Consider the following 72,089-nt stretch of genomic DNA (forward strand, 5'->3'; position numbering starts at 1 on the left):
CCTCTGAGAGTCCTTCAGCAAGCCCAGTAGTGAAATGAAGAGTGGGTCTGAAGGTCCAAATTTTATACCCTGGTGCCCTGGTTCTAGAATGTGGGAGAAGGTTCTGGAAAGGTTGTTGGAAGTGCATGGGTCTCCCTGCCATACCTGCCCTGGCTCCAAGCTGGCTGCAGTAATAATATAGGGTCATTACGCCTATTGTGAGGAGACAGGACACAGCCTGTTCAGGTGCAAGTGAGGTTATGCTCAGCTCCCAAACTCCATTCTACCAGTAGATGGTCAATTGAGGCTCAACTAATTAACCAGATACTGGAGTCAGGGAACTATCCCACTGTCTGGAAGAGGGCGAATATTAGACCTATTCTGAAGAAGTCCATGTTGGATCCTTCGGATTGGAGGAATTATCGCCCGATGGCAGCAAAAGTGCTAGAGAAAGTGCTGAATAAGACTCTTACAGAGTACCTGGATGCCAATGACCTGCTAGACCCCACTCAACACGGTTTTAGATCCCATCATTCCCCGGAATCCGCTCTTACGGTGGCAACTGAGGAGATTCGGAAGACTGTCGACAGAGGTGATAGGGCGATTCTCATCTTGCTGGATCTGTCGGCAGCTTTCGATACCGTAAACCACTTGGTCCTGGTTCAAAGGCTTCAGGAGATTGGCATCGGGGGCACAGCACTAGATCTTTTGGCATCTTTTTTTGGAAGGAAAAGAGCAGAGGGTGCATTGGCAGGGGTTACAATCAGAGGGTTTTAGCCTCCCTTGTGGGGTTCCGCAAGGTTCAGCGCTCTCGCCAACGCTGTTTAATATATATGTAAAACCCCTAGCGAGGCTTGTCAGGAGCATGGTTTCGCGATGGTCTCCTACGGGGATGATTCTCAGTTAATTATCTTGCTGGACAAATAACCTGAGGACACTGCGTCCAGGTTCCATGGTTGTCTTTAGGAGATCTTGAACTGGATGAACCAGGGATATTTAAAGATCAATGTTGACAAGACAGAAGTGATGGAATTTGGACCAGGAAACTCCCTGTGGAACTCTACTTGGTGGCCAGCAGGGGCAGGGGAATGTCCCAAGCCGGTACCTAAAGTCAGAAACTTGGGGATGATCTTTGATAGTCAGCTCAAGTTCTCTTCGCATGTAAATAGTATTACATCTTCTTGCTTTTTTATCATATAAAGGCTGAGAAAAATCTTCCCGTTTATTGGTCAGGCCTTGCAAAAGCCAGTGGTAGTGGGCCTGCTGCTGTCTAAATTAGATTATTGCAATGCACTGCTCTTGGGAACGGATAAAGCACAGAATAATAATTTATAGTCCCTACAAAACGCGGCGGCTAGGCTGCTGTTAAACATTCCCAGAGGTTGTTCCACGTCTAAGGGTATCAGAGCTCTCCATTGGCTCCCCATTCAGTTCAAGGCCTTATGCATGGTTCATAAAGTGATCTATGGAGGTAGGGCCAAGGATATGCAAAGTCTATTTAGGCCCTATATCCCAGGCAGGACGTTAAGATCGAGCAACGCCTGCCTTATGCAGCTAGACAAAATAAGAAGAGTCAGATGGGGTGGTAAGGCGTTTTCCCATTGTGCTGCGAAGCTATGGAATAAGTTTCCATTTACCACGCGTCTGCAGTCCAATCATCATATTTTCAGGAAGACTATAAAAACTCTCCTATTCCTGCAGGCATAGTCTGACTTCTGTGTGATACTCTCGTGCTTACATTAGCGCCAAGACGCCATGGCAATCGTGCGCTTTATAAGTGTCTATACTATCCTATCCTAACTAATCCTATTATTGGAACTGTCAGGAGGAAATTCACAAAGTTTTGCTGTCAGCTACACCCAGTCATGTGACTTAAGACAGGCTGCTTGTACAAAACCATAGGTTTCAGGGGCGTTATAGTTAGTTGGACATTTCACTCATACAAAACTATTGAAATTCCCCGTCGTAGTTAGTTCAGCTATATTTGAGATGTCATCAGTGATGTCATGAGTGATGTCACTAACCATGTCATGAGTGATGTAATTTGTGACGTCATCAGCAGTGCATTGCGGGAGTGCGTGTTATAGTTAGCTGAACTAACCCTAAGGGGGAAATTTCAATGGTTTTGTACGAGTGAAATGTCCAACTAACTATAACGCCCCTGAAACCTATGTTTTTTTCAGTGAATTTCTAAGGTTTTTTAAATGCTAATTCCTAACTATAATGTGCCTGAAACCTATGGTTTTTTCAGTGAATTTCAAAGGTTTTTTAAATGCTAATTTGTAACTATAACGTGCCTGAAACCTATGTTTTTTTCAGTAAATTTCTAAGGTTTTTTAAATGCTAGTTTCTAACTATGCCTACAGAGGTAGGACATGTGAAGAAAGAAGAAAAAAGACACAGAAAGAAGAAAACGAAATGCAGAAAGAAGCAACAGAAGTCCTCAAAGACGAAGAAAAGTGCAGGAAGAAGGAAGACATGCAGAAAGAACAAACAGAGGAGCAGAAATATGCCTTGTTGCAAAATCATCCTGTACCCTCAACTTTTTCAGGATATGGATACTGGTGGTAACTGACTCTGACTTACCAGTCCTAGAGCCAGTGCTATGCTAAAAGACACTTAGAATACAGTTAAATCACCTACATACACCAGGGAACACTATGCGTTGGGGTACCCCTGTGATTACCATGGCCTCCTTTGTAAGACCCTAGTACATATTAAGGCAGGGGGATTAAAGCTACCTCTTAAAACACACCACAGGGCGCGTTTGCACACTGGTGAAGGGAGGGGGGGGCTGAGCTGACGTGTGCAAACATGCCCTGTGGCCGTTGTAATTTGGTGGATAAATTCCACTTGAATCCTGAGTGTCCCTTGGGTCCAACTAACCCACCAGGTACCTGCAGTAAGCGTCGTTGCAAAGAGGTATAAACAGGGGCACGTCCTGGACCACTTCTCTGTAACGCAGTGCAGTGGCGCTTACTGGAAGCACCTGGTAGGCTAGTTGGCCCCCATGGGCCCTCAGGATTGAATGGGAATTATTTCCCCAACTTACAATGTGCCTCAGGGCATGTTAACACATGCCCTGCCCCCTCCCTTCACCACTGTGGGATTAACTCCTCTCCATTAAGCTCCACAGAGCTGAGTTGTAGAGAGGTGTAAAAAGGGGCGTGGCCTCAGAACCCCTCTCTGCAATGCAGCTCCCTGGCGTATACTGGAGGTTCCTGGTGGGCTAGTTGGCCCCCAGGGACCCCCAGTATTCAAGGGGAATTAGTTCCACATCTGCAAACGCGCCAGGGGGCGCATTTGCAGAGTGCTGCAGGGAGGGGGTGGGGCGATGTCGGGCTTTTTAATATTTTTTAATTAAGAACAGGGGCTCTGTCGGCCCCCTTCTTTTCCTAATATTTTGACCCTGGGGACCCCAGGGCCTGACCCCTTTTTTATTTTTATTTTGTATAAATTTGGAAGGGGGCTGTGTGGCCCACCTCCTGAGGCCATAATTGACCTTGGGGACCACATCCCCCGGGGCCTGGCCATTTTTGTTTTTTATTTAAATTGTGGAGGGGGACTGCGTAGCCCCCCTCCCTAGGCCATTTATGGCCCCGGGGACCCCTTACCCCGGGGCCGGCCTTTCCTTTTTTTTAAATAATTGGTGAGGGGGGTCATGTGGCCCCCCTCCCGGGCCACTTATGGCCCCGGGGACCCCATCCCCCGGGGCTGGCCCTCTCCCTTGGGGAATGTGGGGGGGTCCCCAATCCCCCCACGGTCCCGCCCACTCCCTGCATCCTGCGGGAGCCAGCATTGCTTTTCCACACGGGGAGCTGCTAAGATACAGCTCCCCGTGTGAAAAAGCAATCTGCTTTGGTATTTGGAAGGGAGAGCAGGTTTCCTGCTCTCTCTTCCAAATACCAAAGCAGAGCTTGCTATGGCAGGGCGGGAGCCACCCCCGGGACCCCCCTTTGTGTCCCGGGGGTGGGCACCCCGGGACACTGCAGGAGCTTGCCCTGGGGGGTGGTGGTCCCCAGGGCCATGCCAGGGCTCCAGGAGGGGGACCGCGCTGCCCACCTCCCATCATTATGAAAGCCCCAGGGAGGTGGTGGTCCCCAGGGTTGGGGGCTCCGTCAAGGACCCCCCAATTTTAATATTTAGAGCCCCGGGGAGGTGGCAGTCTCCGGGACATGTGGGGGGGCCCGAGCCCCCCCCCCCCCACACAGGTTATTAATTTTTTTAAATAAAAAACACAAGCCCGGGGGGGGCAGTGAGACCCCCACAAATATTTTCGTAAAGCCCCAGGGTTGGAAGTCCCCAGGGCTTGGGGGGCCTTTAGTCCCCCTCACCCATGTATTTATAAGCCCTGGGGGTGGTGGTCCACGGGGCTGGGGGGGCTGTGAGCCCCCCACATAATTATTAAAAGCCCCAGGGGGTGGTGAGGTTCTGTGACGATTTGAACCCGTGTTTTCAGCATTGTCGTAAATACATAATTTTGGTATCAGCGAACCGCAAATGGTCCATTTAGCATATCCTGGTGTTTTCGCTATGCTACGAGTAAGAGTACTCCTGTTACAAACACATTTCTGATCTACCCATGGCATCCATCTTAGATTATGGCAGCCATTTTGTGTTTCTTGCCCTCACATAGACAATGGACACGCAATGACCTCTGATTACTTCATTTCGATTAAGGACACGTAGGCTTTAGCCGGAGATTCACCTCTCTAGTGACACGTGCACCTTAGAACAGAACACGCCATGGCTGCATGACTCGACAGAAGCTGCCTCCTCTGCCCGAGGCTAGTCCTGCTATACTGGTTCTCGTGTTCGTTGGCCTGATCATGATTAGGCGGCCGAAGCTGGTAGCCTTGCCCATTTACGACCCACAAACATCTCTTATCCTGCTTTTCTATCTTCTGCACCTGGCTCTGCTCCTTTCCTTCTGGGCCTTTATTAGGGGGAGGTAACGAAATTTACGATGAGGCGGTCCGGGTCTTGAATGAAAAGTTGACATGAGATTATGATGGAAAAGTGGGAACCCCTCGTTCGTAATGTTTTGACATCAGATATTGTCGACGATTCCTGTGCAACGCCAAATATTTATTGTTTAGGACACAAAGGTTTGGGAATGTACTAACATGTAAAGAATTTGCCTCAAGCCCAATTTTTAGTATATAAGGAGCAACCCTCTTTGTACAAATCGAACAGGCTCCTAGATACTGCCCGTGTGTAGTTTCTGTGACTTCTGTGTCCCTGCAGTAATAAACCTTTGGTCCTTGAAGCCACCATCGAGAAGCCCGTGTTTCTGTTTATTTGTGCACCGAGACAGGTAGAACTCCGGGGTCTTCGGGTGTTATCCCTGACACCTCTGGACGGAACCAAAAAGTCCAGAACTCCAATTGGCGCCCAACATGGGGCGACGTCATTCGGTACCGGTCCAAAAGCCTGAAGAGTTCGAGAAGCTTCGTGTGAAGATTCCTGAGGGAGGCGCCCCACTTCATCGATCCCGGCATATCGCAAAAGTGGCCCGACGTTCTCTTCCACAAGGGTTCCCGTTCAGGAAGGCTGCAGTGGTCCGTTGCCTTGACCGTCGCCCTGTCTTGGACCCGAGGTGCAGTCCTTAGTACGGCGAGACGTGACGGGTTTCTCCTTGGTGACGTCTTCAGTGCCTCAGTTAAGTATTAAGTGGTTGCTAGTTGGTTACTTCGTAAGGGTTGTTCCTGTTTGGATAAGATCCTTTTAGTTCTTGGTTTGGTTTGGTTTCGTAAGATTATCACTGGTTGTTCTAGTTACGATAATCTATTGGTTTAGTTTGGGTATCGATACATTTGTTCGCTTTTGGTAGGCCTAAGTTCTTGGTTCGAGTGCACATTTTTGTTTGTGTTTGTTCATTCTGTGTTCCGGGTTATAAAATGGTAAGTCGGAAAAATTGTATGTTGTCGTGTTTTGGTTGCAACAGTGATTCCCGGTTGGAAGACTCATGTCTGGTTCCTCCGATCGGAACTCCTCTTTATGATCTATATTGTAAGTTTGGAGTGGGTCCTATATCTTATAATGAGGTATGGGTCCGATATACAGAAAAAGACGGTGTCCTTAGTTGGCCACTGCATGGTAGTTTTGAACCCTAAGTTATTGATAATTTAGAAACGAAATTGTTCAAGAAGAAAGCCCGGCCGGCAATGTTTGATTCTCTTCGTTATTGGCGAAAAGAATCTAAACAGAGAGAAATTAAAAAATTGAAGAAAGAACAGAAAGAGCAAGAGTTGACTTTAGAGCAGTCTGCTAAGCAGCTGCAAGTCAACGAATCCGAGAAAGCAATGGAGGTGGCCAATAGAGAGCGTAATTTAGCGATAGACAAGTGCTATCCTGCCTTGCCATCGAGTACAGCTAAGATAGTAGAGGACCCCGAAAATGATCCTCTGTTGTCTTACTTGTTACGGTCACCCCCACCGTATGCACAGGGTGCTACGGCTCCACCTTTACCGAATGTTCAATTACCGGTTGCTGGACAACCTGGTATTCCTGCTCCTGCCCCTCAGAATCAAGCTCCTGTACCTCCTGTTGTCAATGTTAATGTTCCTTCGGCACCCCCTCTTCCAGGGTTGCCAGCTTCGTTGCCTATACCTGTATCACTTACACCTGCTAGTTCAACGGCTACTCTGCCTGCTACTCCAACTGTTCCTGTTCTATCTGTCCCAACTACTACTGTGTTCTCTGCTTCTGCCAGTATTATGACTCTACTTTCTGTTCGTCGGAGAATCACTGATTCTGTCTCGAATATTCTATCTCCCTTCTATAAAACTCTGATTAAGACTCCTACTTCTGTACAGAGACGCAGTCAGCTTCCCAGTACTGAAGAACGGGGAATATTAGATTCCACAGCTCTTAGATGGATTTCGAAGAGTAGGAGATATAGTACTAGAGATGTATTAGATACATTTATGCAATGGAAAGAACCAACACAACGATATGTGTTCGACGAAATGTGCTCCCTTTTACGTGAGGAATTAGAAGAAGATGACTCTGAATCGAATTTAGAAGAATTAATTAGTGTTCAAAAAGAGTTTGCTGCTGGTATGATAGTTGGTCAGGATATAAAAGAAGCGATGGAACTAATTTTAAGTTATAGGAATGATCCATCACTTCGTTCACCAAGGGAGTTAGAGAAGAGTAGTACTAAGCAGAATCGCCAATATCCAATGAGGGAGGTTCCTCCAATTTGGCGCGAAGCTGTACAAGCTGATGCTGTCAATGGTGTTGTTGCCGCTCCGGCGCAATTCCAAAGAGTGTGGATACACATTCTGTGGAAGCGAGCCGAAGTGTTAGCAGTGAAACAGGCCTTGCCAGATCCGCGTAAAAATCCAGCCGGATATTATAAGGAGTTAGCACAGACAGTTGAGGCTCGTGTGATGAATCTAGCGGACATTGACATGTTATTTGGGAATGTAGTTCCGCAACCAATTTGGGCTAAAATTCGTAAAGAAAATCATCCAGTTGCTCTAGGTGGTGATTGGGCAGCTATAATTGCGGCAGATGGTCAGCAAATAGGTGGTTCCAAACCCGAACCTCTAATTGCTAACCTACCAGGTAGAATAATTGACTTAATGAAGACTCTGATGCCAGCATTGCGCGTTAACTGGGACAAGTTGTCCGCATGCAGGCAAAAGAAAGACGAAAGTGTCTCCGACTTTTTCACAAGGTTCGAAGAGACTTTTGTAGATCACAGTGGTCAGGATATGAGCACAGAAGGAGGACAGAGACTATTCGTTGATAAATTTGTACACAATTTGTTGCCAGAACTTAGTAATAAATTAAAAGATTCCGAGAGTGCGTGGGCTGTCTCTACGACTGCGCAAATTCTTGCGACTGCCCAGTACTATGAGAACAGGGATAAAGAGGAGAAGGAAAAGTCAGAGAAAAAGACGAAAGATTTAAAAACTAAAGTTCTTTTGCAGCAAGCATATCCACCTCGCACAAATCAGACCAATACACAGCAAGGGTCATATCAAAGGACAGATTATGGTTCTCAGAGACCGCAATACCAGTGGAATCAATGTGCGTATTGTAAGAAAGAAGGTCATTATAAGAATGAGTGTCCAGTCTTAGCACAGAATAACGCTGCAGCAGCTCAGAGAGGTCGTGGTGGTTTTGTGCAAAATTCTAGGGGTCGAGGACGAGGTGCTATGCCTCCACAGACAAATGATCGCCCTTCTAATCATTTTGATCAGCGAAATGGACAGTCTGCTCAACAGAATAGATCTCAGCAATATCATGTTGAAGACTATTGTGAAAATGATGAGGGATTTCAGCAAAATGAGTACTAGGACAGCCATGGACAAAGAGAGGGAGTAGTATCAGTTCCAGTGGATCAGAGTGGGCCTTATGTCGCAGTAGCAACATCAGGTGTAGTCGAACCGTTTCTGTTGGATACTGGTGCTGCAAAAAGTTCTATCATACATGAGAAACTCCCTGGCGCACCTTTGTCTGGCTTAACAAATGTTTCTGTAGGTTTTTCAGGCGCCCCTGTTTACAACCCTGTATCTGGTCCTTTGTCTATTTCTGTTGGACCCCGTCAATTGAAAGCACCTCTGATTTTGACGACAGGTTGTAATGAAAATCTGCTTGGTTTAGACTTGTTAAAACGACTATATGCGGCATTGTACTGTTCTCCGGAAGGAGTACAGCTTACATTGGGTAGAAGAATCACCTCTCCAATGTACTTGTCGATGGATGCGCTCCCACCAGAGCTGCGTTCTCTCCCTGATACTCTTTGGGCGACTGGTCCTAACGATGTAGGTCTTTTAGAAATTCCACCATATGTAGTCACTTTGAAAGCAAATGTAAAATTTCCACGAATTCCTCAATACAAAATCTCTAGTGAAGGTGAACGTGCACTTTTATTGATTGTGCAAGATTTGATTAAGAAAGGCGTGGTTGAAGAAACTAGAGGAAATGTCTGTAACAGCCCTGTATTGCCAATTTTGAAGCGTACTGATCCTTCAAAGCCTCCAGTATATAGGTTTGTTATCGATCTCAGAGAGGTTAATAAAATTGTGATTCCACAGTTTCCTGTGGTTCCAGACATCACTGCATTGTTGACGTTGATTCCTGCAACAGCCACATGGTTTTCAGTTATCGACTTGAAGAATGCCTTTTTCAGCATCCCGATAGCCGAGGAAAGCAGAGATATTTTCGGCTTCTCTCTAGGAGGTCGAAGCTTCAGATTTAAACGTGCTCCACAAGGCTATTGTGAGAGCCCATCCATTTACAGTCAGGCATTAAAAAGTCAGTTAGATTCCTTCGTACTTCCTCCTGGTTCTGCTTTAGTGCAGTATGTAGATGATCTTCTGGTGGCTGCCGATGACAAGGAAACTTGCAAAGCAGCTACAATTTCCTTATTGCATCATTTGTCCAATCTGAATCACAAGGTGTCACCATCGAAAAAGCAATATTGTTGCCAAGAAGTAACCTACCTAGGTCATCTCTTGTCAAAGGAGGGAAGGAAGTTGACCCCAGAGAGAATAAAAGCAATTACACAGATGAATGTTCCTCGCACACAGAGAGAAGTACGTGCCTTTTTAGGTATTACCTCATACTGTAGGCAATGGATCCCAAATTTTTCTCTTTTAGCAAAACCATTGGTAGCTTTGACTGGGAAAAATGTTCCGAGTCCGGTGCCATGGTCTGCTGAATGTCAGGAGAGTTTTTCTGAGTTACGAAATGCACTATGTTCAGCTCCTGTATTGGGTACACCCGATTACAGCAAGCCATTCACGCTCTATGTTCACGAGAGAGAAGGTTGCGCGTTGAGTGTTCTGACACAGAGATTTGGTGATAAACAACGCCCTTGTGCGTATTTTTCATCAACACTAGATCCGGTAGCTAGAGCGTTGCCGAGTTGTTTGAGAGCTACAGCAGCAGCTGCGGCTTCCATTCGACAATCTGATGGTTTGGTGATGAATAACATGCTAGTGGTCATGGTTCCTCATGCTGTGGACACACTCATGAATCGAACTAAGACGCAACACCTTACCAGTGCTAGATTATCTGGCTACGAGCTGACACTGCTAGCAAATCATATACAGATCAAAAGATGCAATGTATTGAATCCAGCAACATTGTTGCCGACTAATCAGGAGTCGAGTGATTCTGAACCCCATGATTGTTGTTTCAGAACCGAGGAAGAGACAAAAGGACGAATTGATTTAAAAGACAATCCGTTGTCAGATCTAGATGGCACGTTGTATGTTGATGGGTCTTGCTTTAAATTGGAGAATGGTGATGTGACTGCTGCTTATGCAGTAACGACTTTGAGTACGATTGTGGAGACCGCAAGAGTGAGTCAGAATTCTGCCCAAGCTGCGGAATTAATTGCGCTAACAAGAGCGTGTGTTTTAGCTAAGGGAAAGAGAGTGAATGTGTTCACAGATAGTCAGTACGCGTTCGGCGTGGCCCATAGTTTTGGCCGTTTGTGGAAAGAGAGAGGTTTCATTACGTCCCATGGGACTAAGATTCAACATGGTCAACTAGTTAACGACTTGTTGGAATCTCTAACCTTGCCGACTGAAGTTGCGATTGTGAAATGCAGTGCTCATAAAGCAATCACGGATGATGTTGGTCGTGGGAATGCTTTTGCTGACGAGACCGCTAAACAGACAGCTAGGAATATGATGAGTAGAATGTATGTTGCTACGTCTGCAAGATGGATTTCTGAGTCTGGAATGTGTGAGGACACGGTGGAAAGCGTGAAAGAAATTCAGAAGGAGGCGACTGAGGAGGAAAAGCTTGCATGGAAAGAGAGTACGGGTAAATTGGACTCGAGTGGGTGTTGGATTGATTTGTCGGAACAACAGCGTTGGATGTTACCTGATGCGTATGTGCTTGCAGTAGTGACGATGGCACATGGAGCAGCGCATATTAGTTCTAAAGGGATCTGTAAGATGTTGGCTCCAGTCTGGAAGAATGATGGGATTAGTAAGTGTGCAGAGAGAGTGGTGAAAAATTGCATGGTATGCCTGATGCATAATCCTGGCAAGGGAATCCCTACACCTGCTGGTCACTTCGCTCCTCCTTCTTGCCCCTTTGAAGTGATCCAGTTAGACTTCATTCACATGGATCGTTGCAACAACCTAAAATACGTCCTAGTGGTAGTTTGTGCTTTCTCCAGATGGATCGAAGCATATCCACTGAAGGACAACACTGCCTTGTCAACTGCCAAAATTCTTCTCAAAGAATACTTCCCTAGGTATGGAATGCCACGGATTGTATGGTCAGATAACGGAAGTGAGTTCGTAGGGAAAGTTATGCAGAGTGTGTGTGCCAGTCTAAGGATCAAGCAAAAGTTCCACAGTGCAAACCATCCCCAGTCTGCTGGTTTAGTTGAGGGTTACAATGGCACCCTCAAACTAAAACTTGCTAAAATACAGGCATCCACGGGTTTGTCCTGGCCAGATGCACTACCCTTGGCTTTGTTATCCACGAGAGCAACTGTACATTCTAGAGTAGGGCTTAGTCCTTATGAAATAGTTTTTGGTCGTCCCGCTAATGTTTGGGGAGTGCCAAGGCCAAAAGAATTCTGTTCTCTGGAATATCCAATGTTGATTGATTACCTTTACGACTTGACTGCTAAATTGAGTCTTATTCACCAACAGGTTTTCGATGCATTGCCAAAGCCACCGGAGAGTCCAGGTCATCAGCTGAAACCAGGGGATCACGTTGTCATCAGGAACTTTGCAAGAACGAAAAATCTTCAACCCAGATTCGTCGGCCCATACCAGGTGCTGCTAGCAACGAGAACTGCTATTCGTGTGGCCGGACGGAAGAACTGGATTCACACGACGCACGTCAAACGTGTGCCCCTGCCACTTCCTTATGATAACTGGGTGAAGAAGGGAATCGGTGCCTCTGAGTTTGAACAGATTCCTAGGTTTATCCCTTTCAGCGATGCCGAACTAATAACTGACACATCGAACTCTGGCTCTCCTCCTGAAATTACTCCTTTGAATTCTGAACATTTGTCCTCTGCATCAGAAGAAACTTTGCCATCTGCGAACTTAAACATTGCAACACCTGCTGAAAATACGCTGTTTCCAGATCAAACAACTCCTGCAAAACTGAGATATAATTTACGGTCTTGCAATATGGACAAATAAAGCAGGAAACTGCCTATTTTACACATTTGAAATTTTGGCACTTTGCCTCCAGCCAGGAAGTTTGCTATTGTTTTATTGTTTTAAAATTGCCTTGCCGTCTGGGTAGCCGTAGGGTCGTGGCTGTGTGCCTAGTTGAATCTGCGGGGGTCAGACACAAGGTCGATCTTTCTGTTAGTTCTGGGAACTCCCAGGGCTGATAGAGGCATTTTCATCTACGTACACATCATCAGTGGTCGCGAGCGGATTGTAGAAGAAGGAGCTTCCTGAGCTGCAACGAGAAAATGTAATTTATGTTCGCAGAAATAGACTTTACAGAATTCTTCATAGCAAATGTTTTCTGATGCAATGTGCCATTACATTTTTAATTGTTTTGATAACGTTGGTGGGTGGAATCGTTTTTGGTGTGAATTTAATTTTTATGCCGGTAACTACAGTACCTCCCCTTGATCCTGCTACTTCTACTGTTTCTTCTATGCATTCTTTTCACTCATTTCCTGAACACGAACAAGCTCGACGCTCAGAGTTTATCAATAACACATTTGTACAACTCTTGCACCAACACCAACTGGTAGTCAACACTACAGACTGCTGGGTGTGTGGCTTGATACCCCACACTATGGATAAAGGCATTCCCTATCTGGTTTTGCCTTTTAGCTATAATGGATCATTTCAGGCCTTTCAGACCATTTTTGCCTATGCCCTTGAGACCTATCCTCCGCGTCCACCACGTTCCACTAAATACAACTCTGCCAACAAAGCTTTAGTCCAGGGAATTATTGACGTGATAAAAGACATCAATAATACTCCATCTTACCCTAGAGATGAATTAGGGGTATATTTGAGTTGGAATTCTACAGAGTATCGCCTTAGTTTGGGAGAAAGCAAGCGTAAAAGCTCCACTCCAGTCTGGGTCGTGCCTCACCGAGGTCAGGTCTGTTTGCAAGGAAATGGGAGAAATCCGAGAGCTCAGCTAGGGAGGAGTGAGTGCGTTGAGACTTACGTGTTTCCGTCTAACTCTTCCCCTGCCTTTCTTACTGCTAGGGGTACCTACTTCATTTGTCAAGACAGAGCGTATACATGGTTGCCTGCTGACTTTTCAGGTTCATGTTATATTGCTCGACTGTTGCCTCCAACGTACACTGCTTCTTCAGACTATCACAAGACCAGAGTAGCAAGAGGTGTCTTCAGTAAGGAAGATACTGCTGGTCAGGAAGCTGGAGACTTCTTCAAAGGTTTTCTTCCGTTCTGGGGGCCTATGGCCAATAGTAGAAATATACGTCAGCTAACACGGGTAGTTGAATCTACTATTACCGAAACTGCTGGTGCCCTTAGCAACTTGACAGCTGAGCTTCAGGCGGATCGACTCATGACGTTGCAGAACCGTATGGTTCTAGACGTAATACTTGCAGATCAAGGTGGGGTATGCAGAATGATCCAATCGAGCTGTTGTGTCTTTATTCCCAATAACGCTCCAACAGTCTATGAGGCGATCTCTAAGCTACACAAGATTTCCGACTCTATAGACGTAGACAAGGGAAACTGGTCCTTCATGGAGTGGTTTTGGACTCTGATATCAGCGTGGGGATGGAAGGTTCTGATGGTCATTGGTGTCATCTTAGTATTCCTATTCTCATGCTGCCTGATTATCCAGTGTGGTCCAGCTTTGTGTAGTCTCTGTGCTGCAACCTGTTTCAGAAAACCACCTGCGTTTGGAGAAAAGGCGCGAGAGAGGATGATGATACAACAGCATGTCACTGACCTGATGAGCATAGAATTAGACTCTGACATAGACTGAGTAATTGCCTATGTAAGGGCAAAAGGAGGGTCTGAGGTCCCGTGACGGTTTGAACCCGTGTTTTCAGCATTGTCGTAAATACATAATTTTGGTATCAGCGAACCGCAAATGGTCCATTTAGCATATCCTGGTGTTTTCGCTATGCGACGAGTAAGAGTACTCCTGTTACAAACACATTTCTGATCTACCCATGGCATCCATCTTAGATTATGGCAGCCATTTTGTGTTTCTTGCCCTCACATAGACAATGGACACGCAATGACCTCTGATTACTTCATTTCGATTAAGGACACGTAGGCTTTAGCCGGAGATTCACCTCTCTAGTGACACGTGCACCTTAGAACAGAACACGCCATGGCTGCATGACTCGACAGAAGCTGCCTCCTCTGCCCGAGGCTAGTCCTGCTATACTGGTTCTCGTGTTCATTGGCCTGATCATGATTAGGCGGCCGAAGCTGGTAGCCTTGCCCATTTACGACCCACAAACATCTCTGCTCCTTTCCTTCTGGGCCTTTATTAGGGGGAGGTAACGAAATTTACGATGAGGCGGTCCGGGTCTTGAATGAAAAGTTGACATGAGATTATGATGGAAAAGTGGGAACCCCTCGTTCGTAATGTTTTGACATCAGATATTGTCGACGATTCCTGTGCAACGCCAAATATTTATTGTTTAGGACACAAAGGTTTGGGAATGTACTAACATGTAAAGAATTTGCCTCAAGCCCAATTTTTAGTATATAAGGAGCAACCCTCTTTGTACAAATCGAACAGGCTCCTAGATACTGCCCGTGTGTAGTTTCTGTGACTTCTGTGTCCCTGCAGTAATAAACCTTTGGTCCTTGACGCCACCATCGAGAAGCCCGTGTTTCTGTTTATTTGTGCACCGAGACAGGTAGAACTCCGGGGTCTTCGGGTGTTATCCCTGACACCTCTGGACGGAACCAAAAAGTCCAGAACTCCAGTGGTGGTACCCGGGGCGGTGCCTGCAGATGCAGGGGAGTGACTCCTTCACTCCAAGGGAGATTACTTCGGGTGTCTTTGAGGCCCACAGGCCTGGAGAAGAACTTGGATGAAGCACAGGACAGGTACAAATGATGTAGACGGCTGGCAACACGACTAGATCAGGAACAGCAGGAGTCTTCCTTGATGCAGTCTTGGTTCAAGGCGAAGTCTAACAAAGTTCAACGAAGTCCAAGGTGCCCAGATGGATGAAGTTGAAGTGGGGTCGTATTTGAATCTTGTCCCACGATGAATCTGAAGAGCCAGCCAAAGGTAAGTCCTTAAATACCCTAGGGAAAGGTTTGGGAAGATTCAAGGATCCCTCCCAGAGGAGTTGCTGGACAGACAGGAGGATACTCCTGTGTCCTTTGTCCAGTTTTGCACCAGAATTGGAGCCAACGGCTTCCTAAACTAGCTCAAACTGGAGTATGCAAGGCACTTACCTGGGTACACCAGTACAAATTGGGAAGGTACCAAAGTACTTGCCATTGCTAAATTTAGGGAGGAAGCACAGTGACTGGGGTCCTGATTAGCAGGATCACAGTAAGACTAGTCAGAAAACAGAAAAACGCCAGAAAGAAAGTGGGGGTACCCATGAAACCAGATCCTACTTTCCAACAATTACTGTTTGAAGTGCTGTATATTTACTTTATACAATGCCACTAAAATAAGCGTGACTTCTTTTGCACCATGGTGCTAGTGGGTTAAGCACTGGTTAATTTGGAATTCGCTTATGACATCACCCTAACAGAAATTGTGGTTTCTACTTAAGTAAGGTTTCACTCCCCTCAACCAATAACCCAGTTTTCAACAGGTTCCCTATAATTCATTTTAGGGAGAGAATTTAATGAGTACAGAGAACTGGTGCAATTATTTTGTGTGGGTCAGTACATACTTCAGTTTCTCTGCCCATTTCTTGATATCTGCATTAAACTGTAATTGTTGTTGCAGAGGATATTGTGATGTCAGCCCAACTACAGTGTGGCCTTATCTGTCTGTCTGTCATTGTTCAGGAGCTCCTGCTTCTCCTGTCTGGTATTCTGCCTTTTTCTCTCTGAAGTAGTTCATTTGGGTGTGCCTGTGCTGTTCTGGCAAAGAATACTCCTTGGTTCACTTTCCTCACTGTTCTTGGAGTTGAGATTAAAAGCAGGAATAGTCAAAACTCATGTTTTTGGATCGTCCTCATCAATACCTCAAAATTCCATTCACTCTCAATTTCTCTTCACTCCCTACTCCTTTCTGGAAGCTCTCTATTTATGTAAAAGGCTCACATAAACTGTGAGGTGCCAAGCTTTCTTGGGGGCCCCAAAATCTTCATGTCTCCAGAATCTGTTCTGATTGCTTCTCTTTCTATGCTATCTTATGTTTGCTCAATAGCAATGGCAGAGAATTGCCAGTTACCTACTTTATCTATTAACACAAGCGCTGTGCATCCTGGAACAGCTCTCCTTCTATGTTCCTGGTGAACTTCAATAAAGCAATAGATCTTAGGCACTAATGAGATCCTCTTGCACTTTTCAAATGTACCTAGCTTGATGGATTGTACCTCTATTGAGGTAAAAAGAGGGATTGAGGATATATCAAAGAGTGATACTCAGCGAGAGGTCAGACATCAGCAAGATGGATGTTGAAGTGTCTGGCTAAGAGACTGGGTGGAAAGAGAACAACTTTGTCGCCTCAAAGATCAGCCTTAGGTCGGGTATAGAACCACTTTGGTTCAAGTTTCCTCTTAGTTCCCTGTCCCCGTCTCTAGATCACTCTAATCCCATACAGTCATTTGTGGATCCTAGCTGGTGGCCATTACAGACACATTCAACCAAGTCTCAGTAAGGGCTGACAGCCTTTCTAGGTACTCTTCATAACGTCTCTCATCAGTTAAGTTTGAGCACTAAAACTACAAAATTCTGAAAGATAGCAAACATTTCTTCAAGTATAGCTCAAAAGTTAAAAAAGACAAGAGAGCTGAGGCAGCTGGACCAGACAATGGAACCACCTAGTTGTCATCCGTGGTAAACCACCAAAATAAAACATCATGCTACAAAAATACTAAAGTTAGAATGTCGACTACAAAAGTATTGTGTATAAGTATATATAGATAAATATGAATATACTATTCTTAATTCCACATACATGTACCTTGATGAGATGTAGCTCTTCATTGTCCCGGATGTGGGGATAATAATAGTACATCATTACTTACCTTCATAACATTTTGGGACGCGATGTTCTGGCTGTAATATATTTCTAGTCCAATGTTCAGTCATAGAACATGGTGGGAGAAAGTCAGCAGGTTAGGTCGCAAGACCTAGAGTGCTTCAGTGTGTTCCATTGAGTTGTGTACCGCCAATGCTCTATCACTCTGCTTATATTTGTGCCTGTTGATTCCACTTGAATTTAAAAAATGACAATTGCTTCTCCTGCTCTCTACACGCATTGTGACCATCATCGCTCTGAGATCACACACTTGTGTCTGGAGGCAGACCATTCTACTCTCTGTGGGTCCCCTTCCCTTTTATCTACTTGTGTCCTTGGGGCAGGAGAACTGTTCTCTACATGCGACTCTTGGCCAAAGAACTGTTGACTTCATTTTGTGCCTCTGTGACAGCTTCCCATTCAGCCAAAATTGGTACGGCGTGAAAAGGAAATCCCACTTTAGCTCTCCTTCTTGGCCTCCAGTAATACCCCAGTTGCTTTATAAATTCCACATGTTGGTCGAACTCAACAGTCACAATGATAATGTCACTGATCACACAACTCATACCTGCTACTCCATATCAAGAAGACTACAAGAATTTTCATACAAATTTCCTGGTGCCAACAATCACAGGTTACCATGAACACTTGGCAACCCCTGACATCTGGAACTCATGGAGGCAGCAAATCGAACAGAAAGTAAATATAACACTAAGAGCCCATATTCCTTTCTTTGATTATGCTTCTTCGTCCATTTTTTAGCCCTCATCAACAAATAAAAGACTCTTGAGCTGGAGCGGCCCGTGCAGGTAAGAGCGGTAGGGCGGTGAGGTGGAGTGGGGGGAACTCGACAGATAACAATGAAATTTCTGCCTTAGCCTGGCACCTTCATCGAATTCTGGGTCCATACCCGTTGACTCTGGTCCAGCCATCTGTTTCACGATTCTAGACTGTGATTTTGCATGTTAGTGTGTCTACTTTTCCCTCACGAGATTGTTGGACAATTTTAGACTTTGATTTAGTCGCTTTGTTTATGCTGTTTTGTATGCCTATACCCTTGTGATGCATAATCTGTATTATACCCTTGTGATGCATAATTTTTAAAGCGCTCTGATACCCTCGGTGGTCATGTTCGCGCTATATAAAAATGTCAAAATAAATGAACGGAAATTAAATAAATAATTAATTTTAACTTGTTGTCGTCTGTCGAGTTCCCCCCACCCCACCCCACCACCCAACCAATTTTACCTGCACAGGCCGCTCCTGCTCTTGACGGGCCCAAGGGTTGAGTAGGAATGCATATCGAGGAGTGCTGTGTGCTCCAATTTCTGATGCTACAAGGGATGCTGGGGATCAACAACGTCTGGGCTTTGTCACGGCCCTGTGATCTGTTTAAAGGGTGCCTGGGTGTGTGGGGGGTTTCGGAGACCCCGTTTGGACTTTGTCAACATATGTCTATGTTTTACCAATGTGTGACATGCTGCCAACTGTCATCACTTTTCTGTTTGTTGTATATGCAATAAAAAGATATATTTTTTTTAAAGGGTGGAGTAGTGGTCAAGGCTGTGATACCATTGATGGGCAAAGGCTGTACAACTTCACTGCACCTATTCTGGCATTTTGGACATTCAACATCCATGGACTTATCTGACCTCAGCATGAACTTTATTTAACCAGCAAGGAGATGACAAGTGCGACCAAATTAATTTCCCACCTCTGTCCTTTGCTGTGCCTCAAAAGATAATCTTTTTTTTCAAATAATTTTTATTCGCAACTCGGAGCAGAAAAATACAAATTCATAATACAAAACATACAAGGGAGAAAAATGACAAAATAGCAGAATGAAAATTAGAGCCATAAAAAAATCTAATTAATACCCAATTAATACACTAAATGACAAAGGAATGTTTAGTGTAGCAGGTAGTTGGGCCAAAATCAATACAGAAATTTAGTATACATTTTAACATAAACATAAACATTCAGGTGATAAAGGAACCCCAGATTTTATCGCATTTCAAAAGAGAGTGAGTGCCTCTGAGCTTAGCCAAAGCATGTTCCATAGAGTAAATATCATTAATCAAAGACCACCATTCCATGATATGTGGGGGTTTAGGGGAGATCCAAGCACGTGCGACAACAAGTTTAGCACATGATAATATAATAGTGACCACAGCTTGCTGCGGGATGGATGTTGCATGGATATCAAGCAGTATCGAGGGAGCTGTAAGAGGGGGGAGCAGGCTAATTTTGATTTCATAATTTTGTCCAAAGCTAACCAAAACTCAGATAGCACTGGGCAAGAAAACAGCATATGTTCCAGATTCACGGCAAAGGCGCCACACTTTAACATTTAGTTCTATCATTAAACGTGGTGGTAGTAGACCACTTAGATATCCTTTCAGGTGTGTGGTAGAGCATACAAGTGGTTTTAAATTGCTGAAGCCTTAAACTTGAAGATTGAACAAGATTATTAATGTTACAATGAGATGTGGTGATCATGGTGGGGGTAATACTGAACCCCAGTTTAATGCTCCATTTCTCTGATAATTTGGTACAATCATTGGTTTTATATGTCTTGAGACAACGATAGCCCGTACTAATTAAAGATTCTTTCTTAAATGAATAAAAATAGGCCCAAATATCAGAGTCCATTATTTGTCGTATTTTCATCTTGCGCATAAAGAAATCAAAAATTTGCATATATTTAAACCTCATTGATTCTGTTACTTTGTATAGAATATCTAGTGTCTCAAAGCTTAATAAACCGCAAGTACCAAATATATCCCCCAGTGTTTTAATACCGTAGGCAAGCCAAATATTTGCCATACTATCACTAAATATCCCTGGAAGTCCAGGATTGCCCCATTATAGTAATTTAGGATGAAAGAAATAGGTTTTACAAAAAGCCAGTATTTTAAACCATATCTTAACCGTATCCCTGGTGGTCTTGAATTTAACTCTTTTAAAATAATTGAGGTCGTTAACTCTTAACAAAAACATATTAGCATCCGTATTTAACATAAAAGTTTGAAAATACAGTTGATTATCTGTATTGAGTAGGCATCGTAAACGATCAATAAAGGTTGCCCAAAAATATAGTTTAAAGTCCGGAAAGTTGAGCCCACCATTATCTAAAGAACCTTTAAGTAAAATCGTGGAATTTTACTATTTTACGATATCCCCAAATAAAACTATTACATTTTCCATCGAGTTTTTTAAGGAAAAGATTGCTAAGAGAAAGTGGGATGGACCGAAATAAATAAAGGAATTTAGGGAGAATTTTCTTTTTAATTAAATTAATTCGACCACTAATATTTAAGGGGAGCTTGTGCCATTTCTTCAATTGCAGAACAGTTGTTTTAACTAAAGTATCATAATTGATAGTGACTATCGCTCTCATTTTTGCCGATATTTTAACACCCAGACAGATAGCAGTCTGACATAGCCCTGATACTGCGACTGAAGGTTTATATTTAGCAATAATTTGAGTTTTATTTAAGTTTAAATTGTAACCGGAAACATCTCCGAATCTACTAGCCTCAGTAGTTATTCCAAGTAGAGCCTTAAACGATATCAGTCGAATAAATATCAATATCGTCGGCATATGCCGTTATTTTCAGTGAGTGAGGGCCCGAACTAAAAGGTATAATGCAAGGTTGTACTTGCAAAGCATGGAGAAATGGTTCCATCGAAAGGGCAAACAATAAGGGTGACAAGGGACACCCCTGACGGGTGCCCCGACATATGAAAAAATTAGCCGAATTCAAGCCAGCATAAGCAATTTTCACGGTGGGCTTATCATATAAAGATCGAATCTATGTTAAAAATTGACCATTAAAGCCCATAGTGGGGTGGAATCCGTCTCCGCTATGTCAAATGCAGTAATGGCCATATTGATGTGGGCAGTAGTATCCCTACCTATTACGAACCTGTGCTGCTGTGGATTAACTATTTTAGGTATAACTGGATTCCCTTTCGTCAGTGAAAAAATAAGTGCGACCACCCTTAATAACTTTTAAGCAAGCAGGTTCCTGCAGAAACACTTGCCCACCAAGAGATTTAAATGGGCCAATAGGCTTACGTAGCTTCCACCGCCTGTCCATAGTGGCCTTACTGTAGTGTAGTTCCTATATTCCCAATAGGCTTTGCGCATTGGAATAACATAAACGATAGTGTAGACGTAGGACTGAGGTCGACTAGGTCTCCTTTGAATATGTTAGACTTAATTATTTGTGCCAGCTAGCTCAGAGGTCACTAGAAACTTTTTTGAGTAAACAAGAAGGTGTTAACTTTCCTGAATAGACAAGAAGGGATTAGCTTCTGACAACCATATAACATGGCAACTTTGTTCCCCCTGAAATAAAGAATATCTTCAGAGTCGCGGAAACAATAGATATCTATTTTACTCAGTCATTCGTGCATACTTCGTTTCACCAGAAATGCAGAGAAATAGAGAGACAAACGTTTTCAATAAAAGGTGTTATTTATTGAGCAGTCTTCTTTCTCATGCTAGAGCAATAAATTGCCACAATTGCAATACTTGTTATAAAGTAAAGTGCGTACTGTAAAAGGAGTATTATAAAATAATACTGAAAAAGCATTTATATGGTTTCTAAGCCATAAGATACTTACAATGGATAAAATACATAAAATGATAAAATAATGACTAAACGTACTCAACTGGTGTTTCTAAGATATGTCTACCCCGGTGTCCCTAACCTAAGCCTAGTAATTGGGAAGGAGTAGATGAGTTACAGTTTTTGCCAAGAATCTGAATCAAGAATTCTCTGTGGGTCTAATCAGCTCTGTACCTTGGGTATAGAATGAAGGAGGTCTTGTATCTCTCTCTCAGGACTCGATCTCCCAGTAACCCGCGAGGGTGTCAGGGAAACATGGAGCTGGATTTCTCGGCAGGAGAAAAGACAGCGTCTCTCTCAGTGCGTCAGCAGGGAGGGTCGGCTTCCTTCGGCACTCGCATCAGCAGGGCGTCGGGCAAGTAGATAGCCGATCTTCTCCAAACCACTGTGTCCTGCTTAAGGCAGATGTTGGTATATTTATACCTGGAAGGTGCCGAGTTTGACGTAAGGTTGGACATAAGACGTCACTAAGAACTGGCAGTTCTTTCAGGACTCCAGGAGTTCTAGGACAAATCAAAACAGAAGCAGGGGGAATTCCCGGGCTGCTGGAGGCTTGGTTTGTTTAAGAACGCGTTGTGCTTTCTAGGAGCCTATGGGAGTAGCCTTGCCGTATATGGACTGCATTGGCTATGACTTAATATGGATATGATTCTTATGCCTTTATAAGGATATGATTTGTTATAACCACATAAGGGCATAAATCGGGAATGTCTTAATTAGGGTCCTAGATACATACACAATGTCTCTGAATTTAAGCAAATGTAGATAATACATTCTCAGCCTCCCTTTCGTCAGTGAAAAAATAAGTGCGACCACCCTTAATAGCTTTTAAGCGAGCAGGTTCCTGCAGAAACACTTGCCCACCAAGAGATTTAAACGGGTCAATAAGCTTACGTAGCTGCCACAGCCTGTCCATAGTGGCCTTACTAAGATCCGATCGTACAAAAAAGGATAGACTTTCAGTTGCAACAGGAGAGTTAGGCCTTGCTTTAAATGAAACTACCTGCCACAATAAGAAGTTCCCAAAATAAATAAGAACAGGGCGGGGAAATTTGCTGTCCTTGTTCCTCTGAACAAGTGGCAGCCTATGAACTCTCTGAAGTTGGGAATCCCAGTCCCAATCAGATAGATCCAGGAACGCTTTCTGAAATTATTTACTGACAAATGCCCTGGGATCTGCCCCCTCTGGAATACCAAAAAGTCTCAGATTTGAGCGTCTATGACGATTTTCTAAATCTTCAACTTTTAGCTGTAGGGACATAATCTGGGCCTCATGTTGGTTCACAGCGGCTTTGGTACGGGCAGACCCTTCCTCTATGTTAACCACCCGATGTTGTAAGTCCTCCACTTTTTGTGTTATCCCCCATCTTGATGGTGATATCTTGCAGAGAATTCTGAAGCCTACTATTATCTTCTCACAGCTGCAAAAAATGATCTTGTGCCTCTTGCCGGTGATTAGATAAGGTCTGTAAAATAACTTCAAAAGGAATGCTGACAATCTCTTGTGCTCCTGATATAGTTGACCCAGAAACAGTAACTGGAGATTGTGGTATCACATGAGTTAATGTTGGTGAGACAAGAGGTACTGATGAAGTTGAGCTGATGGGGGGGTTAATACTGTTTAGAATTGCATGGTTTAAAGATGCCGGCTCGGTAGGGGGGTCAAAACAGAGCATATAACCACAGGAGCAGTCTCAAGGGATACCGCCGTAGATATCATATTGGTAACAGGCAAGTGTGATATATCATTACTAGGAGAGATATTGTCTGGTGAAGCAAAGGAGACTTGAGTGGAATCGTGATCTGGCGGGCTCGGGCCAGAAAGTCTCAAAGTTAAGTTCTTCACCAGCCCTTTTAGCCTGTATCCATTTCCTGAGGGGGCTCTTCTCCACAGGGTGAAACTTCCTAGTAAGGGGGCAGTGATTAAAGATGGTGCATTTACTAACCCAAGAGATTTTCCTTTCTTATTCTTGGGTTTTGACTTTAGTTTAGCTCTGTCTCTTCTGTCAATCAGATATTTAGCTGAATCCAATGAGGTGCCCGTATCTGTAAGATCTTCATATTCCTTATCAGAGGCGTCTTCACCAAGCACTTTTTCTGCCTCCAATTGCCGGCAGTCACTGAGTGTATCACCCAACTCGGTAGCCTCAGCTGCTTCAGGGCTTACATTATCAGCTGCCAAAATCAGAGTATTCTCAGCTCCTAGATTTAAAAGTGCCAGGGTATTAATCTCAGATTGAAGGCTCTTCTCTGGCTCTATAATTTGATTTATAAGCTCCTCTGGGGCACATGATTCAAGCAACGCTGGTTTAGTTGCCAGAAGATTTTCAGAGCTGTTGTCCAAGCCAGGTACTGGTACTGGTACTGGTATTAAGTCACTAGCTACTATCACGGTCTCTGCAGCTATGTTAGCGGTAGCATAGTTTTCAGTTTCCACCCCTCCTTTGTTGCCTTTAGGAGCCCCGTTTTTAACAATAGAAGAAGCCCCTGACACAACAAGCGTGGGTGGTTGTAATACCTGCTTCCCTGGTGGAGTAGAGGTGGCTCCCCCCGAGAATGAGATCGGTACCTTCACTACCGCCGCAATACCATTAGTCACGGGAGCAGCTACCCCCACCGTCGTCGTCAGTGCCACCACCTCTGCCGTGGTATTTTTGTTATTGGCGCATGTGGATCTGGGCACATTCTTTGGAGCCATTAATGCCCGGTAGCCACGCTCTGAGCCCGCTGCAGTGCACGTCGTCGAAAGGGCCGGTCGAAACCAAAGACCGGACCAGCCGAACGTCGAACCGCTGACCAGCCATGGGGTGGTTTGCCGGGCGGTTAGCAAAGGAAGTCAAATCAGCCGCTGCATCCACCTAAGCGGCCAAGAGAGTCAAACAGCCAAGTGAGTCAAGCTGGAGCAGATAGATCCAGCTCCAGTAATCGTGAACCGCCGTCTTCGACTCTTGATCCCCAGCACAGCTAAAATCTCCGGTCCGCTTGAAAGAGGAGTTTCAGCAAAAATCATCCATTCTGTGTACATTCATCGCACATTCCGTTCAATAGTCTGGAAAGGCATCAGCGAGAAAAAGCATCTCTACGATCTGTCGGGTAAGGCAAGTGAGGAGCCTCCGGTAAGCTGCTGTTCCGCGGCGTCCTCAGTCCGCCATCTTCAGCTGATGTCTTACCTCAAAAGATAATCTCATAATACAAATTTGCATGTTTTCAGATTTCATTAAGTCTATATTCTCCATTAGCAAAATGTCACTACTGTTCATCTCCTCTCGGACCCTTTAGCAACACATGCCTTTTGTTCATAGTATTTGGTTAACTTCAGTTTTCTCACCAATTTAAAGAAATCTATTCTAGTTTGAACATAATCAAACGGCGCCTCCGGACAAAAAGATAATCCCAGCGATAATACCTATAAATCAGACAGTGATAGCGTTTCAATAGACAAATTAATTACCATGTTGTTGTCAGTTACACTTTCCCATCCTGCATCCGTTTCCCTTTGCCTTTCTCTGTTATTCCTGTGGCCGGATCACTGACAGAATATCGAGGAGCAAAATATCGACCTGCCAAAATATCGAGGAAAAAATATAGAATGCCAGAATATCGACTTCCTATCTTCAAACAGGTAAGTACAAAAATATCGACTCCAAAATATCGTAAAAAATATAGACAGTCAAAATATCGAAATTTTTAAATGTATTAAAAGTAATTTAAAAGTAATATAATAATAAATATAATTAATTTAAACATACTTAAAATAAACTTACAATTAATAAATAATTAATGTAACTTAAAATAAATGTTTAATAATTTTAATACATATATATATATATATACAAATTATTAACAAAACATATACAATATTTTTAACGTAGTATAGCGAGAGGGTTAAATTTACTATTACCACTCCAGTGAATGTAACAGTAGAGAAAACATTGGATAGCGTAGGGGTAAAAATTACTATTCCCACTCCAGAGAGTGCAACAGTAGGGAAAGCATTGGATAGCGTAGGGGTAAAAATTACTATTCCCACTCCAGTGAGTGCAACAGTAGAGAAAGCGTTGGATAGCGGGAGATTAAAAATTACTATTCCCACTCCAGTGAGTGCAACAGTAGGGAAAGCATTGGATAGCGTAGGGGTAAAAATTACTATTCCCACTCCAATGAGTGCAACAGTAGGGAAAGTGTTGGATAGCGTGAGAGTAAAAATTACTATTCCCACTCCAGTGAGTGCAGCAGTAGGGAAAACGTTGGATAGCGGGAGGTTAAGAATTACTATTCCCACTCCAGTGAGTGCAACAGTAGGGAAAACGTTGGATAGCGGGAGGGTAAGAATTACTATTCCCGGGGGGAGGGGCTTCGCGCGCAACCAAGATGGCCACGTGAGCACAGGGCTCCCTAGACCCTCGTAACCTCCCGCACATATCCTGTTGATTATCCTGACTCCTATTTACGTCTTCGTGAAGACGAACCACTGGGGAGGCAAAAACTGCAACCAGAACCCAGATCGGACCCCGGGAGCCGGAGTTATGGCGCTTGGAAGATTGCGGCCTACACCTCCGTGATGTCCGGCTGTGGAGTTGGCATGGTGCCCAAGGTGTAATCGAACAACATCGGCTTGAGGTGGTGAAGACGGCCGGTCCGGTCCACTTTCACTTTCGGTTTTGCTTACTGGAGAGATCCGATACTGGGAGCGCCTCCCTCTCGCCGGAGGCAACTATCTGGCTTGGCACTCGAGTGTGTGTATTTCATTGATTGACCTGCCCTGGAGAGACGCTCGAGCCGTGTTCTCGAGCTGATTCTGAACTTTCACTTGAGGGATCTTTGAGGCCTCCATCTTTCCACTCAGTGTGACTGTTCCAAGTCGACCGACGTCGATTGCTGCCGGGCATAGCCTACCACTCTTCAGCTGCTTTATTTGCGCTTTGTCCCCCCACCCTTGTTTGGGACCATACCTACTACTTCCCGCAATGGCGGGGAAGCCGAAGGGAAACAAACAGAAGTCTAAGACCACTCGGCGGGGTGGCTATACCCAAACTAACCTCATGGATCGCTATGCCCAGGCTAAGGTGTCGCCCAGTGGACCGGGTAGGTCGCTGGAGGGAACGAGAGATCCACTGACTTCAGCAGCCGAGCCGAACCTACAAGATGTTATGGCCGCCATCGATGGGATCAGATCGTCCCTCGGGAAACAAATGGAGATTCTCGCTCACAAACTCGACACAGTGGCGATTGATGTGAATCTGATCCGCACGGACCTAACGAAAACCAATGAAAAAGTTAAATCATTGTGCATTAAGACTTCCAGTCTAACGAACGATGTTGTTGAGATATAGACGGACGTTCGCAATTTACGGGCCTCCAATGACCTCTTTGCGCGTCGTCTGGAGGATTTTGAAGGAAGGGCTAGGCGGAACAATGTCCGTATCATTGGAGTTCCGGAGATGGCGGAGGATCCGGCAGCTGACCTCTTTGTGGAGAACCTCATTGTTAATCACCTTGCACCCAAGGGACTGAGTAATTTTTTCACTGTGGAACGGGCTCATAGGGTTCCGGATGGTAAACCCAAGACGGGTGCCCCACCGCGGCCTATGATAGCACGGATTTTTAACTTCCGTGATAGAGACGCTATCCTACAGGCATCGCGGGCGGGTGGTCCCATAAAGTTTGAGAACTCTACCATCAGTTTTTATCCAGACTTTACCCAATTCGTTCAGAAACAGAGACTTGGTTTTCTTGGGGTAAAAAAGAGACTCCGTGAGATGGGCCTCAAGTACGCCATGATTTTTCCGGCCAAGTTGCGAATTGAACATGCAGAGTGGACCTATTTTTTCGACAGACCGGAAGTGGTGGCCGACTGGCTGGATACTCTGCCGACTCATCGTCCATAAGACGAACAGACCTGCGGTGCGGAGGGCGGATCGATGGACCAGGAATAAGCGTTATGTCTGTCTGGTTCCTGAGGTCTTTAAGGGGCCTCGAAATGTGGAGCACTAATTATGTTGTATGATTCTGTGAGACATTTGGGGGTTTGCGGGGCTATCGGTGGGTCTTTTTTCCTCCTCTGACTTTTTGTAGCTTAGTTTAGCTGTGGGGGCGACAGGCACACTGCAAGTTGGGGTGGCTTTCTAGTCTTATGCAGGGGTGCAGGGTGGGGGGGTTTGTAACAGGTTTTTTTTGGGGGGGGGGATTTGTTGGTATTCCAGTTTGTTTTTCTGCAAGGCACGGTATTGCAAGACTTTCTGATTGAAGTGCTGGTTTCTTCTCGGTTGGATCTTCTTTTTCTTGTGGGATGGGGGGTTGAGGCTTATGAGCTGGAATGTGAATGGGTTGGGGGATAGGATAAAGCGTGGTGTAGTGCTGCAACTATTAAAATGTCACTCCCCAGATGTGGTCCTACTTTAGGAGACTCACTTGATAGGAAATGCATGTTATGCCATGAATAGGAAGGGGTATCGCTTGGTTGCCCATGCGGGTTCTCCTCTGGCTCCAGGGGGGTGGGTATCCTTTTTAAGAACTCTCTCCCACTGGAAGTTGATGCAACGGTCCTCGATGATAGAGGGTGTTATGTCGTTCTTACTGGTCGTTGGGAGGGCAGGACCCTTTCCCTGGTCTCCTTCTATGTCCCTCCTGGCCTACAGTCAACTACCTTTGCGGACTTGGGACGGGTTATCCTTGCTCTCCCCGAGGGATAATTGCTATTGGGTGGTGATTTCAATGCGGTCGTATCTGGTGTTTCTGATAGACACCCACCTAGGGACCTCAAGGGGGCGCAGAATTGGCTTCATGACTTTATTGACACTCTAGGCCTGGTGGATTGCTGGAGACTGTTGCACCCCTCTCGGCGGCAATACACATTCCATTCTGGCGCTCATGGTAGCCTCTCGAGGATTGATTACGTTTTGGTGCCTGCTGCACAGGCGCCCTTTGTGACTGAGGTTAAACATATGGCTCGGGGAATATCTGATCATTCTCCTTTGTGGCTTCAGATTGAATTGTCTTCGGGGACCGAGGGGCGGGTAGCCCCGATCAACCCTTGGTATCTCCGAAACCCTAAAACTCGTCATGATTTGATAAAGTCACTTGATCAATATTTTTCAGAGAATGAGGGCTCTGTTTCGTCCGAAGTGTTGCTTTGGGAGGCCTTTAAAACAGTTCTCAGGGGCCAAACCCTATCGCTGTTTGCGGGCGTTAAGAAATGGAGAGATGAGGCTGTAGTGAAGGTCAAGACAGAAATAGCAGACTTGGTGTTAGATCTGGAACAGGTGGTCACCCGCGCTAAGACGCATGTATTGTGATTAAAAGAGTTGGAATACAGGGCGTTGGTTACGGATGCAGCTAAGGCCATGAGTCGAGAGCAACAGGGTCATCTACATGATGTGGGAGATAAAGCAGGTAAACTGATAGCATGGTTGGATAAGAGGGACAGAGCTAGTTGTGTGGTGCCTGAAATTAAGATGGCGAGTGGTGCGCGGGTCGCAGCCCCGGTGGAGATTGTTGAGTGCTTTGCGGATCATTTTCGGACGGTGTACTCCCCCGTGCCGGATAGGCCGGAGGAGGACTCTCATTAGTTGCTGCGGGACATTGCTCTGCCGAGTCTTTCAGATGCAGATAGAGAGCAAATGGATAGTACATTAATTGTTGATGATGTAGCCCTTGCGATCCGCTCCTTGCGGTCTGGTAAAGCCATGGGTCCTAACGGTCTGCCGATAGAGCTATACAAGTTGCGGCCTGACAAGATAGCTCCCTACTTGAGAGATATGTTTCTAGAGTCTCGTGAACGTGGTTCTCTCCCCCGGGATCAGCAACTTGCGACGATTGTTGTTATACATAAAGAGGGGAAACCGAGGGACAAGTGTGGGTCATACTGACCTATATCTCTTTTGAACGCCGAGCCTAAGATTCTTGCAAAGGTACTGACCAATCGATTGACCACTGTTATTAGCGATCTGATCCATCCGGATCAATCCGGTTTTATTCCCCCTAGAAACACTGCGCTGAATCTTAGGCGTCTGCACGGAGTTCTCGCGAGGGCTGCGACGCTACGTGAGCCGGCCATTTTGTCGTCCTTGGATGCCACGATGGCTTTTGATACTATTGAATGGCCATATCTATGGGCTGCGTTGGCTAAATTCGGGTTTCGTCCCGGTTTTATTGGCTGGGTGCGACTTCTTTACGAGGACCCCTTGCGCAAATCGTGGTGAACGGTCGAGTCTTGGTTCCGTTTGGTCTTGGGCGCGGTACTCGTAAGGGTTTTCCCCTATCACCACTCCTGTTCGCCCTAGCCCTCGAGCCCTTCGCTGCATGGATCCGCTGGGAGCCCTCGATGAGGAGTATTCGGTGGTCCTCTGAGTATGAAGATCGCATCTCGTTCTACGCAGAGGACATTTTGCAATATCAGACCTCGCTCAGGAAGTCGTTGATGGCTTTCTGCGATGTCCTGGCCTCTTTTGGTAGAAACTCAGGCCTGATTATTAATTGGACAAAATCCTATTTGTATGTTCTTTCTGGTGACGTCCCCCTCCTTCCGCGTAACTGCCCTATCCAGGTGACGCAGATGGGATTTAAATATCTCGGTATCTGGGTCTCTATGGACCCTGTGGCTCGGTATGAGCGGAATCTCCACCTTTGACCAGATTGAATCAGGACGTCGCGGGTTGGCGTAGACTTCCGGTCTCGCCGCTGGGACGCGCGGCCCTCTTTAAGATGATGTCTCTGCCTCGTTTTCTTTGTGCCCTCCAAAACACTCTTGATATAGTCCCTGCTAGTTATTTTCGTAAAGTTGCGGGTCTTCAAAGGAAACTGATATGGGACGGTAGACCTCGCATTGCGCTGGCCAAACTAACGCTTCCGTGGTACGACGGGGGTATTGCCCTCCCGTACATCAAACGATATTACTGGGCGTCTCAGTTGGGGGCCATTAATCGCGCTATGTATGGTCCCGAATTGAACCCTGCTTTCGCTATGGATAGATGGCTGCTGCCTAGGGTTAACTACTATAGGGCACAATACTCAAAATCAGTTGTCAAGTCATTGTCGGGGCCTACGAAGACGGCAGTTCGTATATGGCAAGACGCAACTAATTCGATGGGATGGAAGGACCACTTGACTTTAGTGACCCCACTTTTCGACTCTGATAGACTTGGTAAACTGTGGAAGACTAAGGGGTTTGATAAGTGAGACCTCATTGGTATTAGCAAGGTGGGAGACCTTTGGGTTAAGGGACAAGTGAAATCGTTTGATACTTTAAGGACGGAGTTTGAATTAGAGAACTCTGAGTATTTACACTGTGTCCAAGTTCGCCATGCCTTGATGTCAGTCTTTTCGATAGGGGAGGCGGTCTCTGAGTCGTCCCCGCTTGAAGATAGATTGCTAGATGGTCACGTTCCAGACAGTACTATTTTCCTTGTCTATGAAAAGTTGATCAACTATAGGTCGGACCTCCTTACGTGATCTCTGGGTCTGTGACGGCCTCGAATTGGATGACGAACTGGCAATTGGCGATCTCCTCTCCCAAGGAGGTCGCGATTCCAGCGAGACTTCGGCTGGTTCAGCTTAAGATTCTTCACAGGGTGTACATCACGGGCCCCCGTCTGGTTCGGATGGGCTTTTCCGGAGAGGGTTTGTGTAAGCGGGGATGTGGACAGGTGGGGACATTTCTTCATATTATTTGGGAATGTCATGAAGTTGCGGCCTATTGGAACGAGGTGTATGATGTAATGAAAGAGGTTACGGGTATTGCTCTCTTACTGGAGGCCAGGCGCTGCTTGTTAAATGTCTGGGAGCCTACAGATTACAACGTAGCCCAGACCCAGTAGGCAACCCTGGGGGCCATGATTGCTAAGCGTGATATTGCACAATTGTGGGGGTCCCAGAGGCCACCTACAGTTGAAGTATGGAAGGAAAACATGGACTGCTGCATGTTTAGGGAAAGAACTGTATATCTAGCCCGGGCCGCCAGCGGAAATGGTATAGAGTGTGGGGGCCATGGAACAGGTATTGTAGAGGCATAGGTACACCACCTGCAGTGGATAACATCGATATCCCACTCTCCCCCTGACCCCACATTAATGTTTGCATTATTGTCTGCTTACTGCTTCGCCCCTGTTCCCCTCCCTTCCTTATACTGATTATTTGATGTACTGTTTATCCGGCCTCATTTGAACAAAGCACTCTGTATATTGTTTTCTTGCCTTGCTTGTTATACTTAATAAAAATAAGTATAAAAAAAAAAGAATTACTATTCCCACTCCAGTTAGTGCAACAGTGTTGAAAGCGTTGGATAGTGTGGGGGTAAAAATTACTATTCCCACTTCAGTGAGTGCAACAGTAGGGAAAGCGTTGGATAGCGTAGGGGTAAAAATTACTATTCCCACTCCAGAGAGTGCAACAGTAGGGAAAGCGCTGGATAGCGTAGGGTTAAAAATTACTATACTATTTATCCGCCAAGAGAAGATTACATTTGTAAAGTGCAGTTTATGAATAATCCATGGTATCATGATTATATTACTCTCGACATTTACAGGCATTTTTCTATGGTTATTGCAAATATAGAGTGACTTTACATTATTTTGCTGTGTGGTTTTTATTTTCGAATCTTTGTGTTCGTTTATTTGAAATGAGCAGGCTGGTGGCGGGGTGATTTCGAAATTTATTGCAGAAAGTCCCCAGCTGCAAGCAGTTACCTGCTACATCTTCCCTGGTACAAGATATATTCACACACCCCATACTAGAATATAACGCCCTCCATATCTTCACAGTGTGCTGCTTGCTTACACCCCCTGTTGCAACTGTCCGGTATTTACAACTTTCTGTACGCGTATAAATAACCAGAAGTGATGGTAGAATGATAAAAGAACATAATGCAGATCTGGCCCGTGCTGGACACACGTATCCCAGTTAGGTAACCACCTCTTCAAATTGCTTCAAACCTGTTCTTCCACTGTGTTCTCAGACCTGTGGGAGGAAACCTGCCCAGATACCAGCCTTCTCCTGTTCTCGCTTGAGCCTTTATCCACTGTGACCTAATTCCTTCTGGCCTTGCTTCTCACCAACAGTCCCTTGACAACTAGCTTTCCTTTACACACCCATCTCAGATTGCACACACTCACCCTGCCTCAGGCAGATGCATCCAGCAACATCTTTGCCATTTGCTTGTCGTTGCAACATTTTTACGTCTGTGTACTCGTCATTTGTTTTTTTATCTTATGGCGACTGCTTTCAAAGTGCTTATGGAGCCCGGATGGACACCTCAAAATGCTCCTGGTGTGGTGTGTCACCTGGAGGATGGAAAAGGACCAGGACACTGGAAAGAAGGTGAAGGACAAATTAATGCCCACTAAATCTTCACCACTGTCTTCATCACCCAGCTGGGGCTTCATTTGTTTTGGCATGTCTCACCTTCTTAAGAACAGCAGATATTCCACTATCCTGTAGGCCCACCTGAACTCAACCATTAACTAAATATCGTCTTCTAGCCATTGACGCCATTCGCTTCTCGATCTGCTTTTTCCACTCATTCTGCACACCTATCATTTGCCCATCTGTCGTCTGCCTTGTCTTGTCCTACTTTGAGAACAGCTCTGTGCTGTGTCACAGTATCTATTGGTTCATCAGCAGTTCAGCCTCCTTTTAGACTGTTGTTCTCCCCCTGCCGGAGACTGTCGGCAACTGCCGTTTCCCAGAAGAGGAGGCTTTTCATTCCCAACCACCTAGGTAGCAGGAAACTGAAACTTGGCTCCGAGCCCTCTTGCGTGGAAGCAGGAGACCAATGGGCAGGGGAATGCTGGTTGCAAAGCAGGTGGCTCCCTCCCTCTTGCAAAACAAGCCTTGCAGGCTGTCTCGGAAAACCACTGCCAGAAACTGTTTGACTGCTAATAAGAGGCCACAAGCGTTTTCACCGAAATTAGAGGCTGTTTGAATTTTTGGGAATGTACTTCTAAGCTTGATGTAGAAGGGAGGGACGTTCTTATTGAAATGCTAACTGTTCTTATCTCCTAATATTACAATTTAAACATGAGCAAAAATGAGGTAATTCCTTTAAAATGCAATACCCCTGTGTCATCGAAGCCACAAGCTAAAAAAACTGTCTTCGCCAAGTGCTTAATTTGTTCAAGTTCAAAAGACCTTTATTCGAATTGCATAAAATTCATAAAAGTACCACACAATAAAAACATACATTTGTACAACAGAGACAAGTATAAAAATTCATAAATTTTAAAAACTGAAGCATTTCTCTTAAGACAATTTTCAAGGGCTTTCCATGGTTTTGGGTACACATGTTATGATTCTCAAAAAAGTGCTAGTGCGGAAAATTAATTCATCTGTATCCAGGGACAATAACATTGAATAAGATTACCCTAACGAAAGGGGTCTGTGTTTCCTAAAATACGGAGTTAAAAACCAGTTAATATATTTTAGATAAAATTTACAGAAGAATAGAAAGTGCAAATCATTCTGTTTACTAATACCATCACATGGGCATGGATTATAATCATTTGTATGCTGGTAGCCCTGGGGAAATCCCAACAAGAATTTTATAGAGCCTGCCCTTAGCCGGAACAGCAGTGATCTCTCCCAGTTCGTCATAGGTAAGGTGAGGTATTGTGCAAGGTTACTCCTGCTTAGATCATTTTTCTGATAAATCACAACAGTTGATTTGAGTGCTTCTCTTTCCAATCGGTCTGAACTATAAAGTGCATACAGTGCTTGTCTGACCTCAATTTTATCGTTAGGTTCGATCTTGCTGGGATCGGAGAAAAGGTCTTCCCTGTTCACATCGCTCAGTGTTTTTGAGACATCTGCGAGACAGGGGATTGACATGCCATGATCACATTTAAGACAGTCTTTTATTATATTTTGAGTTAGGGTTGCTGAGTCATTCCTCCAGAACCTTAACCAAAAGAAAACTGGTCTAGATCTGATGAAGTCACATACATAGGGGAGGTTAAGTTCCTTATGGCAAATCAATTCAGCGGAGGAGATTGGGGCACCCAGGATTTTCCTACAGAATCGAGCTTCTTCACGCTGGATGCTGGGGCTTTTTACCAATCCCCAAACCACAGCCCCGTATGTGGCTACTGGTAAACACTGTAACTTAAAAAATTGTAAAATAGCTCTAGTGGCACCTATATTCTTAGGTCGGGACAAACTCAGAATGGAATTGTTGGCTTTCGAGAACTTGCTCATGGCGTGGGCCTTATGCCCACTCCATGAGCCGTTCGCAGCGAAAACCAAGCTGAGATAAGGGAATGAAGTTACAGATTTTAATTTGTCTGTCCCTATATGTATAGTGTTGAGTTTGCATTTCCCGGGGCCACATGGCATAGTAAAAGATTTTTTTAAATTGACGTGCAGGTCTAAGCCCTCCATGTGTTGGACAAAGCCTCTAACAAGTAGACGAAGGGCGTTGGGTGTTCGTCCCATCAAGCCCGCGTCGTCAGCGTATAGTAAAACTGGCAATGGGAGCCCCTGGATAGTTGGTACATCACTAGTCACTTGTTTTAAGGCTTTGGCCAGGCCGTTAATGTAGTTGATAAACAACAGGGGTGCTAAAACGCACCCCTGTCTTACCCCTCTGCCTATTTTGATGGGTCCCGATACTTCTCCGCCCGCCCCAATCCTGACTTGTGCTTTGAGGTCGGTGTGGAGGTATGCTAGGAAATTAACAAGGGCCTCGTCCAGTCCGTAATTCAAAAGAATTGCCCATAGTTTGGATCTATTCACTAGGTCAAAAGCAGATGAGAGATCCATAAATGCAAGGTAGATAGGGGACGATCGGGCAATGCTATACTTATCGATGATCAATTTCAGATTCAAGCATTGCTCGACAGTCCCCACCCTGCTTCTGAATCCCATCTGGCACGGGTCCAGCAGGCCCGTGTCCTCGGTCCACTCTACCACCCTGTTGTATATTACTCGTCCCAAAATTTTTAGGGTGTTGTCCAGAAGAGAAATCGGACGATAATTCACTGGGTCCTATCTCTCCCCTTTCTTAAAGATTGGGACTATATTGCTAGTGGCCCAGGTGTTGGGCATAGGGACTGTGGGGAGGCTATTAAAAACATTGAGGAGGATTGGTGCCCATAGGTCTGGACTGTGCTTAATTACATCTATGGGTAGGCCATCAGGACCTGGCGCCTTGTTTCCAAGGCTCTCTTTAATGGCTATCACCACCTCATGAAGATCTATTTTTAGGCCGTGGGGCTGGCCACAAGGAGAGCCAGGTGTGTCTTCAGATGAGGCAGCATATATTTTGGAGAAATGGGCCTCCCAGGAGTTGCTGGTTATATTGCAACTAACTGGGGTTAGTTGTTTGCCCATTTCACGCGTTTTTTTAACAGCTGACCAAAAAAGTCCGCTGTTTTTCAAATTAGCGCTCCGTACCAGCGACTCCCATTGTTCTTTTAGTAATGCGGCCTTCCTTTCGGCTATATTTAATTTATAAAATGTCCTGGCTACCTGAACCTCAGCTAGACACATTGGTTTAGTAGTTAGTGCCCTGCACAGCTCCCTATTTGCTAGTGAGCAGGCAGAGTCAAACATCCTGGGTTCTTTCCGCTCTTTTGGTTATGGGGCTGACAAAGAGGCTTTTATTGCTGAACACAGTTTACCAAAATCATCGATTATCCTGTGGCAGTCCCCATCCATAATTAGGCAAGAAGTAATTAAGTTAGGGTGTACCCTGATTACACTTTCTAGTACAGCCCCACTATCAACTCCCCTCCATTTAAGGCGCAGGCCATCGCCTGTGGGTGTAATGTCTCTTGCCCCGTTTATTTTTTAATAAACCTTGTTGCAACCTAGTTTTAGCATCACATTGAGGGGATTGTGGTCACCGAACGAGGTTTCTATCACTGTTGATTTTATCACACAGTCTAGTAATTGGGGTGACATGAAAATAAAATCAATTGTAGAAGAACAGTCCCGCCCTCTGAACGTAGGGACATGGAATTCGCTGGGAGTATGGCATATATCCATAACATTGCTTAAATTGTGCTCGGTTAGGATATTGGCTAGTTCAATACCCCTACGTTCGGCCAAGTCTGGGTGATTCCTCTCCTCAGTGCTACAATTACTAACAATTTTTGCATTAAAATCCCCCCCAATAAGGATCCATGTTTCCTCCCCAGTTGCAAAACTAGTTTCAAGGTTCCGTAAAGTCTTAGAAAGTGCTTCAAAGTTTTTGTTAGGAACATAACAAAAGTCATTGTTATAAAAGTTAATTAAATAAACCCGGGTCTTTCGCTTGAACTCTAAAATCTGAATGTTCGGGTGTCCTCTTGAGAGATCTGTGATTGTACCACTGGCCAGTGTCTTAATGCCAATAAACAAGCCTCCCGCTGCACGTCCAAAGTCTGGTTTCGGTGCTGTCACGCTGAAGCATTGATACCCTTCAATGTATAGGTTCTCCACGGCCCAGGTCTCCTGAAACATAATAATGTCTTTGCCATCCAGTATCTTGGCCCATTCTGGGTTTGTCAGTCTTGACTCTAGACCTGCGACATTCCAGCTAAGAATGGATAGATCACAATGTTCAGTATATCTAATAAGTTTACTTCTCTCATTGTTAGCTGTGCTCTGCACAGGGATAGTTGAAGTCGGGAGTGCTACCTCTTCTATAGTTGCGGGTGTGATAATATGACTTTGTGCCAATATTTCCCGAGTTGTGGTGACTGACACCGGGGATGAGTGTTCCTCAATATCGGCACTTACGTCTCGATGTTCATCACTACTTCCCTTTATCCCCAGTCAGTCCTGTTCTTCTGAATTTGAGAAGGCGTATTCAAATCGATTGTAAGTTGGTATATTGTATATAGGCCTCAACTCATTATACCCTGGATTGGGATTTACATTGGGACTGAAGTGTGGCCTCTCGCTGTGGTTATGCCGAGGCATAATATGGAAGTGTGGATATGACGTCGGATGTCCCATGGATTTAGCCTGATAATACTGAGCTTGGCCGTTCACAGGATTGAAATCTTGGTTCAGTTGATGGGTTGGGTATAGGTTCCTGATTCCAAGATTTCGCTCCTGAAATTGTACAGCCGGATTAAACGTGGGGTTGGGAGCTGGGGCTAGATGTCTATAAAAATAACCCAGGGGGAGCAAGGTTGTGTTAAATTCCCAGGGTGAGGGTAATGGTGCATTAGCGAGAGTTTTTTGGGCCCATTGTGAGGACCTAAAGTTTATGACAACACAGTCTCCCTCAAACTTTTTTCTCAGTGGACCCACCCACCCGACTCTTTGTGTTTGGATGATCTCCCTTGCTCCTTCCATTGGGAAATTACAGTTAGTGGATAACCAGTGGAGAATCCTATTATTGAGAGTTGTGTGGTTTTCCTCTTGTTCATTCTTTAGTTTGGGTACATTCACCAAAATCAACACATATGCCCCACATTCAGGGAGGAGATTGATGCGGGAGGGCATCTTCTTCCTATAATTTAATGTGTTGAATTCAGGTTGGGCTGTGGGGCAGTTTTGGGGATTGTTCTTGGGTTGGTGGATTGAGGCCCTTTCGCTATTATCAGTGTTAGGGTCCATCCTTGACACACTGGCTGTTTTAGTTGAGTTCAAATTAGGGGCCTGTTTTGGTAGGGGTTGATTTTTACTAGTGCTAGGTGTGGGCGCGGTTAAGGTTGGTTTATTATGGCCCAATGTTTTTAAATTGGTGTTAATATTGGGACCACTATGTTTGGCCATGCCTTGATGTCAGTTTTTTCGATAGGGGAGGCGGTCTCTGAGTCGTCCCCGCTTGAAGATAGATTGCTAGATGGTCACGTTCCAGACAGTACTATTTCCCTTGTCTATAAAAAGTTGATCAACTATAGGTCGGACCTCCTTACGTGATCTCTGGGTCTGTGACGGCCTCGAATTGGATGACGAACTGGCAATTGGCGATCTCCTCTCCCAAGGAGGTCGCGATTCCAGCGAGACTTCGGCTGGTTCAGCTTAAGATTCTTCACAGGGTGTACATCACGGGCCCCTGTCTGGTTCGGATGGGCTTTTCCGGAGAGGGTTTGTGTAAGCGGGGATGTGGACAGGTGGGGACATTTCTTCATATTATTTGGGAATGTCATGAAGTTGCGGCCTATTGGAACGGGGTGTATGATGTAATGAAAGAGGTTACGGGTATTGCTCTCTTACTGGAGGCCAGGCGCTGCTTGATAAATGTCTGGGAGCCTACAGATTACAACGTAGCCCAGACCCAGTAGGCAACCCTGGGGACCATGATTGCTAAGCGTGATATTGCACAATTGTGGGGGTCCCAGAGGCCACCTACAGTTGAAGTATGGAAGGAAAACATGGACTGGTGCATGTTTAGGGAAAGAACTGTATATCTAGCCCGGGGCCGCCAGCGGAAATGGTATAGAGTGTGGGGGCCATGGAACAGGTATTGTAGAGGCATAGGTACACCACCTGCAGTGGATAACATCGATATCCCACTCTCCCCCTGACCCCACATTAATGTTTGCATTATTGTCTGCTTACTGCTTCGCCCCTGTTCCCCTCCCTTCCTTATACTGATTATTTGATGTACTGTTTATCCGGCCTCATTTGAACAAAGCACTCTGTATATTGTTTTCTTGCCTTGCTTGTTATACTTAATAAAAATAAGTATAAAAAAAAAAGAATTACTATTCCCACTCCAGTTAGTGCAACAGTGTTGAAAGCGTTGGATAGTGTGGGGGTAAAAATTACTATTCCCACTTCAGTGAGTGCAACAGTAGGGAAAGCGTTGGATAGCGTAGGGGTAAAAATTACTATTCCCACTCCAGAGAGTGCAAGAGTAGGGAAAGCGCTGGATAGCGTAGGGTTAAAAATTACTATACTATTTATCCGCCAAGAGAATATTACATTTGTAAAGTGCAGTTTATGAATAATCCATGGTATCATGATTATATTACTCTCGACATTTACAGGCATTTTTCTATGGTTATTGCAAATATAGAGTGACTTTACATTATTTTGCTGTGTGGTTTTTATTTTCTAATCTTTGTGTTCGTTTATTTGAAATGAGCAGGCTGGTGGCGGGGTGATTTCGAAATTTATTGCAGAAAGTCCCCAGCTGCAAGCAGTTACCTGCTACATCTTCCCTGGTACAAGATATATTCACACACCTCATACTAGAATATAACGCCCTCCATATCTTCACAGTGTGCTGCTTGCTTACACCCCCTGTTGCAACTGTCCGGTATTTACAACTTTCTGTACGCGTATAAATAACCAGAAGTGATGGTAGAATGATAAAAGAACATAATGCAGATCTGGCCCGTGCTGGGCACACGTATCCTAGTTAGGTAACCCCCTCTTCAAATTGCTACAAACCTGTTCTTCCATTGTGTTCTCAGACCTGTGGGAGGAAACCTGCCCAGATACCAGCCTTCTCCTGTTCTCGCTTGAGCCTTTATCCACTGTGACCTAATTCCTTCTGGCCTTGCTTCTCACCAACAGTCCCTTGACAACTAGCTTTCCTTTACACACCCATCTCAGATTGCACACACTCACCCTGCCTCAGGCAGATGCATCCAGCAACATCTTTGCCATTTGATGGTCGTTGCACCATTTTTACGTCTGTGTACTCGGCATTCGTTTTTTTATCTTATGGCGACTGCTTTCAAAGTGCTTATGGAGCCCGGATGGACACCTCAAAATGCTCCTGGTGTGGTGTGTCACCTGAAGGATGGAAAAGGACCAGGACACTGGAAAGAAGGTGAAGGACAAATTAATGCCCACTAAATCTTCACCACTGTCTTCATCACCCAGCTGGGGCTTCATTTGTTTTGGCATGTCTCACCTTCTTAAGAACAGCAGATATTCCACTATCCTGTAGGCCCACCTGAACTCAACCATTAACTAAATATCGTCTTCTAGCCATTGACGCCATTCGCTTCTCGATCTGCTTTTTCCACTCATTCTGCACACCTATCATTTGCCCATCTGTCGTCTGCCTTGTCTTGTCCTACTTTGGGAACAGCTCTGTGCTGTGTCACAGTTTCTATTGGTACATCAGCAGTTCAGCCTCCTTTTAGACTGTTGTTCTCCCCCTGCCGGAGACTGTCGGCAACTGCCGTTTCCCAGAAGAGGAGGCTTTTCATTCCCAACCACCTAGGTAGCAGGAAACTGAAACTTGTCTCCGAGCCCTCTTGCGTGGAAGCAGGAGACCAATGGGCAGGGGAATGCTGGTTGCAAAGCAGGTGGCTCCCTCCCTCTTGCAAAACAAGCCTTGCAGGCTGTCTCGGAAAACCACTGCCAGAAACTGTTTGACTGCTAATAAGAGGCCACAAGCGTTTTCACCGAAATTAGAGGCTGTTTGAATTTTTGGGAATGTACTTCTAAGCTTGATGTAGAAGGGAGGGACGTTCTTATTGAAATGCTAACTGTTCTTATCTCCTAATATTACAATTTAAACATGAGCAAAAATGAGGTAATTCCTTTAAAATGCAATACCCCTGCGTCATCGAAGCCACAAGCTAAAAAAACTGTCTTCGCCAAGTGCTTAATTTGTTCAAGTTCAAAAGACCTTTATTCGAATTGCATAAAATTCATAAAAGTACCACACAATAAAAACATACATTTGTACAACAGAGACAAGTATAAAAATTCATAAATTTTAAAAACTGAAGCATTTCTCTTAAGACAATTTTCAAGGGCTTTCCATGGTTTTGCGTACACATGTTATGATTCTCAAAAAAGTGCTAGTGCGGAAAATTAATGCATCTGTATCCAGGGACAATAACATTGAATAAGATTCCCCTAACGAAAGGGGTCTGTGTTTCCTAAAATACGGAGTTAAAAACCAGTTAATATATTTTAGATAAAATTTACAGAAGAATAGAAAGTGCAAATCATTCTGTTTACTAATACCATCACATGGGCATGGATTATAATCATGTGTATGCTGGTAGCCCTGGGGAAATCCCAACAAGAATTTTATAGAGCCTGCCCTTAGCCGGAACAGCAGTGATCTCTCCCAGTTCGTCATAGGTAAGGTGAGGTATTGTGCAAGGTTACTCCTGCTTAGATCATTTTTCTGATAAATCACAACAGTTGATTTGAGTGCTTCTCTTTCCAATCGGTCTGAACTATAAAGTGCATACAGTGCTTGTCTGACCTCAATTTTATCGTTAGGTTCGATCTTGCTGGGATCGGAGAAAAGGTCTTCCCTGTTCACATCGCTCAGTGTTTTTGAGACATCTGCGAGACAGGGGATTGACATGCCATGATCACATTTAAGACAGTCTTTTATTATATTTTGAGTTAGGGTTGCTGAGTCATTCCTCCAGAACCTTAACCAAAAGAGAACTGGTCTAGATCTGATGAAGTCACATACATAGGGGAGGTTAAGTTCCTTATGGCAAATCAATTCAGCGGAGGAGATTGGGGCACCCAGGATTTTCCTACAGAATCGAGCTTCTTCACGCTGGATGCCGGGGCTTTTTACCAATCCCCAAACCACAGCCCGTATGTGGCTACTGGTAAACACTGTAACTTAAAAAATTGTAAAATAGCTCTAGTGGCACCTATTTTCTTAGGTCGAGACAAACTCAGAATGGAATTGTTGGCTTTCGAGAACTTGCTCATGGCGTGGGCCTTATGCCCACTCCATGAGCCGTTCGCAGCGAAAACCAAGCCGAGATAAGGGAATGAAGTTACAGATTTTAATTTGTCTGTCCCTATATGTATAGTGTTGAGTTTGCGTTTCCCGGGGCCACATGGCATAGTAAAAGATTTTTTTAAATTGACGTGCAGGTCTAAGCCCTCCATGTGTTGGACAAAGCCTCTAACAAGTAGACGAAGGGCGTTGGGTGTTCGTCCCATCAAGACCGCGTCGTCAGCGTATAGTAAAACTGGCAATGGGAGCCCCTGGATAGTTGGTACATCACTAGTCACTTGTTTTAAGGCTTTGGCCAGGCCGTTAATGTAGATGATAAACAACAGGGGTGCTAAAACGCACCCCTGTCTTACCCCTCTGCCTATTTTGATGGGTCCCGATACTTCTCCGCCCGCCCCAATCCTGACTTGTGCTTTGAGGTCGGTGTGGAGGTATGCTAGGAAATTAACAAGGGCCTCGTCCAGTCCGTAATTCAAAAGAATTGCCCATAGTTTGGATCTATTCACTAGGTCAAAAGCGGATGAGAGATCCATAAATGCAAGGTAGATAGGGGACGATCGGGCAATGCTATACTTATCGATGATCAATTTCAGATTCAAGCATTGCTCGACAGTCCCCACCCTGCTTCTGAATCCCATCTGGCACGGGTCCAGCAGGCCCGTGTCCTCGGTCCACTCTACCACCCTGTTGTATATTACTCGTCCCAAAATTTTTAGGATGTTGTCCAGAAGAGAAATCGGACGATAATTCACTGGTTCCTATCTCTCCCCTTTCTTAAAGATTGGGGCTATAATGCTAGTGGCCCAGGTGTTGGGCATAGGGACTGTGGGGAGGCTATTAAAAACATTGAGGAGGATTGGTGCCCATAGGTCTGGACTGTGCTTAATTACATCTATGGGTAGGCCATCAGGACCTGGCGCCTTGTTTCCAAGGCTCTCTTTAATGGCTATCACCACCTCATGAAGATCTATTTTTAGGCCGTGGGGCTGGCCACAAGGAGAGCCAGGTGTGTCTTCAGATGGGGCAGCATATATTTTGGAGAAATGGGCCTCCCAGGAGTTGCTGGTTATATTGCAACTAACTGGGGTTAGCTGTTTGCCCATTTCACGAGTTTTTTTAACAGCTGACCAAAAAAGTCCGCTGTTTTTCAAATTAGCGCTCCGTACCAGCGACTCCCATTGTTCTTTTAGTAATGCGGCCTTCCTTTCGGCTATATTTAATTTATAAAATTTCCTGGCTACCTGAACCTCAGCTAGACACCTTGGTTTAGTAGTTAGTGCCCTGCACAGCTCCCTATTTGCTAGTGAGCAGGCAGAGTCAAACATCCTGGGTTCTTTCCGCTCTTTTGGTTATGGGGCTGACAAAGAGGCTTTTATTGCTGAACACAGTTTACCAAAATCATCGATTATCCTGTGGCTGTCCCCATCCATAATTAGGCAAGAAGTAATTAAGTTAGGGTGTACCCTGATTACACTTTCTAGTACAGCCCCACTATCAACTCCCCTCCATTTAAGGCGCAGGCCATCGCCTGTGGGTGTAATGTCTCTTGCCCTGTTTATTTTTTCATAAACCTTGTTGCAACCTAGTTTTAGCATCACATTGAGGGGATTGTGGTCACCGAACGAGGTTTCTATCACTGTTGATTTTATCACACAGTCTAGTAATTGGGGTGACATGAAAATAAAATCAATTGTAGAAGAACAGTCCCGCCCTCTGAATGTAGGGACATGGAATTCGCTGGGAGTATGGCATATATCCATAACATTGCTTAAATTGTGCTCGGTTAGGATATTGGCTAGTTCAATACCCCTACGTTCGGCCAAGTCTGGGTGATTCCTCTCCTCAGTGCTACAATTACTAACAATTTTTGCATTAAAATCCCCCCCAATAAGGATCCATGTTTCCTCCCCAGTTGCAAAACTAGTTTCAAGGTTCCGTAAAGTCTTAGAAAGTGCTTCAAAGTTTTTGTCAGGAACATAACAAAAGTCATTGTTATAAAAGTTAATTAAATAAACCCGGGTCTTTCGCTTGAACTCTAAAATCTGAATGTTCGGGTGTCCTCTTGAGAGATCTGTGATTGTACCACCGGCCAGTGTCTTAATGCCAATAAACAAGCCTCCCGCTGCACGTCCAAAGTCTGGTTTCGGTGCTGTCACGCTGAAGCATTGATACCCTTCGATGTATAGGTTCTCCACGGCCCAGGTCTCCTGAAACATAATAATGTCTTTGCCATCCAGTATCTTGGCCCATTCTGGGTTTGTCAGTCTTGACTCTAGACCTGCGACATTCCAGCTAAGAATGGATAGATCAAAATGTTCAGTATACCTAATAAGTTTACTTCTCTCATTGTTAGCTGTGTCTGCACAGGGAGTGGTGAAGTCGGGAGTGCTACCTCTTCTATGGTTGCGGGTGTGATAATATGACTTTGTGCCAATATTTTCCGAGTTGTGGTGACTGACACTGGGGATGAGTGTTCCTCAATATCGGCACTTACGTCTCGATGTTCATCACTACTTCCCTTTATCCCCAGTCAGTCCTGTTCTTCTGAATTTGAGAAGGCGTGTTCAAATCGATTGTAAGTTGGTATATTGTATATAGGCCTCAACTCATTATACCCTGGATTGGGATTTACATTGGGATTGAAGTGTGGCCTCTCGCTGTAGTTATGCCGAGGCATAATATGGAAGTGTGGATATGACGTCGGATGTCCCATGGATTTAGCCTGATAATACTGAGCTTGGCCGTTCACAGGATTGAAATCTTGGTTCAGTTGATGGGTTGGGTATAGGTTCCTGATTCCAAGATTTCGCTCCTGAAATTGTACAGCCGGATTAAACGTGGGGTTGGGAGCTGGGGCTAGATGTCTATAAAAATAACCCAGGGGGAGCAAGGTTGTGTTAAATTCCCAGGGTGAGGGTAATGGTGCATTAGCGAGAGTTTTTTGGGCCCATTGTGGGGACCTAAAGTTTATGACAACACAGTCTCCCTCAGACTTTTTTCTCAGTGGACCCACCCACCCGACTCTTTGTGTTTGGATGATCTCCCTTGCTCCTTCCATTGGGAAATTACAGTTAGTGGATAACCAGTGGAGAATCCTATTATTGAGAGTTGTGTGGTTTTCCTCTTGTTCATTCTTTAGTTTGGGTACATTCACCAAAATTAACACATATGCCCCACATTCAGGGAGGAAATTGATGCGGGAGGGCATCTTCTTCCTATAATTTAATGTGTTGAATTCAGGTTGGGCTGTGGGGCAGTTTTGGGGATTGTTCTTGGGTTGGTGGATTGAGGCCCTTTCGCTATTATCAGTGTTAGGGTCCATCCTTGACACACTGGCTGTTTTAGTTGAGTTCAAATTAGGGGCCTTTTTTGGTAGGGGTTGATTTTTACTAGTGCTAGGTGTGGGCGCGGTTAAGGTTGGTTTATTATGGCCCAATGTTTTTAAATTGGTGTTAATATTGGGACCACTATTTTTGGCCTTAGTGGAGCCTAGTGTACCGTTGTCAGCTTCATTAGTAGAAATCTGCCCTGTACCCAGTTTTGATACACGATCGTCCAACACTTTCAACCTTTTATCCAGATTTAGAATTTGTTGGTTGATTGGACCTAAGAGTGTGGACAATAGTGTCTCCATCCTCTCCCAAAATGCCTCATTCCCTGATGCTACAGTAACTTCTGTGGGTAGAGTTTTAGCTGCCATAATTTCGTCTTTTCCCTTAATCCTTTCCTGTTCTACGGGGGCAGGAGCCCTCCGGTTGCGCTTGCGCCCTCCTTTAGTTCTATATGTTTTTGATGGAGACTCAGTATTTAGGTGCTTCATTTTTCTTTTGGCTTTTTGGCCCCTGGTTCGCACGGGGATGCTGTCACTTTTATTTCCCTCAGTGATTGATATATCAGAGTCCACCTGTGAGTCAATACCATTTAAACATGGATGGTTGTTTACCAATAGTGCACAGGAGTCTTGGCTGATGTTTGTATCGACCCTGAGCAGGGTAGGAGTTGATGATAGCCTACTACCTGGGGTACATTGTGGCACTGGGGCCATGTCCACAATTATACAGTTCTCATTTGGATCTGTGCCTGGGAGTCCTGCATAAGAAGCAGCAAGTAAAGAGTCCGTAGAGTTATCATGATTCAGCAGAAGGGGGGGCAAGCTAGATGGAAGTGAAAAGCGCCTTTCTGTGTTCTGAATGGCAGTTGCAACAACCTCAATTGTTTTCTGGAGCAGTTTATCGATGGCGGTCAGTGTTGGCCGCGGGGTGGTGGTAGTTGATGGGTGGCCCAATTTAAGGGAGTCTTTTGGCCTAGTTACAGCTGGTGTCTTTTTCCCCATAGTTCAAGAGCTGTTATATAGAAAATATGAAGTACTTTGTCACTGACCTGGTGTAGGAACCACGGATGATGAGAAGGGACAGCCAAGGGGGATGGCCCAGCCCAGCCTCCTCCGGCCTCTGACGGCCTAAGAGGGCCCGCCCTCTGCCCAGGCTCTGCCCGGCGCCGTCCGCGATGCGGAGGAAGCTCCGTGGTTTAATACGCATCCGGGCGCGCAGGACAGGAAGTGGTCGTCTGTAACCGCAAGAGACGCTGGGAACCGTAGTTCCTCCCCTCGGCGGCCGGGATGGTGGTTGGCACCGGCGGCGGGAGGAAACAACGGCGTCAGCAGCCCAGCGCCCAGCAGCGGTCTTCGTGGCGGTAAGTAGGCTCCTGCCTTGCCCTCAGCAGTGTTGCGCAATGTCCCCCTCCTTAATTTGTTTAAAAAAAAGTGCTGGTGACCTTGATTTTATATATTTTTTCTTTCTTTTTCCAAGGAGGCCTCAGCCCACCTGCAGCACCGGAGTGGCTCACATTCACCATAGGCAGAGTCCACTTACAGAATTAGTGCCGTAGCCTTGCCGCAGCCTCCGCCACAGGTGCAGCAGTATGGCTATTGTTTGATTGGGGGAGGGGGTCCAGGAGGACTGTGAAGGTCTGCTTCATTTTTTTTTAGAGTCTTGAATGTTGTGCTGATAGTTCACCCAGGAAAATAGTCCCTTATTTATCTCTGGTTTAGTAAACCGCAAAAAATCTATCATACTAGATGTGTGGTAGTAGGTAGTCTTTGAACGTAATGCTCTATTTACTTACTAGCAATCTAGATTACTCTGTGTTATAGTGTTCCTCGTTTCAGTCCTCACCAGTGGCGGCTAGCACAGATCGGGGGAGGGAGAGCAGAGGGCAAGGGGGTAAAGGAAAAAAACAACTTACCTCCTCGCCATGTCTAGTCGCTCTCTTCAACTTCGTCTCTCCCGGAACAGGACTGAGCACCCAGGAAGCACACAGGCTTCCCTGAGCCAATCACAACGCTGCAATGCAGCGTTCCGATTGATCTGAGTGCCATTACTCAGCGCTCATACGGGAATGGGGGGCTGGGCATGTTCTCCACCCAGACTGTAATGCAGCCTGGGTGGAGAACATGCAACGTGTGCCTGACTGTTACGCTGGCCCTAGACGGCCAGCCAAACATTCATGCGTACTTAGGGAGTGCAAACCACTCATCCCATGCTCTGTCAGCAGAGCAGCCCCGCCCACCAGCAAAGTAGCCTCAACAAGGAAAAACTAAAATTATAATAACTTATAGTTATTATAATTTTATTTTTCCTTCATTTATACTGCTTAACGGAAGTGGGGCGACGCTCCTATCCTTAGCAGAGGAGCCACCACTGGTCCTCACATAATGAACCTTATTTCTCCACGGTACAGATTTAATGCAGATAAATAAACAAAGTATACAAGTGCCCCTCCTTACATGACCAACACAGAACTTCCTGCAGTGTGACCAATAAAAGAAGAGCCTCCTCATTTGTACTCCCGGATTGTGCCAAGCTCTTTTCATAATAACAATTTCACCCTTTTCTTTCTCTCTCTCTCTCTCTCTCTCTCTTGCTGAACTTGCAACCGTTGCCTTGCTGGGGCCTCCTGGCACCTGAAAAGATTCCTTAACCGTAAGATTAACCTTGTCGTACTGGTGGAAGGAAGGATTTGCCCAAATCAGACCTGAACAGTGTGCCTTTAAATTGCCGATTTTGGACTTGTAGCAGATAGGGTTTGTTGAAGTCCAGAAGAAATGTGTGCTCCGTGAGACACGTGCACAGCAGGCGAAATGTATCCAGGCCCTTAAAAAACAGAGACGCACATGCTAGCCAATTGGTACGGGAAAACCAACAGTCGTCGGGGCTTGAAGCCCACCAATGGGGTTAAATTCTTGGTGAATATCTTTGCAGCAAGACTAGACCGTACGGAAGCACACAAAATTGGAAATGTTTTCCTAGGTTAAAGAACCAAAGGAATCTTTGTGACTGATGATCTGCTGAGATATGCAAATAGGCGTCCAAGAGGTCTAGAGATACCAGAAACATGCCTGGTGCTACTAGAGGATAAATATTCTGGCGACTCACCATCTTGAAATGCGAACTAAAATCTCCTGAAGACTTTGTACCAAAAACCCTTTCTCATATCCTAGCACTGGAATTATCACCCCTTTCGTAATAAGTCCCAAACCCACTTTGAGCAGCCCTTGATGCTTGGGTGGAGTTTGAGTAATACCGAAGATGTCCTTGTGATAATCTGTAAAATATATTTTATATACCTACTTTACCAGCTGAAGACCCCATGAGTAGGAGTCGTTTGTGTTTTACTGACCTCGAATAAAGTTTGGATCCATCCGCCCACTCTGCTGAGATAGTCAGGATTTGGGAGCTGCTGGAGGTGCTGAAGGCATAGCTGGCTGCTGCTGGGATCATTCTGCAAAGGGATCACCCTCAGTCTCGTCTCCTATCACAAAAGGGCTGGTAGGAACATCTTGATAGAGATGCCTGACCAAAGGCTTGTCCAAATCCAAATCCTTTTCCGCTCGAGGGTGGACTAACTGAAGTGAGTAGTTGCTGATCCTCAACGTATTTCTTAACTAATTTCTCTAAATGTCGACCAAACAATTTGGGTCCATTAAACGCAAGGTGACTAACCAAGGATTTATGTGAACTAGACAATTCCCAAGAGAACATCCATAGGTGACATCTCTCTACAATGGCTGAATTTAAGGCTGCAACAATCGGTTTAAGCCAGTCTAACAAAATGTGATATTGAAATTTAACCTGCTGCTGCTCCATCATAGAAAGCCCAGTGATGGATCCTCACCCTGTTGATAGTCCTCTGCCAAGCATGGCATGGCAATCTTGCAGCAGTGACTGTGCTGTATACGTGGCATAAGACCCAGTTCTAAGAGTAAAATCAGAAGGTGACATTGCCCTTTTAATTTCTTCCTCAGCCTTTATAGTCACCGGATGGGAGGATACCTCATCCTCAGATATGATAGTGCCACTTGTTACCAGATCAGCCATCATTGAGTCCAGCTTGACAGTTGCTGGATATTCTTCAGCAAAGTGCTCAAGAGGATATCACCCAGCAAGAAATCTGAGGGAACTGATCTCACATTTGTCCATTTTCTGGTTAGTAAACCCTTATTGGCTTAATGTACATGCAAGGATCCCGGTTCTTTATTTCCATATTGGCAGAATAAATCGTCCTCTTCCAGCTGTGAGTGTGTTTCTGGGAATAACAGGTTCTCACACAGGTGGTTGACCAATTCCTTCAACTCTAATGCTTGAATGTATCTGCCCCATTGCTCACCAGAATGATCAGAGTCCAGGTCTTGAGGGGCAGATCCCCTAGGTACTTTAGACAAGAGTTGACCCTCCCATGCTGCAAAGGCTGTTAACGCCTCCTTATTTATCATTGCTTCCAGCAGCTCATGTCAGGCCCAGGATCCACCGTTACTAGGGTAACCTAGTCCCCACTAGTCTCTTATGGAACATGATTTCCCTTGGAGATGTGCTTGCCTTCCATCATTATTAACCGTACTTCAACAGCAGTAAAAGCCAATTGCTCGTCTTTTAAAAAGAGCAAGGGCTTCCCGCGTAACCTCATTGGCTGGCAATGGGCCATGCTATTTGGACGAGCCATGTGACCGCCTCGATGTCAAATTCAGGCGCCACAGTCCCACAAATGTCAGAAAGGAGCAAAATCAGCGTACCCTATTTAGCAAACCTTCAGAGTAAGAATCTAAGACCTTAACCATGAGGCCACAAGTAACTATTTAAAGGGTCTAAAAAGTATTGACTAATCGCTTAGCAGAGGAAGTAACCATGGCACTGTTGGGCCATGAACAGCCTCACAAGGGAAAACCACCATGAGCCGGTTTCTTCTCAGAGGTACGACATAATGCAGAGTAAAGCCAGCCAAGCAAGCCTACCTGCTTCCTAAAGAAAAATAACAAAATTAATGTTTTTAACATAGAAACAGATTATTAGATTTATCTCTATGGGCGAAATCCATCCAATGGATTACAGAAAAAGAAACAGGAAGTCCGTCTGCGGATGCTCCTCCTTTATGGGGCACAACACAAGCATTAACACTATAGATTTCCTTCTACAGCAAAGGCAGAGATAGTGCAATCTTCCCTAACACAAGAGGCAAAGACAACATGGACAACAGCATGGACTGTAGCACGGCAAGTTTAATTCGGACACAAAACAGACAGGCACTGTGAAGGCAACCGAAGTGGCAGTTGCAGGCACCGAATATGCACTGCATTTGCTGGGCCACTGGAATTATGACATTTTTCAGCCGCAGAAATTTCAATGTAATTGAGGTATTGTCACATATGCCATATAATGCATCATGTAAATGTATAATTTGCAGTTTGAATGAGAAACGCTTCCAGCTCAACATGTTGTTCTGCGCAGTGGCAGTCCCTTGGCAAAAATGAACTGGTCACCTTTCAATTGCCATATAATTTTGCCAATTTGTTCTGCATAATTGAGTCCTCCTCTGCCGAATAATTCCAATAGACCCAAGAATTGTTAGTAGAAACACACGCTTCCTTCTCACAAACACACAACAAATCAAATGCCCTTTGTTAGAGATGAGAGCAGAGGTAGTGGCATCCACAGGGGCCACAGCATGACTGTAATGCACACACATGGCCATTTACAATATTGGATGCAGCAGCACAAACCTCCTTCACGTGACCATATACATATATGACTGTATTGTGCTGTGAAATTTGAGATTAGTGTAGTTTCTAGCAGATGGAGGTTGGAACATAGTTGAGTAGGTGCACTGTGGGAAGTTGTGGACTTAAAGATGTGACGTGGTTTCACTCCACATCACATCTTTGAGCCTGGCAAAGCGAAAGTGCCCAGAGGCTTGGAATGTTGGACATGATTGGTTAGGGGCTTGTACACACTTACCACATGCTTCAGCAAGAGCTTGTGAGTCAAACAACTCATCTGCTCCTTTGTGGCATACACCCAAAGCACACGTGTGTCAGCTTTGCAAAAGCACCACAGGGAACCAATTTAGATGAGGAAACATCTATTAAACAACCAGTGCATACCTCTAAGATTCTCGAGCGGGAAAAGAAAGAACACAGGTCAAGAGTGCAGCGAGGAGCACTGACATGTGCCCTACAAACTACTGCTGTAGGAGGTGTGCACACACTTTACTAATCACATGCTGTGTTATTAAAGGGCTCTTTAGCAACAATTTGAGGATAAAAACACTGTTACAGAAATGCAGAGAGGAGGCCGTCCAATAAGATGAAACCTGCAACTCCGATCACTGCAGATGGAGGTTTAGGACATGCAACCTTTTAAGTGAACTCATGGTTTAAAGCAAAAGACCTTGCCAGAAAGTGAGATTCTTTGAAATATTTCTTTAAGTGCAGACACAGAGTATTGTAACTTTGTTTTCTTGGTTCCAGAAGTGTGTTTTTCAGTCTGGTGTGAAGCAAGATCTTTTGACTTAACTAAAATTACATATATAATTTTCTCAACTATAGGGGTTTTAAGACAGCCTTCTTCATCTATTGGCCTGTTGTTATATCGTTTGCATTTTTCTTCCGCGCACTGCAATATATTGCATAGGCAAGTGGGTCAGCGTACTTCACCCATTTGCTAACTGTGAGTGATGGCATTCTGCCCTTTCACAAAGAGCACATCCATACACAAAGTTGTTTCTGTAAGTGTTGGGGACTATTACGGCAAAGTGTGCTTTTATGACCAAAAATGACTTTTAACTATTTAAAAAAAACACACAAAAAACGACAAGGGCCTAGCAGCTTCCCAAACAATAAACCTTAGCAAAAACTATGACAACACAAAACAAGCACTGAGAAAGCCAAAAGCCTAGTTGCCAATGACAGATTTATTGGCTTTACCAATGCTTCCTGATAGTAGCGTTAGGTATAACCATTTTAGAAGGATGCTCTTTACTGAGCTGTATAGGGTCTTGAGGCACTGAGTATTTGGGATTTGTGCGCTGCAGTCTGAAGTGGTTTGTTTACTAGTTATTGCCAATATATTCATTGCACAATTAGCAGAGCTTTAATGGTGCAATGAGAGGTTGCTTGTGTTTTTTTCTACGCTATTTATGGTTGAGTCTGCGAGAGCATGCGTTAGCGCATGCGTCTCGCTTGCAAGACACTATTGATTACTAGAAAGGCTTGGAGCCCGCCCATTGCCTACCATTTGTGTGCTGCAGCCTCACTCTTCCTTGCAGCTTCCCTAATTGGCAAGTCCAGCCAGAACGCTACTTCTGATGCTTGCTGTGAAGCACGACCAAGCAGATTAATTCAACCTAATCAGCACCCGAACGCTGCTCCTGACGTGATGTAGATACTATTTCTTCCTCCTCCCCTCCCAAATTTTTTAAGCAGCAGATGTGCTGGAGTATTGCTATCAGCTCTTACCAGGAACAGAGCTGTTTTAGGCACTAGCAGGAAATCTAGAACATTGCAGCTTCATTTCACAGTAAATAGCAGTTTTAGGAGCATAGTTGCAAGGAGCCTACACCACTGCTGCATCATTTCTTTTGACGCAGCGACGCACAGATTGCAGACCCATATCGACGAGGCCACACAGAGCCACTTTACATGGCTTTTCATGGCCTCCTAGATATGGAGTAAGGCAAAGCACTGCTAGTCGTTGCGTTGCCTTACTATGCATCAAAGAGGCATTCCATGGCATTACGGTGGGTGCTCCCACATCACCCATGGATTTTGACACATTCCCTGATTTACATGGACTTGTAAACCTGGGAATGTGTCAAAAGCCTAAACCTCCACAGGGGAGGTGTAACAAGGAGAAATATCTTTATTTCTCCTAGTTTTTAGGTCTCGCTGATCCAGCGCATGCTCTGCTCTGCAAGACATTTAGTTAGTGGCTTTTCAAAGTGCTACCAAAATCTTTCCCTGGCCTCAAGCTTGCGGTCATGCGCGTGTGCACACGCGCAGCCACCATGTGGCTTTCATGGCTCATTAAGCCTTGCTCTCCCAAGCGCCTCACTCTGGCCCTCCCCCACCACAGAGCGCGTCCCTGTCATCACTTTCGCTTTCACGGCCTGCGCTACTTTCACAGCTGAGCGGCCAATGCTTGTTGTTTATGTCTATAGCTCCTTGTGTTTGCGGCTCCCTTTCCCGGCGCACAGACACCTGCAGACACAGATTACTGCATGACCTCACGGGCAATGCAGACACAACATCTGCAGGATGCCCGCGCAGTTTTCCCCAGGTCACCCGGGATACCAATTCTCTAACACGCACTGGGCCCTTGGCGTGAAGAACACACTAATTTCGTTTGGGTGAAACTGGGTGAGGATTTCTCCTCCTGCACGCTGCTAGGAGTAATCAAGTTTGGATTTACCTCTGCTTACCATGCACCCGACTTACCACAGGCGCAATTCCTTGACGGACCTGGAGCTGTTAAAGAAAAGTAGACAGGCCTAACATTCAAATACACCTTAAATCCGTAAAATACTTTCCACAGTTTTGTAAAATGACCACAGACACCTGATTAAGTTCGAGTTTTTATATAAGAATTCAAAGTGAAGAAGCCAAAACAATAAGCGATACACAGAGTAATATATCAAACATCAAAATAAGTACCAAAAGGTAACTTTGCACAAAAATTATGACCATTTAGAATATATGGGAAACTACAGGGAGAAGTTTAGCACATACTATTCACTGCCACGTTATACTAGAACATAGGAATGGGATTGGACCTAGAACATGTACTTAACCTACGTGTTCAGACTATTCTTGCTACTTTCACTGCAATCCACTAAAGGAAAGGGAAAAACGGGAACATGCTATGGTTTTATAAAATCGATGAATTTCTAAAGGAGAGGGGGAGAGAAGGAACCAACTAAAATTCAGGCACATATAAGTTCAATGGCAATAAGGCAATAACACAGGTAAGAATGCTTTAACAGATCAGAGAGAGAGAGAGAGAAACAGAGATACGCAAACCCACAATCTATATTTACCTAATTCAGATTGAAGACCAACCCTGGCCACGGGTCAGTTGGGAAGACGGGGACAGGGACCCTCAGGAAAGGAATGCCAGACTGTGAGCAGGTACAGCTCACGGAGAATAAGGACAGGATACCCCTCAGGTTCGATTCAGGGACTGGGCCTCCCAGGGTACGACCAACACCCACAGCTTCGGACAGCAACGCCTGCGTTACCCCCTCCTGCAAGTAATCCGCCAGAAACCCTGATTGGATTTTCGAATTCCCCAGCAAAGTGCTTCGCCAGCACTTAGGATTTTCCACCCCTTGGGAGTTTGTGGAAAGTAAGGACAAAGTGCTCCGCAGCACTTTTCAGGCTTGAACACCTATTGAGATCGTAGGGTCAGTGACAGGTCTGCTACTCGGACAAGTCGGACAATTTTCCTAAGCTAAACTAGGGTAGTTATACAGATTTGGGGACCCTCAGACCACCCCCTAATGTTGCAAGTGACAGTTTCTCATATTGTGATTGGTCAGGAGAGGTGGCGTGGTCTTTACCACCTCCTAAATTCAACGTTCCCATCATAATTATTCAATTTTCATACCCGCCCCCTTGGTTCACGTTCCCATGCATGGAATACAATAGTACAGGATAGTCTACAGTGGGTAGCAACAGTATAGCTTTTTCCAAGGTGAGACGCCGTATTCCCAGCGATGTTCCCAGGCGCATTATGCTTCAGGTGCCAGCTGGCTAGGTTTAGCTTCTGCGCAGTTGGAACTTTCTCAGGTCACGTGACGGTGCCCAGCAGAGCCTCAAGCATGGCTCCGCTCAAGATCACCCCAGCCCAAAAGACGCGGTACATGAAAAGTAAGCGAAGACAAATTAGAATCATACATAAAAATGATCGCACTGTATACCATGATAAAAGATAACCAACCCTTACTTTTATAATAACTATAATATTAAGGATTAATGCGAAAGAATAGATAGGCTGAAAGCTGCTGCAGTAAGCAGAGAGCGTGGTGAGAGACAAGCGGCCATATTTAGCATCAATGCGCATGAGCACAGAATCCCTCCAGAATGCGAGTGCGTCACATCACATGGGTATGACCGACGCATGCGCAGACTGAATTTGCGGCAAAGCAGCCATTTTCAGTGCAAGCTTCGTTAGTACGTGAAAAGACAAACAAGCAAGCATCCTAGGGACACCCGCGTGTAGGGGAAACCACTTCACAAATGACGAACAATGGTGTTAATATTATTATGCAATTATAGACAAGGGTTTTGCATACGAGCAAAGCGCTATGCGTGCGAATCCTTGCTCCATCAATCCCCTCTTTGATGATATTTACTATCATCACTACATGAAGGAAACAGATGCCAACTTTTCTCATTCATTCATATCGTCCATTTCGATTTCAATAACCTTATTGTTTAGTTTTCTTTCAGCTTCCCTATGAGAGTGGTGATTTTTCGCCTTTTTATAAATTGCACTCTTCAGTTCTTCCAATTCTAACTCATCAATGTTTCTTTTCACCCCCCTCGGATTTACTGTGTATTTCTTTTTACCCTTCCGACATTTGCAGCAGATAAAAATGATCAATACAATCACACCTATTATGACTATTGGCATCAGTATTTTCCACAGAATATTTCTACCTAGATTAGTAAACCAACTACCTATAGAGGAGAGACCTCCAGTCAGTCTCGTCCAGGCACTGTCAACCTCTAATGGTTTGAGTTCCTTTTCCAAATTAGTTATGTTCTTCACATATTGTTTTAATTCGATACTCTTATCAGGAATGTAGGTGCAACAATGTTGCGCCCTCAGCATTCTACAGACTCCGCCCTCTTTTGCTAATAGGGTGTCAAGGGCAAGACGGTTTTGTAAAACCATTGATCTGATCGCAACCATTTCAGTATTGACCAGCAGGAAACCAGCAGCAGTGTCCGTTGATAACCGGTCCACCACTGTAGACAATTTGCAGATTCTATGGGTGTTCAGAACTACCCCCATTCCAGGTATCAGTGCACTAAAAATATCACCTACAATTTCGCCTACACTCTCGCGTTTACTACGCACTAAGCCATTAGTTTCATCATCGCTTCCAGCTGCATTGCTCACATGGTATATTTTCGGGAAAACAATGCCAAAGTAGCAGCTTCCATACCAGTGATCCGGCAATTTGAAATAAGCCTTGTTCCCACATATATAATATATTCCGGGAAACACAGGTTCTGACCCATTTTTGAAACCCCAACCTCCGATTACCTTATAATTATGTTCACACTCGCTGGAACCGATGAATACATTGTTATAGTACTCTGTCTTTTCCCTATGGATACAAAGTTTCCCTTTTCCTTCAAAATCCAGCAACAAGGCAGGACTGGCTTCGCCTTCTGAGGTGTTATCCATGTGCTCAGCCCACCTAGGAACTCTTTCCTTCTCGTCCTCTGCCTTCTTCTGAAACTTTTCTCTCCTTCTATCTGCCATCTTTATAAACATCTTTTCCTGCTCTTGCAGAGAACAGGTCAGATTGTCTTCCCTTGCTTGATCTAAGTCTATGTTACCTATAGTCAGGAAATATTCTCCCATATAGCGGGTCACGTCACTTGTAGTATGTACACGGTTCAAATGTCTTCTAATGGGAAGTTCAGAAAATACTACGTCCTCATTTGAATAATAGTACTGCAAGGAGCTTCTATAGAACAAGCTAGCTAATATACTACAGGATATTCCATAGGTCAAAGGTAGATGGTGGTATGTCACGCCTTCAGCCACTGAAGTTGGCAGCTTCATGCAGACATAACAGTCCTCTATTTCCATAGCTTCTACATAATGCACTAACAAGTTAGCAAAAACATTTAAGTGCGTCCTGTTCTTCATTTTGTGAAAGTGTAGTCCATCCTCATCTGGTGCTTCTAAATCAGGTCGTGTGTGTGTCAGTCCTACTCTTTTGTCTCGTCTTTCTAGTCTTCGTGGTGTTTCTGCAGTCGGTACAACTCCTACATCTACTACTTCGGGTTCAGTAGGGGACAAGTTAGGATTCTTACTTATCATAAAAGGTAGAAAAACTGTTAGTCCTATCCACATCACTATTAGCATAGCTACACTACACAAGCATATCTTACAACAGGTTTTGAGACACCCACAGCGGGATCTCCCAGAGACACTCGGATCAGACATTTTAGCTTACAGGTGGCCTTTGCTACCCCTCTTCGTTCCTTTGCACCAAAGGCTCACTTCAGGGCTCACTTAAGGAGGGTCCTCGTCCGAACTCCGATCAGCAATGGACTCGTTGTCACTGTTGCCACTGTGGTGAGGCTCGTCAATTTCTTCCAACACAAAGTACGTCCACTCAGGGCTCCGATACAGTCTGTTCTGTTTCTTTATTCGGTCGCTCTTTCTCAGCGATTTGCCTTGGGCTGCATTCCTTTCACTTAAAGCCCTTTTTCGGTCTTTATCGTTTTCTTCGACTGTCTTTAGTCTGAGCCTTAGTCTTTTGACGTATCGAGGTGTATTTCTTCCTCCGTGCCTCCCAGTGGTTGAGGAGACTTCTCCTTCCTCGTGCACTCTTTTCACTTTTTGTTGTGGCACTTCTGATTCCCTGCCTGTCTGACTAGTTCCAGGTCTTTCGTCTATTTCTTCTGCCTGGTCGCTAATCTGTCCCTGCTCAGATTCAAATCGCACTTTCTTTTTACTTTTTGTTACTGTTGTTTCCGTTGTCTGAGCACTTTGATCTAGTTCTATCTGTTCCTGTTCATGCTCTTCGATCTCTTCGTTTTCTTCTGCATGAACGTCAGCTCTAACTTCTAACTGTCCCTCTCTCGGCTCCGGAGTTCCAGGAGGAGTCTCGAGATCTTGATCTGACCCTACTTGGCCTATGTCCTGATCAGGTGTGTTGTGGCTTTCGTTGACCTGACCTGCTTCTTCTTTTTCTGACTCACCTGGACTATCCCACTCACTGTCTAAGTAAGAATATTTCCTTGTTCGTATTGGATCATGAACTGGTTCGTCGGCGGGATACCATTCAACGTCTTGACTTGTGCTCGGCAGTTCGATGTCAGCTAGCTCCGGACTCTCTTCCTCGGAGGTCTCTTCAGCTGTGCTGCCTTCAGCTCCAGTCGCGTTTTCTCCAGATACCCGCTTTGTGTGGCTGGCGTGGATCCACTTCGGTACACCAGCGCACTTCACAGCAGTGGTAGTGACGAGGATCACTTGTCGTCGCTTTCCCCACCTTGGCTTCAAGCAGCTGCTCCGGGTGTGTTTCTTTAACACCACCCAGTCTCCTGGCTGCAGGTTGTGTGCTGGAGTCTTTGGCCACTCGTCTTCAGTCTCTCCAATCTGCTGAGAGAGAGAACGCACTTGGTCACCCAGCTGCTTGCAGTATTCTAGCACCATATCATCAGAAATGCTTAGCAGTTTGTTTCCGGGTACCCATGCCTGGCGCATCACTCTTCCCATCAACACTTCATGGGGACTCAGTCCAGTCTTTCGATTCGGGATACTTCTCAGACTCATCAGCACCAGGGGTAAAGCTTCTATCCAGTTCATTTTTGTGGAATCACACATTTTCCCCAGTCTGGACTTCAGAGTGCCATTTATTTGTTCCACTACCCCAGAAGCCTCTGGGTGGTAGGCACAGTGCAGTCTTTGCTTCATTTTGAATGCTCTACAGAGTTCCAATAGGACATCGTTGGCAAAATGCCCACCTTGGTCCGTTTCGATCGTCTCTGGGATCCCAAACCTAGGTATCAACTCCCTGAGCAATAATTTGGCTGTGGTGATAGCGTCATTTTTCTTAGCTGGATATGCTTCCACCCACCTGGAGAATAGACATACTATGACTAAGACATATCTATATCCGTTGCATCTGGGCATGGTTATGAAATCTGCCTGTATTCTTACGAAGGGACCTACTGCCTTTCCAATATTACTCTGTTTCACTACGGTCTTCTTTCCTGCATTGAATTGCTGACACACTAGGCACCTCTGGCAAAGCCTTTCCGCCTGGTCCCTGAACCCTGAATTGTAGAACACTTGGTCAAACACCCGACACATCGCATCTCTTCCCATATGTGTTGGCTCATGTATCATTCTGACCATGGGGTCGATCAAGCTATCAGGCAGTACAGGCACCCCAGCCGGGTTTACCACCACACCATCTTCTCGCAACTCGCACTCTTTTGCGGCCCACCTGCCTTTTTCTTGCCTGTCTGTGGCTTGTTGTATCTCTCTTAATTCTTCCCATGTTGACACATTATCAAACAACATAAGTTGGCAGCTGGTTCCATCCCACCGGGCAATTTGCAGGGACATCTGGTGTCGGGCACAAAACTGTGCAATTTGGTCAGCGTACCTATTACCGGCAGTCACATCATCATTTCCAGATCTGTGAGCCGCACACTTGACCACAGCCAATTCTTTGGGTAATTGGATGGCTTCCAGTAAGTTATGCACTACTTTCCCATTTCGGATAGGTGTGCCAGAGGAAGTCATGAATTCTCTTTGCAACCACAATTGGCCGAAGTCATGAACAACCCCGAAACAGTACTGACTGTCTGTGTAAACAGTAATTCTTTTGTTTTTTCCCCTCTTGCATGCTCGAGTTAACGCTATAAGCTCCGCCACTTGTGCAGATTTCACCTCGCGCATGTAAGATGCCTCGACGACTCCTGTCAGAGTAACCACAGCATAGGCAGCACTCAGACTCCCACTCTCATGTCTCAAACACGAGCCATCCACAAACATTGTTTTATCCCCGTCCCGTAGTGCTATTTCACGGATGTCAGGACGGGGCTTGGTGCTATATTCAGTCAGATCAATGCAATTATGTTCCCCACCCTCATCCGATTCTGCATCCAGAGGGACAGGTAACAGTGTCGCAGGATTTAGGACATTGCACCGGGAGATAGTTATATTTTCAGCACCAATCAAAATTCTCTCATACTTAGTCAGCCGACTAGGTGTGAGGTACTGGGTCCTAGTTCTAGTCAGTAGGATGACAACAGAGTGAGGAACATAGACGGTGACGGGATGTCCCATGACAATGCTCTCACTCTGTTCTAGACTGACGCAAGTAGCAGCAACGGCTTTTAAGCAGCCAGGCAGTCCAGCCGCCACTGGATCTAGGGTGGCCGAAAAGTAGGCGACTGGTCTTCTGACTGATCCGTGCTCCTGGGTCAAGACTGAAAGAGCACAATTTTCTCTGGTGTCACAGAACAGTTCAAAGGGTTTATTGTACTCAGGCATACCCAATGCAGGTGCGGTACACAGACAGTTTCTCAGAGTTACCCAAGCATTCATGCTCTCATTGTCCCAGTGGACGGGATCTTCCACTCCTTTCTTTGTCATATTTATCAGGGGTCGGGCTAGAGCCGCAAATCCTGCAATCCATTGCCTGCAGTAACCCACAACTCCCAAGAACATTCTCACTTCTTTCTGGGTTGTGGGCAGTTCCATTGCTTTAATTATTTTGATCCTTTCGGTAGTGACCTTCCTGATTCCCTTTTCTATCTGGTGCCCCAGATATTTTACTGAATTTTTACAGAATTGTAATTTGTCAGGCGACACTTTATGTCCTCCCTTTCCTAGGTGATTCAGCAAGGCAATTGTGTCAGTGACACAGTCAGACTGGGTTTTAGAGGCCACTAACAGGTCGTCTATGTACTGCACCAAAACAGACTCTCTTGGCAGCACTAGGGATTCAAGGCACTTTTTCAGTATCTGGTTGAAAATCGATGGACTTTCAGTGTACCCTTGAGGGACACGATTCCAGACATAGATATGACTGTCGAATTCAAAACTGAAAAGGAATTTGCTTTCTGGATGCAATGGGATGGAAAAGAATGCATGGCACAGATCGATGACAGTGAACCATTCTGCGTTCCAAGGAATCTGGTAGAGTATTACTGCGGGGTTGGGCACAATAGGACAGCAAGGCACAACGATTTGGTTTACCTTGCGCAAATCTTGCACTACCCTGTACTTCCCACTAGGCTTTTTGATCCCAATGATAGGCGAATTACAGGGGCTGCTCAACACTTCTTCTATTATTTCTGCTTCTAGCAGCCTCGTGATTTCAGTCGCTACTCCTGCCTTCACTTCGGCACTCATTTTGTACTGTCTGGTTTTGGGGTATACAGCATTTGTTTTTATTGCTATTTTAACCGGGTCCACATTTGCCATCAGGCCTACATCCTTTCCCGTGAAGTCCCACACTTCAGGTACTACTCTTAGCTGGAGTTCCTCAGGTAAATCCTCAATGGTCAAAGGCTTGATATCAGCATCTTGTCTGACTAACATCAGTTTGTATAGGCCATCTTCATCGGGGGTCTGAATTTCAACGCCATTTGGTGTGCAGTAAATGGTACAACGCATCTTGCACAACAAATCACGTCCCAATAGGTTTACAGGACTGGAATCACAGACCACAAATCTGTGCATTTCCTTGAAATTTCCTATGGAAATCTCCATTGGTTCAGTTACAGGGGTACTTATTATCTGGTTTGAGACTCCCACTACTTGGATCGCTTCTCCCGAGAGGGGTAGGTTAGGAACATCCACTGTTCTTACAGTAGATCTGGTAGCGCCAGTGTCCAACAGAAAGGTGACATCTCTGCCTTCAACCTTTCCTTCAATGTATGGTCCAGTCTGGTCTACCGGCAAGGAGGCGCCAAGCACGCACTCCTCATCCTCCCCTCTCAGGCCCCGTCAATCTTGATCTTCACAAAGGAAGGTATCACTTAGCAAGTACTGCGGGATGACTGCATTTCTTTCACTCTCAACCTCCCATACTTCCGCCCTCTCATTCTGCTGACCCTGACTCTTAAAATTCTGTCTAGGAGCGCGAGGTACTGGAGGTAATTTTACCTGTTGCTGAGTTTTCCTTGTCCCCTCTTTCGGCACCTGTGGATTCAAACCATTTACAGGGGCATTACCAGCCTGTAGGTGTGGACACTCGTCTCTCCAATGCCCCATCTGGCCGCACCCATGGCACGGAAACTTTTTCATGGCCTCCTCACGACTCATTTTAGGTCTGGGCTTTCCTCCCCCCCCAGAATTGGTATTCGGAACATTATTATCAGAAGTCATTTTACTTAACTGTTTTTCTTGCTGTTCGGCTAATTTTACCTGTGCCCACATCACTTTCTCCTTGAGGGCTTTCTTTTTATTTTCAATTTCATCTTCGCAGTATTTCGCATATTTCAGGACATCATCTATGGGCTTTCCCTGCCAACTGATTTTGTTATCTCGAATCCACTGTGATATCTCAGGCCTTAATCCTAGCACAAATCTGTAACTGAAATGGGTCATGTCTTTCATGTCCACATTATCAATACCACTGTAAGTTTTGAATACCTGTAGTAACCTTTCGTAAAATGAATGCACTGTCTCATCACGTTCTTGGGTTGTTCTATCTATTCGGGTCCAATCTGTCTCTTTGGCTGGCACCTTTTTCTTAAGATACTGTATGACCTGGTCATATTTCCTCATAACATCCGGTGAAGGGGCTCCCGTTCTCTCATCTCTGGGATATTCATCATTAGGCCAATCAATCTCTATTTTACATTCCGTCCACAGATCTACAGGGACCACAATATCGAAAAACCCATCCAGGTCTTTCAGCAGGCATTTCTGAACTTTTATGAATCGCTCTACCTGCCGGTACCAGTCAACTGGTTTCTCGCGCAATTTCGGGAAGTCATTTGTAAATGACACAATGTCTTGCCTGGACCAAGGGACATGGACGTACTTCCCTCCCGGGACCTCTCTCATGGGACACAATTTTTCTGTTGGGGTTACTTCCTTTAATACGAATTCTGAAGTTACTGACCCAGCCCTGCTGCCTTCCTTCTTCTTTGCCCACCTTGTTCTCCATTTCCCCACTTCGCCCCATTTCTGCAGGAGTTTCAACAATTCCTTTACTTGGATCTGTTTCCCCATCACATTCAGGCTTTCTAAGTCCTTGTCTGAAGAGTCCACTCTGTAGGGTTTCTGAAGAATTTTGGAGCGACTAATATCAACTCCCATTTCTGTGGCAGCATCCATTATCTTTTCGTGGAGCACCCTAGCACTCCGGGTAAGATTTTTACTGATGAATAGTAACTCTGCTTCATTATACGAGCTCAGGCGCTCAACTCCCACGTTCCCAGCCATCATTTCTTCTATTTCTATTCTTAATTTATATATTTCCAATGTTTTAGGTTGAGAAGTGGTCTCTTTCTCTATCTCCTTTGTCCATCTGTCTAATTCTTCAGGGGAAACTAAAGAGGCGTTCCTGATTCCCGATGCACTTTCAATCACCACTTCCTTTTGTCTAGGCTGACTTCTTGCCCCTACTGTACTGGCCCTCGGCTCCCTTATGGGCAAATCCATTAAACTTCCAGATTCACACTCACTTTCCTGATCCTCATCTATGAACACTTCTTTCCTCGGGGTCTGGAAGCTAGGAGTGGGCAGTATTGGGGTGATAACAGGAGGAAGGGGACTAATCAAGTCATTCTTATACATCGGGATAGCAGGACCAATAGTTACCGGAATGGTCAAGGAATCAGGATGGGGATGCATCTGTGCAATGGTTCTGGCTAAATCCTCTCGTTGTTTACAGAGGGCTTCTCTCTCCCTTTCCTGCAACCCCCTTTCAGCAGTATTGCCATGTAATATCTGGGGTACTAAGGATGGGTAAATACTCGGGGCAGTCGGGGTAACCAATCGAGGGGGACTTTCCCCGAATGGCTGATAATTCGGGACTGTGGACTTAGGTCTGCAAAACTCATCCCTTCCACTATGTTTACTGCTTGTAGCTGTCCTGTCTGTATCACTTTCCCTCCTACTCCGGGGGTAATTGGTAACAGAACTTTGAGAATGCACCGAATCTGATTCTGCTACATAGGGAGGTGGATCCTTCATTAACAAGTCTTCCAGGTGTTCATCTTCTACATCCCCCATAGGTGTTAGGTGATGGGTTTTTGCTTTACATTTTCCTCTTTTCTCCTCTAGTACTCCCATCATGGGGAACAGTCCTTCAGTTAACATAGACTGCCTCCACTGTTTCATTTTCTGTTCTTTGGTTGGCGTTGGAAGTCTGGGATACCACTTACTCACTCCTTTATCCATTCGGGGTTTATCTCGCTCTGCAGCCTCAATCTCCCACTCCTCCAAAGCTTCGTACTGGGTCAACCTAGGTCTAGGGTGTAATTCATTCATGCGGGTCCTTAAGTTAAACAGGATCCGACCATTAAATGTACCTTCAACAGGGAATGCCAGGACTCCGTCATCTACAGTATACTTTGCCCAATTTTCTAGCCAGATACAAGTGTGATACCCTTTATCAAACATCATAAAAGAGGCAGGGGTATTTGGCGGGGGAATGAGTACGCCTTCTCTCGTTCTAATGGGCTTGTCAGTTTTGAAGAAGTTCTTCACTTTATCCGAAAATGACAATTTTCTCTTTATTCCATACATCATGTGCGGTCTACCTCGTATAAGCTGATCCTTATGAAATCCTAGGTACTTTGGATTCGGTATGAAGTCTGGATACCACATACAACTCTCCAGACTCGCTTCTAACTCGGCTTGATTAATTTTGTTTACTTTCGTGCTTCCAATGCTAGCGCGACTTTTGTTTCGCGCCACCCAATCAGGTCAGAGAATACAACTACGGTCAACCAATGGGTGCGCGGCCTTTTCGCAAGACAGAGTCTCCCGCTTCGGCGCTCACCCCTCCTTCACAAATTCAGCTCCGCTACACGCCCGCTATCCTGACCAATACCAGCGCGGCACGGAGTGACGTCAGAGCAGCTCTCCGACTGACTCCCGCCTTCACAAGGTAACGGAAACTTTTTACTCTCTCTAAAGTGCAAGTGCAGGTTTTAGTTAACAATACACAACGTTTGCCACTATGTCTGAGTGTTCTAAAGAGAGAAAAGACTTTTCTTTCGCTACTAGTAAACCACTTCTGTCTACTTTTCATTCACTCTGGATAGACTTCTTTGCCTGTCCCTACACACTAGTAACATAGAACCCGTTATTCTTCTGACTCATCCACCTTGATCGGGGATATGTACTGAGCCAGGATTTCACCAGTGAACTATTTTACTTACCAGACAAGCCTCGGAGACCCTATTACTCCTCCCGTATGCGACCCTTACTAGGTGATATCGCAATGAAAGTTTTATAATGGACTCGTAGCTATCATTCACTCCAGAAACAAAGGTCCTAATTAGTGCTTCCAGTTACTTCTTTAACCCTGCACTAATGATTCAAACTTAGTGACTTCAACAGCTAACCGGATTCTACTCACCGTTAGCTAAAATACTTCCCCGGGGATTCAGACTACACTGAACATTTACAAACAATTCTGGGTTAATTCAACATGCAGTATTTATAACAGCAATGCAAATTCATGAACATTTACATATAAAAACACATTTCAAAAAATATTGTAAAAATACAGTAACAATCAGCAGCACGTTTTTGTATTCACGGTTTGTTTATGACTATCCTGCCTACCTAATCTAACTAGTCCAAACCATCCTCTGCTAGCCAGAAATTACTGCTAGAGCGCGCAGTTTTCCCCAGGTCACCCGGGATACCAATTCTCTAACACGCACTGGGCCCTTGGCGTGAAGAACACACTAATTTCGTTTGGGTGAAACTGGGTGAGGATTTCTCCTCCTGCACGCTGCTAGGAGTAATCAAGTTTGGATTTACCTCTGCTTACCATGCACCCGACTTACCACAGGCGCAATTCCTTGACGGACCTGGAGCTGTTAAAGAAAAGTAGACAGGCCTAACATTCAAATACACCTTAAATCCGTAAAATACTTTCCACAGTTTTGTAAAATGACCACAGACACCTGATTAAGTTCGAGTTTTTATATAAGAATTCAAAGTGAAGAAGCCAAAACAATAAGCGATACACAGAGTAATATATCAAACATCAAAATAAGTACCAAAAGGTAACTTTGCACAAAAATTATGACCATTTAGAATATATGGGAAACTACAGGGAGAAGTTTAGCACATACTATTCACTGCCACGTTATACTAGAACATAGGAATGGGATTGGACCTAGAACATGTACTTAACCTACGTGTTCAGACTATTCTTGCTACTTTCACTGCAATCCACTAAAGGAAAGGGAAAAACGGGAACATGCTATGGTTTTATAAAATCGATGAATTTCTAAAGGAGAGGGGGAGAGAAGGAACCAACTAAAATTCAGGCACATATAAGTTCAATGGCAATAAGGCAATAACACAGGTAAGAATGCTTTAACAGATCAGAGAGAGAGAGAGAGAAACAGAGATACGCAAACCCACAATCTATATTTACCTAATTCAGATTGAAGACCAACCCTGGCCACGGGTCAGTTGGGAAGACGGGGACAGGGACCCTCAGGAAAGGAATGCCAGACTGTGAGCAGGTACAGCTCACGGAGAATAAGGACAGGATACCCCTCAGGTTCGATTCAGGGACTGGGCCTCCCAGGGTACGACCAACACCCACAGCTTCGGACAGCAACGCCTGCGTTACCCCCTCCTGCAAGTAATCCGCCAGAAACCCTGATTGGATTTTCGAATTCCCCAGCAAAGTGCTTCGCCAGCACTTAGGATTTTCCACCCCTTGGGAGTTTGTGGAAAGTAAGGACAAAGTGCTCCGCAGCACTTTTCAGGCTTGAACACCTATTGAGATCGTAGGGTCAGTGACAGGTCTGCTACTCGGACAAGTCGGACAATTTTCCTAAGCTAAACTAGGGTAGTTATACAGATTTGGGGACCCTCAGACCACCCCCTAATGTTGCAAGTGACAGTTTCTCATATTGTGATTGGTCAGGAGAGGTGGCGTGGTCTTTACCACCTCCTAAATTCAACGTTCCCATCATAATTATTCAATTTTCATACCCGCCCCCTTGGTTCACGTTCCCATGCATGGAATACAATAGTACAGGATAGTCTACAGTGGGTAGCAACAGTATAGCTTTTTCCAAGGTGAGACGCCGTATTCCCAGCGATGTTCCCAGGCGCATTATGCTTCAGGTGCCAGCTGGCTAGGTTTAGCTTCTGCGCAGTTGGAACTTTCTCAGGTCACGTGACGGTGCCCAGCAGAGCCTCAAGCATGGCTCCGCTCAAGATCACCCCAGCCCAAAAGACGCGGTACATGAAAAGTAAGCGAAGACAAATTAGAATCATACATAAAAATGATCGCACTGTATACCATGATAAAAGATAACCAACCCTTACTTTTATAATAACTATAATATTAAGGATTAATGCGAAAGAATAGATAGGCTGAAAGCTGCTGCAGTAAGCAGAGAGCGTGGTGAGAGACAAGCGGCCATATTTAGCATCAATGCGCATGAGCACAGAATCCCTCCAGAATGCGAGTGCGTCACATCACATGGGTATGACCGACGCATGCGCAGACTGAATTTGCGGCAAAGCAGCCATTTTCAGTGCAAGCTTCGTTAGTACGTGAAAAGACAAACAAGCAAGCATCCTAGGGACACCCGCGTGTAGGGGAAACCACTTCACAAATGACGAACAATGGTGTTAATATTATTATGCAATTATAGACAAGGGTTTTGCATACGAGCAAAGCGCTATGCGTGCGAATCCTTGCTCCATCACTAGATATGGAGTAAGGCAAAGCACTGCTAGTCGTTGCGTTGCCTTACTATGCATCAAAGAGGCATTCCATGGCATTACGGTGGGTGCTCCCACATCACCCATGGATTTTGACACATTCCCTGATTTACATGGACTTGTAAACCTGGGAATGTGTCAAAAGCCTAAACCTCCACAGGGGAGGTGTAACAAGGAGAAATATCTTTATTTCTCCTAGTTTTTAGGTCTCGCTGATCCAGCGCATGCTCTGCTCTGCAAGACATTTAGTTAGTGGCTTTTCAAAGTGCTACCAAAATCTTTCCCTGGCCTCAAGCTTGCGGTCATGCGCGTGTGCACACGCGCAGCCACCATGTGGCTTTCATGGCTCATTAAGCCTTGCTCTCCCAAGCGCCTCACTCTGGCCCTCCCCCACCACAGAGCGCGTCCCTGTCATCACTTTCGCTTTCACGGCCTGCGCTACTTTCACAGCTGAGCGGCCAATGCTTGTTGTTTATGTCTATAGCTCCTTGTGTTTGCGGCTCCCTTTCCCGGCGCACAGACACCTGCAGACACAGATTACTGCATGACCTCACGGGCAATGCAGACACAACATCTGCAGGATGCCCAGACAGTTTCCTCACAGGTAGAGCCGCAGAGATGTACATTTTCTGACCATCCAGGCACACGCACAGGCGCAGTCAGCGTGTGCCCTTCGGCGCTTGCCGCTCACCTCTTCTCTCACGTCTGCCGAGGCACTCGCCTCCCCATCTGGGCTGCCTCCAGAGGTCTCGGCGGCTACCTGGGTTACCACCTCCGGAGACATCCTGTGCCATCACACTGGAGTGCACTGCCGCACCAGCACCGCTCTCGTCGCAAACTTCCTTCCCGGGGCCAAGGCGCTCGCATCCGAGGGGGCTCCCCGATACTGCAGGCTGCTGGCCCACAAAGCTCGAGGCGCCTTCTGCAGGATTAGCATCCCCTCCTCTTCCTTCCTCCAGAGAGTTCTCGGGGCTGGAGAGCAGCCCTCACCCCCTCCGAGCTGTCTGCGTGTGTGAGGTGGCATCCCAAAGCTCGGGCCTGCCTTTCAGCATCTTTAGGATTAGAGTGTGTTTGTTTTAGAGAACAAATGGGGAAGAGCATGGCAGTAAGATTCGGCGGGGAGGTGTGAGCTTTAGATTTTCCAACAGGTACGCTGGCATATAAATGTTAAAATATACGACAAGCTGGGCGCATGACAGAGGCTTTAGGGTACAGTGGAAAGGGAGAGGAATGCAAATTTCTCGTCTTTCTTCCTTTCCCACATTTTTTTGCCCTCTCCCAGATCTCAAATTTTTTCCTTTTTCCTCTCGTTAATTTTATTTCATTTACCCCCATTCTCATTTTCATTTGCTCTCCTACAGTTATTTTTTTTCCTCATTGTCATCATTTTTTTTGTGTCATAGTCTATTATGCCATCCCTTACGTCCCTTGGCAGAGCTCACTCGAGTTTTAGATTTTCTGCTTGGAGAATTTACAAGTGAGATTGAAAAGAATGTTATGCCGGTTTAGTGTGATTTATGGGATTTTGTTGGAGCCACGCAGATATTAAAAAAAGAATTCTGTTACTGACAAAATTGCAATAAGCCTAACAGCAGCCGTTCGGCTTCATTTAAATGCCATTTTCCATGTCCTACAATGCAATAAATCAAAATGGCCAGAAATACCATTTAAGTTCAGGGTGACAATTCAGAGCAGATGGTGATCAACAGGTTGGAGCTGGGAAAAATGGATGCATGGGTGGTGTAGTTCTGTCTGCTTGAGTGGAATAAAAGAATAGTGAACTGCATCTAATTAGGACAAAGAAGATATTGTTTCCGACATATGCAACTATAAATAATTCATAGAAATGCATCCAGAACATTTGGATGTGAACAACGTTCGGGCAAACAAAATGGATCAGCTCTTTCTTACACATGAAATTAGTCATCATCATCATCAACAAATTTTACTTCGCATTAAAATGTATAAAAGTACATAGACTATCATTTCAAGCAGTTATTTATACATTATCTTCACCTTTTAAAAAACAATTTATATAATTTATGACCAAACAAATAACCCTTTAAAATATCTATAAAATCAAGCAAAACCCAATGCAGCTAATGTCAGTTGCTCCTAAAGGTGAGTGACATATATACTGCAATACATAGTAAAATATATATTTAGAAAGTGCAAAAATCCTATCCTATCCAAACTCGGGTACATCTAGGTAGGATAATTTATAAGGTGGAGGCCCTTCTAGGTTTTAACTGAAAGTGCTGAGGTGTAATTGGTTAAACTAAACTTTCGCAATAAAGGTACAATACACTTTTTCCTTTTTTCCGTTGAAGGCACCAAAAAACAAGATATGTGAGGTGGTTTGTTTAGATGATGCATCACATGGGCCCGCGGGGAGATGGTTTGAGGAGTATTTGCTGGGTGACCCACAATAAAGGGATATAATTTAAACGTAATCTTGTCCGTAATGATGGGGGTTCACAACAAAGGAAAGATGTAAATAAGCCCCAGGCAACACAGACGGTACAGCTTGAAATAGAATTACTGTGCATTTTGCCATATTCCTTTCCCATCTTGCATGACAACATTTAGCTAAAAAGATATTTTAATCTAGATTTAGGATAGGTTACACAACTAACAGAATTTTCATCAAGTTGTGCCAATCCCAATGGGGTGAAAGTCTCACATATAATTTAATGAAGTTAAGCACGAAAAGCCAAGCAATGCTGTGCTTTGGCCTCTCAGCTGCTAGTGTTAACAAGCATTGGCATAGCCAATCGGTCTCACCTTTGGGACCTTATAAGTGCTTAGCCATGCAACAGTTGATGTTGTTGCACAAAGGTTATTGTGCTGCATAGCCAAATACTTATAAGGTCCCAAAGGCAAGACCTATTGGCTATGCCAATGCTGGTTTTATATCTTATTGTATCTTCAGCCCATTTTAATCTCTCTTTCACATCATTTTTTAGCGCAATCACAGTTGCCTTAGCACCATTCCTTATCACCATTGGTATCAATGTCCTCATTAAGGGGCTCTTTATGATGGCGGACGGAAGTGCGACCGCAGCCCTGGAGTAAGCGGAAAATGCAGTTTCCATGTCCGCCTGCCGCGGTCACTCCGTCCGCCATATCAGGATAGTAAAGAGTGTCAAAAGTCCGTGCGCGACGGAAGAGCACGCACCGCCGCCTAACTACACCCAACCCCGCGGCGGACGTAACCAATCCAGAGACACCGCCGTACGGACTGACGTCAACGACTGTCCCCCAAATCAAGATGGCGGAAAACACACATAAAACCGCTGCGGAAAAACAACCTGCCTGAACATGGTGGATTCCCCACAGCGAAGATACCATACATAGCAGAGATACCCACCACAAGCTGCTCGCCGTCATGGACCCAGCGCTACACGCATTTCCGATACTCTTCGCGATCCACCACCTGCAAGTCATGACCCACTATCGACGACGACGCAGGTACGCAACTCACCATTCGCTGTCTGAAGGGGAGTACCTGCCAGGGTCGTGACGTTGGGAGGGGGAGTGTCATGTTTGAGAAACCACATCACATCGCAAATAGAAATCCACAACTGGAGTACACAAGCCGGAATGACAACGACAAACCACGACACATGATTGACTTGCTTTATTATACATAATAGGGGTATAATCACAGAGTATGCAAGAGCATGGGCATTGTGGGCACCAGAGCAGGTACAATAGAGGCAGCACATGAGAGGGGCTAAGTGCATCAACAGTCCA

The sequence above is a fragment of the Lissotriton vulgaris genome, chromosome 9 (assembly GCF_964263255.1).
Source record: "Lissotriton vulgaris chromosome 9, aLisVul1.2, whole genome shotgun sequence".
Classification (NCBI taxonomy): Eukaryota; Metazoa; Chordata; class Amphibia; order Caudata; family Salamandridae; genus Lissotriton; species Lissotriton vulgaris.